At 48.3% G+C, this 72089-nt stretch overlaps 2 non-coding genes across 2 annotated transcripts; both read left to right on the top strand.

Annotated features, from left to right (window-relative positions):
- Positions 1-30352: 30352 nt before the first annotated feature.
- On the top strand, positions 30353-30424 carry TRNAE-CUC (transfer RNA glutamic acid (anticodon CUC)). Its single transcript has one exon. It is a non-coding gene; the product is annotated as a tRNA-Glu (tRNA).
- A 948-nt stretch (positions 30425-31372) lies between these two features.
- On the top strand, positions 31373-31445 carry TRNAK-UUU (transfer RNA lysine (anticodon UUU)). The gene has a single exon. It is a non-coding gene; the product is annotated as a tRNA-Lys (tRNA).
- Positions 31446-72089: the final 40644 nt, after the last annotated feature.

The raw sequence follows: 72089 nt of genomic DNA on the forward strand, positions 1-72089 counted from the left end.
AATGTATGTTGCGAGCCCAGAAAGATGGACTGGTGATGTTGGAATATGTGAAGACACGATAGAAAGTGTGAAGTCCATCCAAGCTGAGGCCACGGAGAAAGAGTTAAGCATGTGGAGAGAAAGTACAGGGAGAATGGATGCAAATGGTTGTTGGATTGAATCGACAGAGCAACAGAGATGGTTGTTACCCGATGCATATGTGCCTGCAGTGGTTACAATGGCTCATGGGATGGCCCATATCAGCGCGAAAGGGATTTGCGAGTTGTTGGCCCCAGTGTGGAAGAATTCAGGAATTCCCAAGTGTGCAGAGAATGTTGTCAAGAATTGCATGGTATGTCTGAAGCACAATCCTGGTAGGGGAACTCCAACTCCAGCTGGTCATTTTGCACCTCCTACGTATCCGTTCGAGGTTTTGCAGCTAGATTTCATACACATGGAGAGGTGCAACAACTTAAAATATGTGCTCGTGGTTGTTTGCGCCTTCTCAAGGTGGGTAGAAGCCTATCCCCTAAGGGACAATACTGCCTTGTCCACAGCGAAAGCCCTTGTGAAAGAGTTCTTCCCCAGGTTCGGAATGCCTAGAATGGTCTGGTCGGACAACGGAAGTGAATTTGTGGGTTGTGTGATGAAACGAGTGTGTGAAGGGCTAGGCATTAGGCAGAAGTTCCACGCTGCAAATCACCCCCAATCAGCTGGATTAGTGGAATGTTACAATGGCACGCTTAAACTTAAATTGGCCAAAATCCAAGCGAGCACGGGTCTTAAATGGCCCGACGCTCTACCCTTAGCACTCCTATCCACCAGAATGACTGTGCATTCGCGAATGAAACTCAGCCCCTATGAAATAGTCTTTGGTCGACCAGCCAACATATGGGGAGTGCCTAGGCCCACGAAGTTTAGCGAGCTGCAACACCCCATTTTGCTCGACTATCTGTATGAATTGACGGCTAAATTGCGTGTTTTATATCAACAGGTCCACAACACCTTGCCTCCGGTTTCCGAGACACCGGGTCACTCCATTGACCCCGGCTCCTGGGTATTGGTCAAGAATTTCCAGAGGACAAGAAACGACCAGCCCAGATGGACCGGACCTCACCTCGTCCTCCTGTCTACAAGGTCGACCGTTAAAGTGGAGGGGAAGGCCAATTGGGTCCACGGGATCCATTGTAAGAAGATACCCTTCCCTCTGCCACATGACCAATGGGTCCGAACAGGAGGCACTGACTCAAAGCGCACAACTGATGAACGCGTAAAAGAAGCTAAACGTGATTGTGAAAGTGGGAACATTTTTCAAGAAACTACGCCGCCATCAGAACAATTGAACTCTGTGGAACCTGAGCTACTATTTCCGGACCAGACAGTACCCGGGAAAAGACGCTACCATTTACGACCGAGAAAAACAGACTAAAGTAAAAGTGATTTATTTTATGATCCGAGAGAAAAACCTGTGGACTAATAAAAAAATAAGTTTTTTTCCAAAAATCCTACTTTTGAAAGTGCAGATTCTCCCATCTAGGTAACTTGCTTATTTTTGTTTTTCTTGAACCGCCATCCGGGTTCCGCTGCTAGGGTCGCGGTTGATTAAAGACTTTTGGGTGCAGCTGACAACAATAGGTTGCTGGTTCCAGTTGGTCGAAGGGAGTCACCCTAGACTGACGGAAGCATCCTTTAGCAGAAACAACCTACCGCCGCGGGCAGCACCTTAGAGAGGATGGAGTTTCCTGATGTGGAGAGAACTGCCAAACAAATGAACTTTAAGCAGAGACTTTTGCAAACAATGAGAAAGAATTTTTTTATAATAATGTGTATTTTTATGCTATTTAGCGTAATGGTCTTTTTGATAAGCTATGTTTTATTCTCTTTTCATGTGACATTCACGCCAACTACATCACCCATACCTCCCCCTACTGTTTCCTCTCATTCTTTCCACTCTTTGCCTGACCACGAATCAAGTAGGAGATTAGAGTTCATTAATAACTCCTTCGTTCAGCTATTACACCAACACCAACTTGTAATGAACACAACCAACTGTTGGGTGTGTGGTCTCATGCCCCACACCACGGATAGAGGTATCCCCTATTTGGTCCTGCCATTTAGTCGCAATGGGTCAGTATGGGCATATAGGACAATGTTCATATATGCACGAGAAATCCAACCCCTACGTTCTGTAAAAAACAACCTCAAGACTAGCGCCCTAGTCAAGGGTATAGTTGACATGATCAAGGTAGTAACTTCTTACGAAGATACCCCGGATGATGAGATACTTGCATATGTAGGTTGGAATGTGACCGGATATGGCACTACATTAAGTGAGAAACAGCAAGTCAAGAGATCGTCCCCTATCTGGATCGTACCCCATCAAGGTCACCTGTGTCTGCAAGGTATTGGTAGGAATCCCAGAGCTCAGCTAGGGAAGAGTGTCTGCACAGAAACGTACGTTTTTGGATCTCAGACTTCCCCTGCCTTTTTAGCCGCAAAGGGTACTTATTTCATCTGCCATGATAGAGCCTATACATGGTTGCCCCCTGACTTCTCGTGCTCATGTTTTGTTTCATTCCTGTTACCTCCCACCTACACAGCAGCGGCGGATTACCATCGGACAAGGATAGTTAGAGGTGTTTTGAGTAAAGAAGACACTGCGGGTCAAGAATTTGGTGACTTTGCAATGGGTGTTCTGCCATTCTGGGGAGCCATGGTTAACAGCAGAAACATAAGGCAATTGACAAGGGTAGTTGAATCCACCGTGATTTAAACTGCTGGTGCCCTTAGTAACCTGACTGCTGAGCTCCAGTCGGATCGACTGATGACCCTTCAGAACCGGGTCGCTTTGGATATAATACTTGCGGACCGGGGTGGAGTATGCAAATTGATCCAGTCCAGTTGTTGCATTTTTATTCCAGATAATGCTCCAACAGTGTACGGGGCCATCTCCAAACTACATAAGATTTCCGAATCTATTCATGTGGATAAAGGAGATTGGTCATTAACGGGATGGTTCTGGGGACTGATATCTGCCTGGGGATGGAAAATTCTGATGGTCATTGGGATGGTCTTAGCCATTCTTTTCCTGTTCTGTCTATGCATACAGTGTGCTCCTGCAATATGTGGCCTCTGTGTTACATCATGTGTAAGGAAGCCTGTGTCAAGACATGAGCTCAGCACTAGAATGATGTTGCAGCAACATCTCAATGACTTTAGGAATATAGATCTGGACTCAGATAAACATGAGGATAGATTAATTGCCTATGTAAGGGCAAAAGGAGGGGCTGTGGTTCTGAAAAATCTGGATTCATATAATAGTACCGGACTCGAGAATAAAAACTTCGTCGAAATAGGACGAATTTGGTGTCAAAAGACCGGGAATGACGAGTACATCAAGTACATGTATTTTCGGCATATTCGAGTGACGATTTCACCTCGAAATCGTCATTTACCTTCTAAACCCTTAGCTGCATGTTGCCCTCTACATAGGCCTTAATCCAGTCGAATTTGATTCCACAAGGACACATACTCCTTAATCGACTTCTTCCTGACCCCAGTACAAGTTAGAACCATTGCCCCAGGCCGAGCTCGTTAGGTCAGTTCCCTCCCAGTGGCCGAGCAAGATAGTATCTAGGCCCAACCGGCCATAAAGCCATTTCAGCACGCACACCTGCCATATCTCGCTCACATCTTTCTCCACTCCTTTTCCTCACTTATTTTATGGTGGGGAGGTGACCATTTTTATTAGGGGTCCAGCGATATCTGATGAAATGTTGGGCCTTGCCGGATGATTTGTTATGGGCAGCACGACGTGAAATATGTACATGTCATCATGACTCTGCTTTCTTTTGTAAAACAGTAACCATAAATGAAATACCACGCACCCAAGGAATGTTTTGCCAACGGGTGAATATTGTGTATAAGAAGAGAAGCCTAACTTTGTGAAAGTGTGCAGTCTCCTGAATATACTTGTATCGTACTTCTAGGACCCTGTCACCTTGGTTGCAGCCAATAAACGAATCTTTGACTTCACCTGGAAGACTCTGAAGTTTCTGTGGGTCTGACTCAGGAGAACCCGAGGTCTCTGGTGTGTTGATCCCCTGGCACCGCTGGGTTACCGGTTCTGTGCCGGTTCTTAAAAACCCAGTACCTCATTTATAAGCTGCAGGGGGCCACACCACTGACGCCAGCCCTCTCTATTAGCCGCAGGGGGGCCACACTACTGACTCCAGCCCACTCTGTTAGCTGCAGACGGGCCACACTACTGACTGCAGCCCTTTCTATTAGCCGCAGGTGGGCCACACTTCTCCCTCCAGCCCTCGCTACATAGCTGCCAAGTTTTCAGGTTGCTTATGTGTGACATTTTGTTTCTGCAAATTATCCCTTTCTATTCTATATCATTGGTCTGCTTTATAGCATTGAAACAGATTCCGTGAGCTACTTTTGATGTTCTGTTTCTTACTCAGAATATTAACGATGAAGTCTGTGGGCAAGCCCTCGAAATATAAATCGGAATTGCATACTGCACTAACACTAACATTCAATACCTCAAACGCCCATTAGCAAAAATTCACACTGGGTTGCCGAAGCGTCCTAGTTGAAAACCATGCGTTTAAAAGGGATATCAGAGTGATAAGTCCATGCAAATCTGACGTTTTAAGCCAACAGTGTGAAAATGCATTTTGGGACTTGCATGGTTGCTTTCCATTTGGGCAGCTGGCTAAAAAGAACTGCAACCCACGTATTCCATTCAATAGTAAATGTTTTCTAAATTCTCAATTTGAAGCAAGCTAAGATGCTTGGTGAGTCTGGGTTTAGTGGTTAGGTTGGGGGAAAGGGGCGAGAAGAAACAGGAGAATGTAACAGATGCCTAGGTTTCAATGGTCTAACATGCAATTTCCTAGTCTTCTACAGACACTGCATTGAGGCAAAGTAAGCACAAGCAGTACATGAATTAAAGGCAGCAGGAAATTACAATACAACCACCTAGAAAGCATCAGAAGGTAGTGATTGCTGCTACAACTTACCGACCCTGGACCGGATGCAATAGTGTCCTCCCACTGGACCTGCTGTATCTGTAGTCCCAACATGGACCAACATCACAGAGGCCACTCTACTTACTAGGACATTGTTTGCGCCAGAGAGACCCTAATACTGACCTCAATCATCTTTGCTTTTCCACCGTCTGGAGATTGCACTGCAGCCCATGTTCTTGTATCCTCCAGACCATGGGTGCTCACAAACAGTTTCCCGGGGGCCACACATTTGATTTGTGATTGTTTATTATTGACTGAGGACTGCGTTGATACCAGCAAGGTGGTGGTAGGGGTTTAGGAAGGGGTTTGTGGTCAGGTGGGTTTAAGGGAAGCTAGGTGTATACATATAGTGTCTTAATTGTACAATGTGAAACCAAAAACTTGGTATTCATCATTTAATTTCACTTTCCCTCCTGTTTCTTCACTAGCGCATAAGGACCTCGAATTACATGACTTCGGGATGTGTGCTGTAGAAAGCCTTCTCCAGTATTTGATTTAATAAACTATATGTTGTTCATGTATAATAGAAACCCCAGCTCTCAAAAGGTGCACATGACAACTGACTTGCCTCTTCGTACACTATTGGCAATGCTATCAGGGTGTAGTGAAGAATGAATGGTTCTTAATTCATGTTTGAAATGAAAAAACATACTTCTCAATGCCCTGATGATTGTAGTGTCACTCCAGTGTGACACAAATGGAGCGTCTGTGGTAAGTTAATGTACCCCAATGTCCACAGTGTTATTTTGATTGCCATGCGGGCTTAGCATCTGTTGGTTTGCCTGTGCCACGTGGGGATCAAACATTATGTGGAATAACCTACCGGATTATCTTAGACAGATCCCTGAAGAAGTGAGATTCAAAAAGGAGCTGAAAACATTTTTATTCAGAATCTAAGGGGGGGTATGTGCATTGACTCCAGGTCTACTCACTTTTGGCATACCTAAAAGCGCTGGTACACTCTCTCGAGTAGTGCGACACAAATGCTTCATTTATTCATTAAAGGCTGCCTAGGACGGGCGTGGCCTTCAGATGAGACTGTGTTCCTGTTTGGTAATGAAGACACCTGAACTGTCGCTGCGTCATTTTGTCAGCCCTGAAAGGCCCATCAGTCCCCATGCCCCATGTCACTCTAAATTAATTTCGGGCCCCGCACTGTCACTGCTGGCGGTGCCCGACCCAACAATGTTCTGATGTACTACGGTGAAACGGTTCTGCATGTTAATGAATTAGTAACAGACTTCAACATACTTTTAATGCAAGATGTTTTTATAAATTATGGTGTTCCTAAAGTTAAGTGGTTTAGGACACACTAGTTACTTCCTTTTTTAATCTTAATTAAAATCTAAATAAATGCTTGCTGGTTTATTTAACATATTTCTTATGTTATTGCTGAGTCAGGTAAACATTAGCCCAGTGCTGCTCTTGACCAGGGGGACGCATGTAAAAAAGCCCTGCCAAGTACCACGCATCAGGCGTTAGACTAATGCATTTTAATGTGGTGGTCTGCATTACTGCATTAAAATGCACTGTCACACATTTTTAGCTTCTGCTGTCCAGCTCTGTGCATGCTGCGAGCCCGGTGAACTATACGACTCAGTATATTACAATAATACAGAGTCGAATAGTTCAGTTAACATACAGCTGCTGCATCGTTTTCTATTTCTAGGATTGTTGCGTCAACGTGACATTCTCAATCAAATTAGGTTGCTGACTGCAGCTGCTCTAGCCGCGCACCCTGTGGCAGAACTGTTAATTGACATCACAAGAGGGGCCCAATCGCTATTACTGACACAGGCACTAGCGTGCGCACTTCTGTTAAGGTGACTGCTGGCGGCAATCATGGCAGCGCAGATCACGGTGCACATGGAGCCCAGCAGGGGAACACCAGCCTTTGGGATCGTCTGTTGACTCATTCCTGGACGTTCCGTTGCTGTGGGGTAAGGGCTGGTGCCATGCCTGCAGACTTACACGTGCCATGACTAGCTGCCAACTCTGTAGGTGGCACGGTTTGGCAGCACCCGTTGGGACTTCAAGGAGGGACACAAGGCATTGCCGGTATTAAGGTGATTTAATTATATGCATCTTAATTTGCAAAGCTGTTGTGTTATATCTTTTTTTATTTTTCTATAGCTGGTTGAACTAAAGTTTTAGAGTGCTACATGGTGTAGTGGCTAACTCCCTTCCCAAATTCGGCCCTCGGAGTGAACATTTTCTGTGTGGAAACACACATATCCTGTCTGTACTGGCTTCTTTCAGCTCCTGCCTCCGGTAAAGCTTAATATTTTCTAGTCTCTGTGAAGAGGGGTCGAAATAATGTTGAGAAGGCAGGCAGTAGTATATTTGATTGAGGATCTTTATTGTATCTTCATTACAAGAGACCTCATCCTTCAGTGAACAGGTTCAAACTGACATACAGTTCAAGAGAAAACATTCTACACTAACAACATTCTATTCAAGAACATACTACGGGTTCATGAGCCAGGGAACACAGAAAAACGAGTAAGTATTAATAAGAACACTACACTCTGCTTTTCCTCAGGTCACTGTTCCCCTTTTCCGGTCTGTTAGCCTTTGGAAGATTCCCGGTCACCTTCAACGCCATATCTAATTTATTCATGAGCTGTTTTTCTCCAATAGTTTAAGCGGCACGAGGTCTGGAAGGTAATGGTGGATGACAGCACTTTGTCAATGGAACTTGATTACAATGAATTAGGAGCCAATTAGTTATTAATGAGTATGACTGCAAGTAATAATCCGTGTTAGATATAATCAGGGCCCGCTCTAGGGCAGTGCGACCGGTGCCACTGCACCAGGTGGTGACTTTGGGTTGTATGGGCGACGTGTTTGCAAGTATATTTTAGTTTCACAAGCACCTGCTGCCGCCTTCTTTGCCTCCAGAAATTTTCATACAACAACAAAAATGTCAGGATAACTCTGTGATTCATGTTCTTCCTATTGAGACTGGAGTTTTGTCTAGTGGAAGGTTTGACTCATCATGAAGTAGCACAGGAAGTTAATATGCCTGCTGCAAAGTAGGTGTTGTATGCAGAACACGGAGTGCATATGATGTAAATAGGTCAGTGCTTTTGTTAGAGAGATCGTTTTCTACTTGCAGTGTATAAGTTAAAATCCCAATAAAGAACAGTCAACTAATAACTGTCATAAAAGAGCTGCATGCAAACTGCAAAGTATTGATTAGAGCTCTATGGATCTTTTCCACCAGCCTTCTATTTTTGGTGCATTGCAGATATGCTTTAAGATCTTCTTAAGAAGTTCTCGCTGCTCAAATGGGTGTAATTTCTGATAATTGTAAGTTTCCCTCATCTTCAGTGCTTGATTTTCCCCGTGAGAACGCGTCACTCATAGTCGTTTAAATGTCACTCATAATTACACTGTAATTATGAAAATGTCACACATAGCAATCTGAAACCTTGGCAGTTGTGTATAATGGTCAGGAGGATGCGCCCCCCGGGCCGTGCACTGCTCCGTCTCCATGTAGACACCTGCTGGTCTGGTGCCTCCTTCGTAAACACTCATCGAGTAGCTATTTGTTTTTCCACGACTTCCCCCAAATATATTTGTCTATGCAACCCCCAATCCCTCCTCCCCTAAAATACTTAAGAATGGGCGATGTAGTGTCCTAGCATGGACACGTTCTAGTGTTCAAGTGTCTGTATTACACTTTACACCCACCCACCACAGACGTCATGGTGTCACATGACGCTGGCAATAAAAGGGGCCGAGCGCACGTGCTTGAGGCCATTCCCACTACCCTCATCTGGTGTCTGTGTCAGGTCATTGCTGCGACTAACATGAGGGCCTAGGGCCCACCACCTCAACTCTACAATGGCGACGAGGCCGGTAGTGCAGCCCATGCGTGCCACTACCCACTGCTACTTCTTCAAGAAATAAGGGGAGAGAGCTGCCCGCCTAGAGGGCATCCCCTGCAGCTGGGCGCAGCGCGCCGAGAAGCCGGTGGGCACGTCGGCGCCCCACAGCAAGCCGACCGGAGCCCACCCGCGTCGACCGCCACCACCGAGTGCCACCAAGCAACAGCGGACCGCCCAGATCCAACCTGCGACGGCCGCGAGGCTGAGGACCCCCACCGGAGAGGTGCACAGGCCGGGCGGAGCCCACCCGCCGCGACCGCGACGGAGCATCTGGCCCGCCGGCCGAAGGTGAGCCCCACGGGCGAAGTGCCCGCCATGAACTGTGCCCAGCAATAAGCAGCGCCAGCGGAGCCTACCCGCGGCCTGCCCGAGTCGTCCCCCGCCCCCGCCGCTTGTGAGCTTGGAAGCGGCAGGGGCACAGAGACTGAAGACCGCGTGAAAACAAGTGCGGCCGGACCCGCAATCACCGAAGACTACGAGGGGGAGGGAGCGGAGTAGCTAACCGCCTCCCAACCCCCCTCGCAACGTCATCCGGGCCAGCGGAGCCCACCCGTGGCCCGCCGGTAGTGCCCACCCCGAAGGAAGACTCTGCGGCGCCGGCGGAGCCCACCCGCGGCACCCACAACAAAGGAGAGACTCTGCAGCGCCAGCGGAGCCCACCCGCGGCCTGCCGGTGGCACCCCCAGTGACGAAGCATACTGCAGAACCAGCGGAGCCCACCCGCGGCCTACAACAAGCATGGCAGGTCCCCGCCGCGCAGCATGAGCAAAGTGAAGCTGCTGCGGCGGGAGACCGAAGTGTGGAGCATCATCGGCATTTAAAACAGCAGGGCCGGCGGAGCCTACCCGCGGCCTGCTTCAAGCGCCCCCGCCCGAGGAGGAGTAACAGGAGCGACGCGCTCCCTCCCATCAGCATTACCCCCCCCCCGCCCGCGTAAGGACTGCGAGACGCCGCCGCGGGCAGGGAGGACAGAGGGAAAGGTGACTGCCGTTTTCTGTGCCCGGGGACTGGCGCCACGCATCCGCCGAAGAACGGCTGCAGCGGAGCCTACCCGCTCAGCACGCCACACCTCGCTGGTAAAACCCCCAGCAGTGCCTCCCTTGCTAGCACAAGCACTCAAATATGCCCCCACCTGCCAGGTAATGAAAACGTCTATAAGCGACCAGCACTGCTGAAAGAAGCCCTAACTGTGCCTAGGGACACTGGCTGCCACGCACAGACACTCCTATGTGCCACATCTCTAAAAAGTGAAAAGTGCTGGTGCAATCAACCAACTGTGAGGCGCCTGTGCCTTTCTGCCCCCAAAAGTGAAAAACACAAGAGACTCACCAGCTCCCAGCAGCAGCAGCCCCAGCCCCCTGTGCACTGTGACCATAGAGTGCACATCAGGGGAAGACACGACAGACTGCTAACAAATCCAGCAACACTGCCACCCAGTGGCCAAATGCAAAAGTGCACCTGCCTCCACAAAGACTAAAACAAGCATTGCACAACGCAAGAAAACTCAAGCAGCAAGTAAGTTCTCCACAGCGCAAGTGACAGCGAAAGCGTCTAAACTCCCGCAGCAAGAAAGCATCCAACCTCTCACTCAGCAAGTAACTGCGCAACAGCGCCAGCGACACCCACACACACCAGCAAGGAGCCGGCGACTGCCACTTCCAACGCGACGTGGGAAAAGGCACCATTGCCTCACAAAGCATCCAAGCACTGACGTCTGGAGGAAACGACTGCCAAGCACTAGAAGAACGTCCAGGGAAACGACGGCCGCGATCAAAGGACGGAGAGAGCAGCGACGCCTTGTGGCCACAGGCGCTCACCGCAGCATCAACTACTCCCGCCAACGGTCCAAAGCATCAAGTACCCGACGACAGCCAAAGCAGCAAGTACCCAACGTCACGCCACAGGCGTCCCAGAACCCTGAACAGTAAGTGCGCAAACAACGCGCCACGTGGCGACGCACAGCCACCGCAAGCAGAAAGAAGAATGCAGGCAGCGCCATCGCGCAGAACAATCTTCGCGAACGATCGCCCATCAAGTGCCGACCCGCGACAGATCCATGGCGCCTCCCAGGAGCCGATCCCCAGAATGATCGCCCATCAAGTGCTGACCCACAACGGGTCCCCCAGGAACTGTTGTAGCGCAAAGTCCGACAGGACGACCGAAAGCAACCTGCCAGGCATCGGCAGAAGTGGACCACCAACCGGTCCAGGACGTTCAACCATGAACAGGTCTCCAAACATGGACCCCCGAACGTCACCAACAACCATCAAGAAAAGAAAGCATCAAGAAAAGAAGGTTCGCGACACCAACTCTGGCTGCTGAGGAAGAAGGAGAAAGTGTCCCCGACGAGGACAAGACCAGGGGTACACATGCAGGGTGCGCGCACTGCATGGAGGACCCAGGTCAGAAGAGAATACACAAGTTTGGTCCAAGTGATGTCGCGATGCAGAAGGAAGTAAAGGTGAGATCTGAGTGGCACGTTTGCCACCGTGAAAAGGAAGGAAGAAAAGGAGAGATCTGAGTGGCACGTTTGCCACTGCGAAAAGGAAGGAAGAAAAGGAGAGATCTGAGTGGCACGTTTGCCACCGTGAAAAGGAAGGAAGAAAAGGAGAGATCTGAGTGGCACGTTTGCCACCGTGAAAAGGAAGGAAGAAAAGGAGAGATCTGAGTGGCACGTTTGCCACCGTGAAAAGGAAGGAAGAAAAGGAGAGATCTGAGTGGCACGTTTGCCACCGTGGAAAAGAAGGAAGCATATCCATATGGCCTGTTGCCACAGTTAAGAGTAGAAGGAGAAGTCAGTGCGAAGCAACGTCCTCACAGAGAAACAACTAAGGAAAGACAGAGAGGAGTGCAGGAAGACGAAGACCGCTCACTCCCGAAGAGAAGTAAGGTGACAAGTGCCAGGACAACGGTGAGAGGAACACGAGGCCGGAAGAACACCAGTGGCAAAGAAGACCAGCTGACAGACGATGTTTCCGCACACCCTGGGTCTGCGGAGAGGAGCAAGCGAGACCGTTAGTGACATCCACCTTTGGGGTCACACGGACACTGGACACATGCCAGCCGTGGTGACCCAGGGGCAGAGGCCTCCGGGACGCAGTCCCCGCGACGAGAGACGGTCCTCCGACGCCCATCCGTAAGGTCCGGGGAGGGCGAAGACGTCGCAAGCAAAGACAGAAACCAACAGCTACCTTGGGACGAGGCTGCGGAATCTGAGGTGAGACACATCGTCTCTTCCATACCCCCACTGACGGCGGCGCAGGAACAACTGATGTGGACACATCCAGCCCAGCGCGAATCCGAGAAGAGGACCTCAAGGATATCCCGTGGCAGGGGAACACCGACGAGAGGGGTCATCCTAGTGAGAGGGATGCCTTGCAATGGATCTGCCTTTTGCCAAGTAGGACATAGACTACAAATAAAGCCAAGGCCAAGGCCGGAAATCGTGCATCATTCCCCGGCGAACCACAAGAACTCTAACTGCACCCGTCGCCATGGAAGTGAGCAAAAGAAGGATTGAGAGGACAATTTGGTCGCAGAGTCATCAACAGGCTGTTTCCATCGAGCACCACAAACTGGTGCCACTGTGAACTGATGTTATCCGCAACAGGTTGACCACCATCTGTGATTCCAAGCAGAGGCGGATTGAAAGACACTGCGGAAGCTGAACGCTTTACTGCATCCTGATACATGTTATTTTCCCCACAGGTTGATTTCTGAATGTGGGTCTTCGCAATTAAAAAATGGGAGGGATGTAGTGTCCTAGCATGGACACGTTCTAGTGTTCAAGTGTCTGTATTACACTTTACACCCACCCACCACAGACGTCATGGTGTCACATGACGCTGGCAATAAAAGGGGCCGAGCGCACGTGCTTGAGGCCATTCCCACTACCCTCATCTGGTGTCTGTGTCAGGTCATTGCTGCGACTAACATGAGGGCCTAGGGCCCACCACCTCAACTCTACAGGCATGTATGTATTTCCAAAATCGCGAAAACTCAAAGAAATTAGGAATTTTGATGTGTTAATTTTCGGCAAATTATGCAATCGATCCACCCACCCACGTAAATTAAAACTGTGGTACCTCAGATATTTTCTCCTCAGCGCGGTGACGTTCCCCCTGGCGCCAGCACTACGCACCCACGCGTATACGCACGCACACGCGCCCTCCCTCACGTCACTCACGGCCGTTGGCTTCGTAACTGAAAAAGGTTCTTAGAGGGCGGTGCAGGCTGTAGTTTGTGACAAACATGGCAGTTTTGTTATTTAATCCTTTTTGCCAGTTTTCTGCTGTGTTCTGGCTCTGCTCACATTTAAGCACCTGTTGTTTTTTTTGTGACTGGGGTCGTTAAGCCCCCTTTACACTAGTTTACCTCAGCAGGAGTCAAAGGAGCCCTCAGTGTTCGTCCTCCTCATCCCTGAGTTACAGGAAGGAGGTGAAGAAAACGATGGAGCGCCGTTGATAGAAATGCGCAGGAAACAAGCGCTGCTTGAATCGTGCACTGCAACAGATGCCACGGATGAGATGCACTGTAATCCGTTTATGGAATTGGTGTGATTGATTCACAAACGGGGTAAACAATGTTTACAAGAAAAATTTAATCTAATAGATATTTGTTATGCTTCTTTATCTAAAGTTACTGTAAAAGGTTCGCCATGGCTTTAGCATGTCTTCTGGTTTTAGCTGTCATATTTTCTAATTTGAATTTGGAGTGAAAGTGGACGCATGGAGGGATCCCTGAGGGAGTTCCTCAAAATATTTCGGCGGCACCTTGGGCACAGCAGTCCCTGGTGGTCTAGTGGTTAGGATTCGGCGCTCTTACCGCCGCGGCCCGTGTTCGATTCGCGGTCAGGGAAAATGCATGTTTTTTTAGGGGTAGGTTTGTCACTGCTACAAGTTGCTTTTTAAAACTCATATTTATTGTATTAATTTTTTATTCCCTTAAACTGATGGCTCCATTATGTAGTTCTGAGGAATGTTAGAGGACTCGAGACATCAGTTCTGTAGAAAATAAGTACACTTTCCAACATTCTGCGTCGGAAATAGGTAAGGATTTTCAGCTTTCAAAGTACTAAGTAGCACAATCACGAAATCACTAGGATAACGTAACATGACCTTTCACCACTGATGAATCCGCAGTAACTGTGCCACCTCAGTTTATTTCTCCACCTTCAAATAGTGGGCTTGTAGATTATCCCTCTGGGTGTTTGTATTCGGGGGTGCTTTAAGCCAGATGTTTGTCCCTGGGACATTGTTCCCATTGTAAGAGGATTTTCTTCCTTCTCTCGTGCTTGGCATTGATTTTTCCGCTGTGCACTGTCACCACTGTGCACCAGTTCTTGTTTGTCCTTTTAGAGTTCTAATCTGTGAATGTACATTTTAGCACTGTATTTGCAGGGGTTAGCCAGAGAATTGCCCCAGTAGAGAGCTGTTGTGCAAATGTAGAAGAAGAACTCTTTTGTGTTATAACCATCACCAAACCAATATTTACGTCACTGTGCCCGAGATGGTCTACCACCATAAATGACCCAAGAGATATAATTGACTAATATTGAAGTTCAAAGATATAAAAGTCATTGGAAGGATAGGGGGTGGGAGTGCATAGTCGTCAAATAATAATTGGATTTCCCTTGAAAGGCATCATATGACTCCCGCCCATAATTTGAGCCAGTGGTTTCCGGGGCTCAGCACTGGCACTTAATTGTGAATACCGGCACTTAAACAGTCTGCCACATAGTGGCACTGTTTGTCTGATTTAGAGATGAGCATTACAATACATGTTTATTAATTCAATATACATTACAAATGTCTAATTCCTGCCGCCCAAGCCATCCTTATAGCTTTATAATAGTCTGAACAGTCACATTTGTAGTAGTGTGATAGTTAGTAGTTGTGGTGGTATTGTCATTGGCAGTGCTGGTAGAGGGAATGGGTGGTGTAAGGTGCAGTGGCCTCCTGACGACGGTCTTGCCATTAATTTCGTTACAAATGAAGCACGTCCGTAGCCTGCGGCGGTGTAAGCCAATGAGCATCGCCCCGACGACAGGGGTGCCACAGTGATAAGTAGCTGGAGCGTCGCTGCCGCTGGTCTTTGGAGATCGTGGGGGGCAGAGTTGAGGGGCTCTTAAGAGGTGGCCGACTGGGGCCCCTGGCCGCTGTTCGGAGGGGGACTTGGCATGGCCGCATGAATAGCATTCGTTGTGGGAGTCGCCACCTGGTTGCCCCCCAAACTCGGTGCAGCGGTTACTGGCGCTGCACCATTGGTGGCCTGTGCTGTGTTGGACCCTGACCCCGCCTCTGGTGTGGACCCAGATCCCACCGCCTTCATGGCTGCATCCAGTGGAGATTGAACTTTCATGCAGCTGGCATGGCCCCCCCCAAACCTGCGTTATTGATGGTGGCCCCACTACACCAGGCACTGGAGACGCCAGCTGAGGGGGTGTCTCGTGTTATCTAAACATGCCTGGAATTGTGCCATCAAACTCAACATGTTGTCCATCACCGTACCCATATTTTCAATCTTCTCCGCGCAGCTACGACTGCATTCAGTGCAGGTGCCGGTGCATCTGCGGGCTCTGGTACTTGCGGGTTGGTCACTACTCTGACCTTTCATGCCGGGGGGGTCAGAAGGAAATTCCTTATCGGTGGGCCTGCGCACCAGTTTGGATCTAGCAGATCCCCTGTGAGCTAGTCCTGTCTGTGGCATACCTGGAGGGTCCGCCACCACCCCGGAATCCTCCTGTCCTCAGTTGTTGTTGATTCCTTGGGCCCATTCTGGTCCTCTGGCCTCTGCCATGACCATAACGTTTTTCCAAACTGTCTACTGCGATGTGCTGGTCTAGGACTCATCTACACAGCTGATTTGCAAAAACAAGTGTGCGGGGGATCCCTGGCTGTTCATGTCTCCGGAAGTCGCGCCGACGGCCTTTAAACGTATCCTAATGGGATAGAAAAACGTAAATACGTTCCTTGGCAATTCCTGACGGTACCGCCACACAGAGTGCTGCAGGGGCCCCAAATCACTGTCCCCGGCGCGTGCTCCAGCCCACGTGTGCCCCGGTCCTCACTTCATTTCTTAATTCCTGAAAAAATAGCCTGCTGAGCAGTCCCTGCGTGTGGGCGAAGGGTGCACTTATAGAAGCGAGGAGTCCTCAACTGCGGTTCCACAGGCCTATTGTTTGCTGTAATTCAAAATTGCACATTAAGACACCTCGCAGTCACAGCATGCACATCACCAGGGACTCAAGTCGGCGCACCGACCTGCCTCCCTGCGCTTCTCCCCTTGCACCTGGCCCCCTTCCCTCACCTACTGCCTCATGTCCCCCTCGGCCCCTCACCGTAAGCTCCTAAGAGGTGCCAGGAGCACCAGCGTCTGATTACTGCTGCCTCACCAGTGACTATTTGTCCATGACAGTCCTAGATGATCTGCAGCGACCACGCCTACAGGGACTGATCCTAGGATGCCCCACTGCCTGGAAGATCTGTACCACCGCAGCAGTCACAATGCCCTGCCGACTTGCGCAGAAAAACCCTGGAATACACAAAGACCATCATACACATATACAAGTCACCAACTCACACACAAAGGTGGTTGGGCAACCTTTGTCTTAAAGTAAAACCGTTACGCTACCCTGAAAATCAAACAAATGCACACACCTCTTAAATAAATCAGGCACTAATGCGCAATTCAAGCACCCTCTCGTTTTCCACCCTCTTGGGAAACACGTGTCATGACCATTGTAACCCTGAGCAACCTTGTAGTCGTGCCCTCTATTGGCCTGTACACCCACGCAGGCAGTGGTGCCCATGAAAGACCAGGGATTGAACACCCAATCTTCAGCGAACGTTTCAAGGACCATAACCCTTTGGCCAAAGTTACTATTAGCACTTTGTAGGTCTCGCCTGAGTGTGCTGCGCACATGCACAGTCTCGCTACCGAGATTTTATGTTTTGGATGAGCTTTCAGTAACGGTATTCAAGCCCCGCTCCTCTTTCCCATTGGCCGGCATCACTGTTTATGCTAAATAGTGGCCAGCCATTGGGAAAGAGCATTCTGTGATGTAGACTTATCTCTTTTTCAGCCGGCCCACTTGGATGGACTCGCCTGATTTACTTCTGCTGTGAAAGGTTTCTTATGTTTATGGGGCCATGTGTTTCAACACATGGTCTCAAAAAGACAAGAAATCCTTTGCGACTTGAACGGAAAGCAGGCAAGCCCGTCCAAGTGGGCCATCTCAAAAAGAGAAAAGTACATGTAATCGTCGGTGCTGGTAAAGGTGTCCTCAGTCCCAGGAGTTGAAATCTCGAGGAGCAGAAATGTTGAACTGCATCACGTTTAGCGCGAGACAAATACCTAATAAGTACGTTTTCCCTGGTAATGTTTCTTGTTCTTCTTTATCTTTGGGACGCCGCTCTTGATCACGGCGCCCGCTTATTTTAATATTCATGGCACAATGGAAAACACATTTTTAAAACGTGCAATTTATGGCCACAGAAAATTAAAAATATAAGGGCGGTTCGGCAGTACATCCTAGTGAACGCAAAGCAATCGCAATTTAACATTTATGGGTTGCGCGGTGTGAAGTTAACGATTCCCGAGTTCAGTTCCAGCCCGCAGAGCTACTGAACGCGGCCTGTTCACAGTGTGTGCTGGGGGACCGTAGAGTCACAGAAGGTTGAATCATTCTTGTCTCTCCTGGGGCTGCGAGGAGACCTTTCTTAATTAACTGTCAGGAATGAAGGTGCATGCAGGGCATGTCCACAAGCTGTAAGTATGCCATTCTCGGGAGACGAGAGACACATGACCTTTGTAAAATCATCACAATTCTACAAATACAAAATATCTGAAGATGTGCTCTAAATGTTCCGTCATGTCCTACATTTAACTGATATAAACAGAAGTGTGGCAATTTATTTTCTACGAGATGAAAAGTAAAGGGGCATATTTGAACAACAGTTGATCGGATAGTGGGTGGATATAAACTGTTATAGTCATTGTATAGTGCAGTCTTCAAACTAAATTGGTTTGTGAAATGTGTTTTTCTTCTCTCATTTCGGCTACACTTGCAATACCATACATTTCAGTATGCCTGTGCCTCTTTCTCATAGTAGATTATTTTTTGCAACATTGGACGGGCACTCGAAGCATCATTTGCATGTGACATGCGCATCCGTCCCCAACTTTTTACAGTGTGTGCATTCTTGTCCTTTCTGTATCTATAGGTGCGCTCCCCCTCCCAAGTCTGCACATGGCAGAGGCCAGGATTCCTTGCAGGTGTAGACTCTGGCTGTCATTTCTGGTCGCTTCTTGTGACAAAGCTATTTAAAGATACCCCCATTTGATAGCCTCGTGTTCACCCATCACACTTTTTAGGTCAAGCCTGGTTGACTAAACAATATCCCCACGCCTGTTTCTTGGCTCCTATCCACTCGCAATAAGGTTTCCGTAAACAATACCCCCACACCTGTTTCGTGGCTCTTACCCGATCGCAATTAGGTTTCTGTTGGTGATTGGTGTCTCAGCTGCTACAATTGGTTTCGAGTGATTGCTGTGGGGTGTGTTTAGTGTCTGAATGGTGAAATGCTCTGATTATCATTCTGACACCCTACGTAGAAAACACATAAATTCACTCTAGCCTACATAACAAAGGGGCGTGTGTATAAAAAAATTGGGACTGAATAAAAGTACTGAAAGTGAAAAAGAAAACGGAAGCAAAGGCACGGTGCAGGAAAGAGAAACAAGCATTAAAAATGCAATAGGTGTTGCCTTTTATTAAGTTAAAGCCATTTGCTTTGCTATACTATACCATTAGCAAAGCAAATGGCTTTAACTTAACCAAAGGCGAGACCTGTTGCATTTTCTCTGCTTGTTAATTCAAGAACCACAACCATTGAAACATCAGAAATGCAAGCCCATCACTGAAGCGGTAATAGGAAAGAGAACGCTTACTCATCACCACCCTCCGCGTCTCGCAAAGTCCGAGGGGCCGTGACGACTACCATTGCCATGGCTGATGCTGCCATGGCTACTTCGGGATCGTGCTGTTGATCCCAAAACAGCAACAGGCCCCACGTGGGCCCCAGACGCACCCTAGCCACAGCGCTAAAGCCTTGATGGTCGGCTAGCTGGTAGGTCGGTATCCCCTTACGCACGCAACAACTGGCAGGGTGGGGGGAACACGCGAAATGTTGGATATTTATCCTTTATTTTTCCAGAACTCAAGCCGGGTGTCGTCACCATGATGTCTTCCCCTCCCCCTGCGCCCTCAGTGATCCCGCACCGCACTTCCGGTATCACTGCACTACACGTTGTAATTGGTAATGCCCCCCTTTTTCCCCCTTCCGATGAAGCCAAACTAGATACCACCCACAGAGCTTAGAAGGAGCTGAAACTGCTCCAGCCCCCCCCTCCCCACCTCCCCCCACTGGCACCGGGCCTGTGCACTGCCGGTAAAAGAAAACTGGCAAGCATTATTTTTATTTATTTATTTATTTTTATGTATTTATTGGCATTTCAAAAACATACAATCGAGTGACATAGAGCTGACATTACAAAGACATACAATCAAGTGACATAGGGCCGGCACGTATGGTACAATAGCATCACAAGTACTTTTCAGCATAGACATAACCATCAAAGAATGAGACTCAGTCCCCCACGCAGTCAACAGTGCTGACACTTGTCCAGTACTCCTCCCCACCGTAGACTTCCACCGTCCTCACAGCGCCCATCCAATACCCGGGATTAGAGACCACAGCTAGTGTCCCCTAATTAATGGCCTCCGCGTCAGTGTGATGTGTTGCGTCCTCCCTCGGTCCCTCCAACTCCAGGGTTAAGTGTGCCTCGATCAGGTCATGGTCCTCCTGTGTACTCCTCCTCTCCAAATACAGTGCCCAGTAGTTCTTGGGGCGATTGCGGGGTGGAAGTAGTTTGCTATATAGCTCCGTTTGCGTGCAACAGTCCAACATATCGCTAGACCAATTAGCTAGCGTCTGGGTCGGCCCGCGCATCCAAGTGAGCGCGACGCACCTTTTAGCAATCAGGAAGGCCATGTCAACAAGCCGTCGTCTGTCAGGCAATATATCTTTAGAATACCCCAGAAGGGCCAATAGAGGATTAGGGGTCAGCGTCAACCCAGTGACTCTGATCACTTCACCGTAGACCGCGCACCAAAAATCTGAAATTTTCAGGCAGAGCCAGGCGAGGTGCAGAAAATCAGCAGTCTGTTCCCTGCATCGTTCACAACTAGAACTATCCCTCAGCCCGTATCTAAACAGCCGCTTGGGGGTGTGGTAAACCCTATTCAGGAATTTAAAATGTGTCAAATGGTGGCGACCGTTTAGGGACACCCTCTTAACATTGGCGCAGCAATATCTCCATTTTTCCTCAGGGAGGTCGGCCGCCAGGTCAGCCTGCCATGCCAGGCGAGGCTTGATATAGTTTGCTGTCCGCTCCGTAAGTGTAATGCGGTACAAGTTTGTGGTCAATTTGGTCGGTGTTTTAGCGTTTACCACAAAATCATATGCCAAAACTACCTGAGGTTCAGCCATATCCTCACCCAGCGCCCCTTCAAAGCGTGCCAGTCTCTGTGGAACTGAAAATGAGGGAGAAGAAGAGTTCCTGGAGCGCCCTCAGGGTCTATTTCCTCCCAGGTGTTTGCCCTACTTTCCGCGAATAGGTCGCCTGCGCGAGCAACGTCCATTTCAGCCAGGGTAGACACCACTCCTCTATCTTTGCAGGCGTCGAGCCACGAACACCAGGCCAGTTGCGCCTCTGGAGCGTATAGCAGCGAGCAGGCCTGAGCATCTATCAGGTGGTGCCAGGCATGAGTCACGGCATTCAAAGAATCTAGAATGCCCGCCCGTCGGTCCCTAGGTCGGGACATCCGCGCCGGTAGAGGGGTCGGGTCAGCGACTATCGCTTCTATGCACAAATGCGGCGCATCAGCTCATACGCGTGCGCGCTTAGTGCGGCGCGGTAATATAGCTTCAAGTCCGAAGCGTTCAGGCCTCCCTCCGCAAAGGGACGTACGAGAATGTCCCATGCCACTCTAGGCTGTTTCCCAGCCCATGTCAGTCGAAAGAATGTCCCTGATAGGACCATGGGTATGTTGCTGAATAAGAATTAAGAAGCACAATCATTTTCAGCAAGGAAATGCGGCCCATCAATGACAAGGGGAGGTTTATCCATTCGTTCGCATTATCTTCCAACTTAGAAATTGCTACCCCATAGTTTTCCCTGAGGACCACCTCCGAGTCCGTATGTAGCCTAATTCCTAAGTAGCGAGCCGAATCTATGGTCCACTGGATTATGGTAGTCCGAGTCAACTCTCTTAGTGGCAGGCGTAAGCGGAAACATTAGCGTCTTGCTCCAGTTCACGTGTATTCCCGATAACGAACTAAACAGTACCACCTCACGCAGTACCGTTGAGAAGTTGTCCTCCGTGTGCCGCTCATACAGTAGAGGGTCGTCCGCGTACGTAGACACAATCAAGTTGTACGTGGGAAACCGTATACTGCGGTGGCTGTGGTAGTCGTGCAAGGCGCAAGCTAGGGGCTCCGCGACTATGGCGTACAGGATGGGGGAAAGGGGGCAACCCTGCCTAGTGCCATGGCCGATGTTTAAGGACTCAGTCGTAAGCGAGCCTATGCGGACCCGGGCCGAGGGGGAAACATAGAGCGCGTTCAGTAATTGTAGGAAAAGGTCGCCCACTCCCATGCGGTGTAGCACTAGACTGAGGAAAGGCCACTCGACAGAATCAAAGGCTTTTTCCATGTCCAGGAAAACCGCCACCGCGGGGACATCCTGGCGCGTATGTTGAAATGCCGCAAACACAGTCCTCAAGTTGTATGTAAGGTTGCGATTAGGGACAAAGCCTGCCTGTTCTGGAGCAACAAGCTTTGGGACTAGCGGACTTAGGTGGTTGGCAATAATTTTCGCAAAGATCTTCGCATCGATATTAAGCAACGATAGCGGCCGATACGAGGCGCAGTCCTCTGGGGGCTTTCCGGGCTTAAGAATAGCATCTATAATTGCTTCCCGCATCGTGGGGGGCATCTCGCTTGCCTCCATCTGCTCCACAAGCGTCAATATTCTAGGGATCTGCAAATCAGAGTAAGTTTTGTAAAACGATACCGTTAAGCCGTCACATCCCGGCGCACTCCCAGCCCTTATGGACGACAACGCCCAGACAACTTCCTCTCTCTGAAATGGCCGGGCAAGGAACTGGCGATGTGTGTCAGTCAGCCAAGGCAGCTGGATATGGGTCAAATAATCTAGTATACATTCCTCCGAGTCGGCCCCCTGGAGGCGTATAGTGAAGCGTAATAGTCCCGGAAACGGGCCGCCACCTGCTCGTCAGATAACTGTTCCCCAGTCTGAGGGGGTCTCAATTCAGGTGTCATCGCGCATTGTCTGTGTTGCTTCGCCATCCGCGCCAGTACTGCACCCGGGCGCTCACCTTCGCCATACGATCTCGCAATAGCATACTTCCCCAGATGTTTCACCTCTGAGTCCGCTTCCTCGTGGTATTCACGGATCGTTTGGGCCAAGTACCGTTGCATGAGTTGTGAAGTCGTCGCGCCTCGATGTCCCTAAGCTTGTTTTCAAGCAAGGACAAACTACCCCTAATGGATTTGAGAACAACCCGCGTGTTTGGATATGGTTACTCCTTGTATGTAGGCCTTGAAGGCCTGCCAGACCCTCAAAAAGGAGTCCTCAGAGTCGCCGTTCATGTCAAAGAATTCCTCCATTGCAGTAGCTAACTCTTCCCGGAAGACGTCGTCTATAAGCGAGTAAGGTGGAAGCCGCCAGGAAAAAGGAGGGGGTCGTCTTGCCGGAGTGCGAAGGGTAACCAGGACCGGCGAGTGGTCAGAATAGGTACGGGGCAGCGTCGTGCATGTCTGCACCATGGAAAGGAGGTGCGATATGGCCAACCAATAGTCTATGCGAGTATGGATATCATGCAGAGCCGAATAGTGCGTGTATGCCCCCTGAGACGGGTACCTAGCGCGCCACATGTCCTGCAGTCCCAGTCGTGTCATCTCAGCCTCTAGAACTCTGGCAGAGGCCGAAGGGCGTCGGTCAGGGCCATCAGACCTATCCAGCGCAGGCTGTCTAACCATGTTTAAATCGCCCCCACATAAGACATGTTCGCCACAGAGGTGGCGCACCCTTGAGGCCAATCTCAAATAGAAGTTAGGGCAGTCAAAGTTGGGGCCATAAGAATTGACTATGTGTAATGTCATTCCTTTTCCGGTGCATTTCGTGATTACGTAGCGCCCCTCCCCGTCAGTATCTATCGGGGTCAATGTCAATGAGGCCTTAGGGTTCACCCAGGTCAAGACGCCTCTAGCATGAGAGGTGAAACCAGCAGCATGTATGTTATTAGACAAACCCCTGTAATTTAGAGTCGGGCTGTCGGGCGCAGGTGGGTCTCCTGAAGCAGTGCTATATCTATCGCATGTCTAGAGAGGAACTGTAGCACACGCCTGACCTTTCTGTGGTCGTTCAGGCCTCGGACGTTCCAAGTCAGCAATGTAATAGTGTCAGTGTCGTGTTTCTGCTGTGTCATAACAGGGGATATGTGAAATGTAAATTACTAGATGTCGCCGTCCTTGCCCATGTCCAGTGTATCTGCCATTTCACGCATATGCTAGCAAGACTCCCTTCCGAACTATAAACTAACAAACAACCCCCCCGTCCCACATTCAGCTCTAGGGAAAAACACTGCAGATCTACCCCTCTCCCCTCCCACGCCTGTCCAGCCCCAACTTGGCCGCGACCCTCCTCCCCACCCGCCCTGAACCCCGCAGCAGCCCCCGTCATAGCTCCAGATCCCCCCAAACCCACACCCCCCCTAACCAACCTGGAAACAAGACATAAAGAAAGGGAAAAAGAGAGAGGATCCCCCAAATAGAGGAGCCTCACTGAGAAAGGTGTGCAACACGCTGGGGCAGAGGTAGGCCGCTAACAGCAAATCTGAAACACAGTCTCACTGATTAACTCGCCGCAGCGTCCCTCCCCCCCGCCTCTACAAAAAAAGGGTAACAGGCTATAGCAAGTGGTCGAATATGTCACAGCAATGCTCCTCAAACAATAGAGAACTTCAAAACACTGTATCCAACAATGCCGCCCTGCCACTTGATCAATTGACCAGCTCCTCAATCAGGCCCCATGCAACCATGCTCAAGTAGGGAACCTGTCGCTTTGTGTGGTGTCTGGAGCGGTCATGTCGGCGCAAGGCCGCTAGTCTCAGTTAAGCATTTTGTGTGTACAGTAACTCTGAGGCCGCAATGTCATATAAGGTAACTCTAGCAACTTATCTATCTGCAAACTACATTCCCCCCCACCCACCCCGTGCGGCTACAGTCCCTGAGCACCATAGCTGCATAGAGGGAGGATGGCCATCAGTACCAGCAGCAAAAACTATAAACATCAACATCAGGCACTATGGGCTGCTCTTCACTTTTACACAGCGTCCCAGGACGGATTAAAGACCCCTAGAGTCGCAGTCCAAAACCTAATTCTTGTTCGTCCAGGGAGCCTTCCACTAAGTCTTCAGGACGGCCGCTCTCCGGTGAATGTCGCGTTTCTCTGCACCAGTCTTTCAGGGCCTTCTGGAGTGCTCTCGGGTCTGTGAAGATCATGGACTTCCCCTGGCGATTGACTAGTAGCTTGGCTGGGTACAGCATAGCATAATCAGCGCCCAGTTCGCGGAGTTGACGCTTCATTAGCACAAACTGTCTCCTTGCCTCCTACACCCTCGCGGTGAAATCAGGAAAGAGGGAGAGCGTGGAGCCTTCATAGGTCAGTGGCTGATTTTCTCTGGCAAGCCTCCGCGTCGCGGTCTCTGTAGTTAAGGAGTTTGACTATAATGGGACGCGGGGGGGCCCCGGGTTTAGGTCTCGGGCCCAGGGTACGGTGTGCCCTCTTGATCACGAACATGTCCGAGAAGACAGTCTCCCCCATCAGTTTTTTCAGTAGGGCCTCAACAAACAGCTCCATGTTTCCTGTCTTCCTGTTTTCTCTCCGGATGTCCCGTAATGCGTATACTACATCGGCGAGACCGCGCCTCCAAATCTTCGGATTTATTTTGCAGGAGTTGGATCACTTTGCCGAGCTGCTTATGTTCTGAGTCAAGAGCGGTTTGCGCCTCTTCCACCTCCTATGCGGCGCTCAGACATGTCAAGGCGTTCAGCGTGTTTGTCCAACCGCTCCGCCATACGTGAGGGCGTCCATCTTTGTGCCCAAGGAGGAGATCCCGCCCTGCAGATTATTTTCCATGGCCAGTAATATACTGCGAATGTCCGGTTCCTACGGGTCGCTCTCCGCAGCCGACTCCGCTCCACCTTTCTCTGTCCCCGATGAGGGGTCACTAGATTTGGACCTTTTGTTGTCAAAGGTCAGTTTAGGCTGATTTCTATCCGGGCGCCCCATGGCGGCTCCCGTCCGCCACCAAGCAAGAGTCACAGAGAGCTCAGAGGCCACTCGTGGCCTGGGGCAATGCACTACGCTCGCCAGCCGGCGACACAGCTCAGGTAGCAAGGCGTGGCTGCGTAGTAGCCGGGGGCCGGGGCCAGGTTGTCAGGGCGGCTCCGCAGTTCTCTCATGCGGGGACGCAGAGGGGCCTCCTTCCTCACAGTCACCGCCCACGTCCCGACCGTAGCAAGGCAGCGGCACCAGGTGGCAATTCTCGCAGAGCCAAGGGGTCAATAGCCACGAAGAGTCCCAGTGGCTAGAGGTCAGGCCTCACCATATTACCAGGGAACAGAAGGCAGGCAACCAAGCCAGTCATAAATGTCTTCAATAGGAGCCCTCTCGCTCTCTGTGTGTGTTCAATGGGCCCCCCGGGGACTGGTCCCCCACCGTACCTGTATCGGCAGTGTCCACAGGTCTCCTCGCGCTCCTCAAGACTCACAGGTACGGTAATCCGGGTAGTCTAGGCTGCGCAGCAGCACCTGAGGGCAGGAAGGTCGCAGCCAGCCTCAGCGGACTGCGTCTCGCCGTGCAGCGCTCCAGCAGAAAGGGTCCGCCAGCCCCGGTCTCTCCTCTCTCTACCAGCGGGGGGAGACCTCCCCCGAGCCTCATGGTCTACCGGCCGATCCACTCGGTTGAGTCCTCGGAAGGCGGCCACCAGGCACACGGGCGCTCAGGAGATGTAATAGAGCCGCCAGGGGGCCCGCGCCATGCACCAAAGCCAGCAGTGCCGGGCTCCGATCTCGCGCAGCAGTCCCGCAGGCCCAAATGAAGCCGGGCGCTCGCATAGGGTAGTGCGGCCACGGTCAGAGGCACCAAGCGGCACACCACACTCTCCCCGCCTTACCGCCACTCTCAGCTCGGGGGCTGCCCGTCCAACACGGCAGTCGCAGATCACTCCAGATGATCAAGGCAGCGGCGCAGTTGTAGCACCACCCGGGGGGGCTCGTAGTTCATCCCGCAGCACACAACAGGCCGCGCCGCGCCGGCAATTCCAGCGCGTCCAGGCCCAACGGTCCGCCGCAGCACCTCCAGGCAAGGTAAGAGGCTGAAATTCGCCTGGCAGCAGCCCCAGGCACTCCAAGGCACGAATCCGGGCAAACGGATCACTGAGACCACTGCTATGGTAAGGATAATTAACAGGATAGTGGTAGAAGCGAGGGAGCTCTCGGCTCAAGCAGCCATCATGGTTGCGAGCTAGCTCCGCCCCCCAACTGTCAGGCATTATTAGCACCGCGAAAATTACACGGAGGCATTCATTTAAAACATGCAGTGTCGGTGGAGCGAACCGAACACTGCCTGGCAAACGCTGAAGCAAAGCGCCCAGCCCTCAAGGCTACACAGGAGTGAGCGTTAGGCTCCAATAAGAGGGGATTGAAGGACCAGGGGGAGGCAGCGCTACATGCGGCCTCCCCTGCCCTTGCTAGTTGCGGCGAAGGAGCCGGGACGCCCGCAGTTCCCCCTCCCTCTCCACGGTTTAGGAAACTCCTGGAACACCATAGTTCAGGCCCACACAGAGGCAACACCAGGCATAATGGTGGGGGGAGCCTACATGCAGGCCGCACCACCCGAGAAACTAAGGTCTGGCTCCAGGCACCATCGAAAGGGAACCCCCTGGCGGAGCATGGCGCACCTCTGTCCCAACCTCCCCCCGGCATTAGTCTTCCAAGAGTCCTGCCCAGCGGCTCCTATGGGTAGGCGCCCTGCACGCGGTCCTACGCAGGCAGGAGCAAATACAGACCCGCTAGCAGAAATAGGAGTCTGTACCGCGCGGGGCGAAGCCTCCGCAACTGGTCCTGCAGGAAACCATAAGTAGGGGGGGGGGGGGGCGCAATCTTTCTATCCCGGTAGCCTGCCGAGTTCCTCTCACCGAAACTCGCAAACCACAGGGCGGTGGGGCGCCCCAGAAGCATAGCCTTCTCTCCCTGCTTCCTGAGCGGGAGCAGTCTCCCACCACAGCTGGACACACCCAGGGCAACACACGGGGAACACACAATCAGCCCGCAGAACTCTTGGGCCCACGTCAGGCCGGCACGCCCGAGCGGAGCATTCTGCATACCTTCAACGCCATCTCCGCTTCCTGCTTCAACACCATCTGAATGCTCCGCAGGATCTTCAAATGGATCCCCTCTGACACTATAAGAACCGTCACCCAGGCTCTCGTCCCCAGCAGACTGGACTACGGGAACGCCCTCTATGCAGGAACAACAACCAAGCTCCTGAGACGGCTGCAACGCATCCAGAACACCTCGGCACGACTGATTCTCGACGTCCCCCGACGCAGCCACATCACACCCCACCTGAGAGGCCTGCACTGGCTCCCCGTCAACAAGAGAATCACCTTCAAACTCCTCTTTCACGCACACAAAGCCCTACACAATGCCGGACCAGCGTACCTCAACGACCGACTCCGCTTCCACACCCCCACCCGCAGCCTCTGCTCTGCCACCCTGGCCACAGTCCCACGCATCCGGAAAACCACCACCGGCGGCAGATCCTTCTCCTACCTCGCAGCCAAGACTTGGAACACTCTCCCTACCGGCCTACGACAGACCCAGGACCTGCTGGCCCTCCCGTGCCTTGAGACCCTCACGGGTATGTAGCGCGCTTTACAAATGTAATGATTGATTGATTGATTCACCTCTGTCCCCCTACCCGGTCAGCACATGCTTGCCTCGATCATGAAGGCTGGCACCACAGCCGAAGCCGGGTCGGGCAACCCAGCCTCGATGGAGGTGGGGGGGATTAACACTCACTGCGATATTAGGCAGCTCCTGGGGATACGTCCGAGATGGTGTGGCTGGTGCAACAGAGGAAGCCAGGAAGGCGGGGGATGGCATATATACTCTCCCCTCCACGTTGCTCTGAAAGAGATGCACCTGGTGCGCCATGAGGGAGGACCCCTTACCTGAGTCTGACAACTAGGAGGGTGGTGACTGTGCCCAAATGGCACTAAAGGGCCACCCTTTTAGGGTGTCCCTCTGCGGAAGCCCCGGACAGCCGCATTGCTTAGCTTAAAAAGCGCAGATTTGCATTTTTCATTCTGTCTCCCACTAAGCTAGCAGAGGTAAGTTCAACTTGTATGACCTTCTCATTCAGTTTCCCCATGTCGGCCCTGATGAGGTTGACATCAATCGCCACCGTATCTAGGGAGGCCTTGACGCTCGTGATGGCATCCATGACGTCTTTTAAAGAGATTTCTGGCTCTTCTTCACCCAGGCCCCCTGAGGCAGAATCCCTTGGCGTCCGGGATTGTTGCGTTTCTTTTGGGACTGTGTAACGGTCCAACTTGTTGGATTGCATGTCCTTCGGGCCCCGAGCCCCTGCGGTCTTAACACCCTCCATCATACTCCTCTCCTCGTTATACCAGCCTGCCTACCTGTGTCCTGGCAGAGCGGCCCTACTAACACCAAATACCTGAGCCAGGAATCAATGGGTGTGGAGGGAATCGAAGCACTCCCGTGTGTGGCCACTTAGTCCTCAATAGGGCCAAACTTGTAGCGGCAATCCACCTCCACCTCGGACGTAATGGCAGCATCCCAGCAGGGAATCTCTCAGGACAGACTAAGTTCACGTGCCCCCTCCGATGTTCCCACGAGGCCGCTGCCCTCACTGTCCCGGGTACCCCCACTCACTTGCCACCAGTACAAGCCTCAGCAGTCCTGTCTCCCCCTCTTCAAGGGTAACACAAACTCCATATGGGACGTGCATACACAGCTAGGGGTCTTTGGGATGTCCTGCGTCTGTCCTGAGGCCACTTTGCACCGGGGGAAGGAAAAACACTGGGTCATACAACGCCGTGACCCTCTCCTCATGCTGGGCCGGGCGGCAATCCAGCACACACAGCAAGGCCAGCCGCTCCCGCTTACCGGCTCATCACAGGTGCTCCAGTATCTGGAAGTAGGCGCGGTCCTCGCGCCATGGCAGCAGCACCCACCAAACGCGGTGCCACCGCAGGCAAGGCCAGACCTTCCGGAGCTCCCCACTCCGCAGCCAGATCCGGGGGGCCGCCGTGCATAAGCACCGGAATGCAGATCCTGTTGCAGCATCAGCGCCCTCCAGTCACGGCGCTCCCACCAGCACAAGCCACCCCCACTGAAGGTCCTTCCCGGCCCCCCGCGACACCGCGGGTCCCAGCGCGGGCCCCACCTCAATGGCGGCCTGAGCTTCTGTCTCCAATGCTGGAGACAAGTCGGACCCGGCCGGTTCGTGTCCGCGGCCAGATCCGGGGTGCCGCCGTGTAAAGTCACCAAATTGGCGCTGTCGATCAGAGCGGCAGCGCCCACCAGTCGCAGCCACTGGAGCTCCTTCTCGGCCCTCGCGACACCACAGACCCCGGCGCAGGCCTCTTCACTAGGCCCCACCTCAGCAGTGGCCGGATCTTCTGTCTCCGACGCCGGAGACAAGTCGGGGTTAGCAGGTTTGTGTCCACTATGGTTACGCAATACAGGGCTGCATTCAGGCCGGCAGGATTATGGTCCGGATAGATGCGGGGATGGGGCTGTTCCCAGAGCTGCGCTTTACACGGCCATCTGGCTACTGCATTTTTTATTCTGAATCACAGCTGCATGTTCCCAAAATATATAATGTATACGATTAATTATTTTGCTTAATTTATTTTATTTTATGGTATCCCGGTTAACACATTATCCACATTGTGAAAAATCTGACTTCACTCTTCCATTTTTCGGATCCTTCTCTTCCCTCCGTTCCTGGAAGGGATTAGTGTCAGAGGACGGGCAATGGTGATGGAAACCCACAGAGAACAAAACTGGTGGTGTTTGTTGGAATCTGGCACAAATGCATCATGTTTTAGTAGCCATGTTATGTTAATCATTTATAGAATCACTGTGACAAAAGTGACTTCATTTTATGAGCTTCTTATGGTCAGCCTGAACAATAATAGTGAGACAGTATGGGGCACTTTCTATATCAGAACTCCTGAAAGCAAGTGACATACACTCCCTGGTGGTCTAGTGGTTAGGATTCGGCGCTCTCACCGCCGCGGCCCGGGTTCGATTCCCGGTCAGGGAAGTTATCATTTTCTGAAATTCTAATTTATTGGAGCGGTGTTTTCCTAAATTACTTTATGACTTTGGTAATAATTCATTTTCTGAAATTATGGCGGCTTATTAAAGCAAACATGCAAAGGGGGAAGAATAGCGAAGAGTTAAGATACATTAATGACATAGAAAACAGACTAGAACGAGCACTGTTTCCTGTTTGTCACGGTTCTTTAACCAGTATTGTATGTCACTGTGCCAAGTGTCCAAGCACTAACTAATCGATTGCGACGAGAGCTCTACTGGTCTGTTTCGACACGAGTGGTAGAGGTCACAGCCTCAGACTTTACCACTGTATTTATTTTAATTAAAATGCCAGCAGAACCTGTCTTCTTTCTTTCTCCGGCACACCTCCTCTCCCCGGCCGGGCAGCAATCAGTGGACTCGGCAGGAGGTCAACGCATGGGTAATATGCCTTAACCATTCTATAAGTCTTGTTTGGTCCAGTGTGATGTGAGAATAAGTGCGCTGGGAGGGTGCAAGAATGCTTCCCAGCCCCAGACATGGTGACTGAAACGTGAAAAGTGAGTCGGAAGAAAATGTGCTTGAAAAAAGGGAAATAACCATAAGAGGGCACTGCGAGGGACATGCAGGTGCACGAGAGAGCCCTGACACGGTGGAAATAAATCCAGAGCAATGGAGGCGGGCGCGGTAACAGGGCAGGGAAGTGAAGGAGCGTACTTCTGTCACTGTAATTGTGTGCAGCGTGAACATGAACCAAAGCTCACTGCTGAACTGTGGCAGAGGCACCTGGAGGGAGCAGTGGAAACTGTGAGGAATCTGCGTGGGCATGGTCTGCAGCCTGTCAATCCAAAGGAAGAACACTATTGGGGAATGAAGGAATAATATAAGAGGGGAGGCGAAATCCTCTGATTCGACGTATCTTTATATAAAGTGCCCACACAGGTACTTTTCAGAAGCCCGGATAGCTCAGTCGGTAGAGCATCAGACTTTTAATCTGAGGGTCCAGGGTTCAAGTCCCTGTTCGGGCGGTACTTTTTAAAAACATTTTTTTTTTTACCTACTTCTATTTTCTTATAACCTTTTCAAAAACAGCAGGGAGTTTGTTTTTTATTTGATTGACTAGTCGCTTCCCTTTCCACGAATGATCGTGCGATTCTTCGTTCTGCCGCCCTCGCTGGTGTTTTGACTGTCACAGAAGGCTCAGCAGCGCCACCTATTGCCTAGTAGAGCGCACACCGGTTTCTTTCACGTGTCGCCATCTGAAATGCTACTGTGAATTGTAGTACTTAACATTTGAAAAAAAAGAAATCGCAAAGCACAGAAACAAAGTGCACCTGATGTACTTTATGCGGTAATGCAGCGGCGTCTCTGGGCGTGCACCGTAGGCGGTCTTGTCTCCCGTTGTACTCCTCTCAAAATTAAGGGGGGCTTCAAAGAAAACTACCAAAAACTGCCAAGTTTTCAGATTGCTTGTTTGACATTGCAATGGTTTCAGTGCGCTTATCAGTGACATACACAATTACAAAAGCTGACACTTGGAGTGACACTTTTTTGCAAGTAAAACCAAGCTTTGAAGTGCATAGAACAGTAAAAATATCAGAAATTGCACCATTTTGAGCAATGAGAACATCTAAAAATATATTGAAGTTGCTACAAAACCCCTGAAATGGAAAGTAATTTCCGACGCTCCACTCTGGACCCGTCACTGTGCACTTCAGACACAGACTCCCAGAATCCCCTGGGCCAATCCTGACGCTGCATGAAAGCAGCATCAGGATTGGCCTGAGCACTGATGATTTGCACTCCCAGGGAGACTGTGAGCCTGTGCCTGCTGGTCTCTCCAACGCTGCAAGGCTTTCAGTGCGCATGAGGGTTTGGCCGGCATGAGACGGCCAGCCAAACCCTAATGCGCACTGGCAACCATTGCACCTACTACTCCCCCTCTGCCTGTCACCTCCATGGCCCGACCCCTAGGCAACGCTACAGAGAAAAATAAAACGATAATAAACACAGGCTTATTATCGTTATATTTTTGATTTTTTTTTTGGGCTGCTGGCAGGAAGGGCGACGCTTCATCATAGCAGAGGAGCCGCCGCTGCTGTCCTATATTGTGTGTAATACAATGTTAAACAATGTGAGTATTCAGTGTTTTTAGTCACAGCTTCTGACCTTGTAGCACCATAATACAGTCGTCATTATTTCCCAGTGTGCCAAGCAGGACTCAGTTCTGTTTTTCGCAGGTTTCACCCAAAATCTGTGCAGAGATTGCATTAAACAAGTGAGATAATCTAGATTCTTGCCTTTGCGGTGAACAAGAGATGTGATCCTTGGCAGCCCTTTTGGATTGATGCGCTTCCAGTGATAGACCTTCTTTTTATGCCATATGTCCCACTGACCCATATTTATTCAGTAGGCGAGGCAGATGAAATCATTCTGATGTTTTGCCCATGTGTGATCCACCATTCTTTTTACAGACGCTACTTTTTGAAACTAATGAAACCGCTAGTGTCCCACTTTAATCCACAAAGACAAGTGCCCTGCTTGTATATACTTCGACACAGCACAGGCTATTTCAAACCCAGGTGTCCGCTTGTGTCTGGGGGACCACACCCAAGAAGGATATCTAAAAGAGAACAACACTAAATGTGTTCTTCAGCAGGGGAGAATGGATGCACTCTCCACAGTGTGTCTGCCCCATTGATGTACACAAAAAAGGCTTTTCAAAAAGCAGAGTTGCACATGCATAAGATCTGCACATGCTGTCTGAAATTCTGAAATACTCACACATTGTCTGAAATAAGACCTCTGGTACACTGGTTCACACTCTGTGAAAAATTAAATCATCAGTGTCCATCTATAATATTTGTGTCTAAAATGCAAACTCATGTCTGCACATACACACACCACTTCACATATGAATGTACAAAATTAAAGAACTACAATGTAGGGAAGTAGAGATAAAATACCAACATATTACAAAATAAATACATATTTAAAACACTTGCAATTCAGGACAGCAACAAACCTCAACTCTAGGCTCCTCCACACCTACACTAAAGCACCCTCTGGCAGCAGGACCTGCGACCTACTTAATAACTGTTCTTTCTTACTCCTTTAACAACACCTGTGTAGAAGACAAGAGGCTACCGTCGTGAAGCGTCAGGTACTGGTGAAGCTCTTAAGTTATCATTCTGAGTGTAGGTAGCTCACCTGTGTTTTCCTTTGCATTGCTACTTGTAGTCCCGCTTAGCTTTTACACCCTGAAAAAGAAAGCAGAAGTAATAAAAATCATACATGAGAAACGATTCCCTCTCTGTCCCCACTGTGCTGTTTTACCTTCTGCAGTCTGTCACTCACGTTTGCCCAGAGGCACCAGGCTCAAGAGGCTCTCGCCTCGGGCTGGCAAGTCGAGAGAGAGCAGGCTGGCAGTATACTGTCATAGCCAGCTGTTCCTGAGGTGCCAGTGCTAGCTGGCATGCGGCAGGTCGTAGCTCAACACCCTAATTTGAAGCCACACCCGTGCTGAAGATCCAGCAGCCACACAGGTGCCTCAGAGAGGCCGACGGGGCTGGCGGAGGAGCACAATCTATATTTTGACACAGGAAAGATTCAATGCACCCCCGTGTGCCATGCATCCATGACAAAGAGCCCTGTAGTCCTGGCGCTGCCAGGCTAAATTCCTCTGTGATGCCCGTGAAGTAATTATGGCTGGACTCAAGATCCTCAAAGCATGTCAGGGAGCTATATATGTGTGTGGCCAATGCATTTTAGTGCAGTGATGCGGACTCCAGCATTAAAATGCCTTAGCCCAATACCTGATCTGTGGTATTTGGCAGGGCTGACTACCTTAATATGTTAGTAAATTGGATTTAAAATTCCATTTAGTCATACCCATATTTGACCAAAATATAATTTACCTATAAGTTTAATAGCCATGCATACTAAGACGCGCATTCCCAGTTCATATCAAAGCACTCCGGGTCATACCCGACGGTATTTTACATAGCTGCTAAGTTTAAAATTGCTCATGTATGGAATTACCATGGTTTAAGTGAGCTTATGTGTGACACTATGAGTGACACGCAATTTGTAATAAACCAAGCAAAAAATCCCTGTAAATATAAAAATCAAAAGCTACACCACTTGGTGCCACAGCAAATGCTACAAGTGCCACTTACTTATTCTTCAAATGTACTTGTACTGTGGTAGTGCTACTACTATGTAGGAAAGTATGATCAGCTTTTATGGTTACCCACACTTTTTGCCTGGTGCTATGCTGTTTTCTGACTAGTCTGACTGGGATCCTGCTAATCAGGACCCCAGTCTCTCTGCTTTCTTCCCTAATTGGTTATTGTAATTACTTAGGTGCATCCGAGGTTGGATACTGGTGTACCCTTATAAGTCCCGGGTATATGGTACTGAGGTACACCGTGCATACGTACACCAAGGGTCCCCTATAGGCTGAAACATGTAATATGCCACCCATGGGAGACCATTCAAACTGTCACTACAGCACTGCCATTACAGCCTGTGTAAGCTGGTGCTAATACCACCTACGAAATATATAGGTTTCCTATATCTAGGGTCACTGCACTTAAAACCTATAAGTCACACCTATAGCAGGCCTTTTCAATCCTGAAGGCAGGGTGCTTGGTTTTAAGTGAAAGGGTGCCCCTGCAGGAACAGGACACCCCTACAGCCTTCAGAGTCCATTCTCCCGTGTTGTAAGTGAGACCGCTTTATAACATATAGAGGGGCACAGCATCATTATGCGATGACCATCTTGAAACTGGTTGTAACGAACCCTGTCATGTTTGGTATCAAACATGTTGAAATCATACCTCCGGATGATTCCAAGCACTGTGGAGGCCCTCCGTTAGGCCCTCAGTCTTCCAGACCCGGACAGCACAACGTGGCTGCTGCCGACTAGAGACACGATTCTGCCCTCCTGCTGCTGAGCCAAGCTCGAGAAGGGGGAAGCCAGAACAATAGGTAACCTGTCACAGGGAGGTGTGACCACCTCCCAGAGCAGGGTTTAGTGTATTGGGGCCGGGTGAGAGCACTTGCCAGCGCCACTCAGCCTGCTTAAAGAGCACATTTGGTGCACACCTTGCATAGTCCAGTTCAAACCAGTTCAGGGAACCTTTGGCTCCCGCTATGGCATGGACCTGGACAAAGGGCACAGGAGTATTCTCCTTACTGTCTAACCCCTCCCCAGGGAGAGAACCCCGAATTGTCCCAACACTTTCCTTGGGGTACTCAAAGGCTTACCTGAGGGCAGGTCCATAAAGTCATTGTGGGACATGATTCATTTCAGACACCACTTCAAATTCGACTGTTTTGGCACTCTGGACTTCGCTCTGGGCATTAAGGCTTCAACCAGGAAGACTCCTGCTGCACCTGATCCCTACGCCTTGCTTGTCTGCTGAAACATCTATGCCTGTACTCCATACTGGAAACCTTGCAAGGCTTGTGGGCATACAAGACACCTGAAGGAATCGCCCTCAAAGTGAAGGAGTCACTTCCCTGCATCTGCAGGCACCGCAGCTTAGCTGACCGGTCTGCTGATCCTGGGCTCCCGCGGATTCTGAAAGGCTTAGCAACACAGGTGGAGGTTCTTCACATCCCACAAGTGGCCTTCCCTGTCCTCTCACCAAGTATAAGTTCAGTATTCCTAGTTGGAGCCGCAGGAACCAAACACTTGCACACTGCATCGACTTGCCAGTGAAAAGGCTTGTTGGCTTCCTTCCATCAAGATCTTTGGGCTCCCAGTAGCCCCAACCTCAAGCATCTCCAGTGACCAGAATCGTTGACCACACCACATCGCTTGCACTGTGGCCTACACCTTTTGGTGAGCTGCTCAAAGACCTCTTGCAACACCAGTGCCTCCAGCCTGTGAGTCCCGTTGAAGGTCACCTTTAAATTATTTGGGCTCCCCTGATGGCTCAGGGCATGCCCTGACTACCCTGCTTGTTGTGAGTCCCCTGGACCTTGCTGGTCCCGACACTGCACCTTCTTTGCTTTCCCTGTTGTCTGCAGTTGCCAAGGCTTGTTGGTGCACACGACGGACAACGACCCCTCAACTCTCGACATCCGACATGGGACAGCTTGTGAACAGCTTCTGGTCTTCCACAGCAATGCCTGATTCTCACAGCTGCAGCTCCAAGGTCACGTCATCTTCCCTGCAACATCCGACATCGGTGGGCACTCGTCTTCCCTGCCCCCTGGTCACTCCTGAGTGGCATATACTCTCTCCTCTCTGCTTACAGGTACTCTTCACCTCAAATCCACCTTTGGGTTCCTCCGTACAGTTTCACCTTTACCAGCAGCGACATCTTCCTGAAGTCCTCTAATGGATTCGACAGCAGTTTCTGACACCACTTCACACCTATGCACCCAGCTTCCCGATTGTTGATAACATGGGTACAGAAGGTTGGAGTGCCCCACCCCACCCTTGGATACCAATCCAAGGGTGGGGTGGCTCTCCAACCTTCTGTCTTCCACGGGGTTTCTTCAGGGTCCACTGGGAAGGGTCCCCTTTCTTTAAAATTGCAACTGCGACTTACACTTGGATTTGTACGAAGAACACCGTTGTGTTCCCACACTGCACACGACCTCCGTGGGGCACCTAGATACTCACTTTGGGTGGTTCCTTCGGTCCCCAACACTTCTACGTTCTTGATTTGAGTCGTGGTTTTCATACCACTATTTTAGTCCATGGTTTGGTCTCCCCCTGGAGACCACTGTGTATTCTGTGCTACTTACGGGTTCTATTGCAAAGTATTGTGTACATTGTGTATATTTCCGGCTAGGAGATATCTGTATGTGTTAGTTAGTGTCTTGTAATAAATACATATTTTTACAAATAAACAGTGTAGTTTTTTAAATGTAATCTATACCTACAAGGTTGCATTCTGGTAAAACAAGCTGCTTTACTCTCCTTCGGGACTAAGCCTGAAGGGTGTGCTCCACAGCTACCACTTGGAGAGCTTTCTAAGGTTGACCACTAAAATCACCATAAGGGTTGTCTGGGTCAGTGCAAGGTGTCCACTTACATAAGTGTGCATTACATACTGAGCCAGCCTCTCACGGATGTACGACATTACAACGCATGCTTTTACCACGCATGCTTTTACATCGCGGTTTTTACAACGCATACCATTACAACGCATAGCGCTTTGGGGTGCTGGATAGTGAATAGTTTAATTTAATATTCCAACTCCAGTCCCCGTGGACACTAGGGAAGGTTATTGGATAGTAAATTAACCTATTCCCTATCCTAGAGCGCCCCCCAGCGCAATGCGTTGTAATGGTATGCGTTGCAAAAGCTGCGATGTAAAAGCATTGCGTGGTAAAAGTTGAGTTGTAAGTGATGTTTCCCGCCTCTCACATACTGGCATTGCATTTGAACTTACCCTGCAGAGAGCAGGGACCATCCCCCTTCAGAATGGTAAAACAGTACACACTGTCCTGAGGTTTAACCATGACAGCTGTTAATCTTTCCATGGCCCTTTGTCTATGCATGGCAACATTTTAGAGGAGGCAAGTGGGAGTTTTAAAAAAATAGTCAGGAGAATGTATTTTCCCCATTGACCTACAATGAAGCAGAGGCGATCTGTCTGAATCGGTCTATTGGCATGTATGGTGACAATAAGCATTTCATTTTTGGTGTTCTAAACTCAGTTTTTTATATGCGCTGTGAAAAGGCCCAAAATGCCCAAAATTCAATGTCCAGGCCTGTCACACACTCCTATCTCATCCTGCAAGAATTAAGGGCAAAGCGTTCTAGCTCAGGATATATATGAGGTAAAGCTGCCTTTTTCCAAGCAGATCATGATTCGGCAATCCCAATCAGGTTTCTCCATGCAGGAACCGGGAGATGGAAGGCCAGCCTTGAAATCGGTAGTCTCCCGTCTGAATCTGAAGGGCCAGAATGTATGCTTATCATGTGTCCTAGCTGCTGAGCCTAAATGCTAAGTTTCAGAGTGTTTCTCAGAGCACTGATAAATTGCTTTTCACGCTTGTGGCACGCAAAGAATGACTGCTGGTGAGCTCAGAGGAACTCTCTAAATTGTGTGACAAAATGTTCCAATATGGGAATTACTGACAATTTGCGTTAGTCTGACCCATGATGCATGGCACGTGGCTGGACTAATTTTCAGTAAATAATAATTTGCACACTAAGCAAGGGTTCCTTTTTGGCTGCTACCTGACCTTTACGGTATGTGGGTGTTGTCAGCAGTAGGGTGCGTGCCATATCGTAAAACAGGTGCTTCATGCTGGGGTAGAGGGAACAAGCATACTTCATTTCAACAGTCCTCCAAGGTCACCGCCTTGCTGCAGCAGCCTCCTAGTGGAGGCTGCTGTTGCAAGGTTGCGTCTTTGGAGGAGTGTTAACATGAAGTATGTTTGTCTCAGGTCATGGGCAACACCACAAGCCTTAGCCCGTAAGTGGGACTAGTGTGCAACCCGCCCCAGAGACCAAAACCTGCTAAGGCACAACTGAGGCCTCATACTCAACATACCTTCCAAAAATACCTAATAATAAAACAACAAGAAACACAACACCTTCCAAACGTCACAATGTCTGCCAAGGGTCCCAGTGCACATGACAGCTCTCCCCACCTTTATGTCACACAGTCTTGGTACTTCCTTGAGGCCTGCGAATGAACCTCCAGATGAAAGCTGGTTGGGGTCTCCCAACTAGGAGCCGGTAATTGTTTGAAAGTCTGTTGTGCAAAGACTCTGACCATGCTCCCGGCTGGCTTTGAACCATGGGACGACCATCTCAGAATTACCGGGTAACTCATTCCGGGTAACTCTGTTGTTGCTGTGACTAGCTGTTAACATGGTACAGTGTGCCGGGGCAAGTTTCCATGACTCAAGTTCGAACGCAAGCTGGAACTTGCTGCCTGGGTTACTTTCATGGACCATTACCAAACCTGCCAACTCACACAGTGCCACTGTCAGTCAGTCAGTCAAAATTCCTTTATTCGATAACTTAATATGAAAAAAGACATGGTACAATCAGAATAACAATTTAATACTCTATTAAAAACTTGATTATATATATATAAAAAATACATGTTTAAACATTTCATTTTATGCAATTTGACATAATTTTAACACATACATAAATATAAGTTTAAAATATTTAAAACAAACTACCATATGGATGTGCTTGACCCTAAAACCGATTTATCAAAGATTAAAATATTCTAATCAGAGACGCATAGGGTTGGTGCTGGAATATTGAACTTTTTCCTAATGCGAATAGCAGCAACCAGGAAGTTTGCGACATGGAACATTATTCGGGGTGAATTTAGTTGCTGTAGGTACACAAGTGCTGGCCTAACTTGTGTGAATCCAGCCTCCCTCAATATTGGGAATAAAAACTTCCTTCTACATTCCTGAAAGTAGTCGCAAAACATAAAAAAGTGCAATGTATCTTGGTTTGAGAAATTATCGCAATTACAGGGGTCTGCCTGTTCTGGGGAACACCAAGTTCGGAAGGAATAGTGTATCAGGTTGAACCGAAATCTGATCAGGAGATACCAATGGTATGGGATATTCACTGTAATCAGATAGGGTTCAGGGCCTGCACAGCTCACCAGGGCGTAGTTGGCTCTTACCATTGGTTTCGCCAGTTCAATCTCCTCTCGCTCAAGTGATAACGGGTCAGACATAGCATTTTTTGTCAGTGCGATATCCTTTTTGGTTATGGTTTCAGGTGAAGAAAAAAGGACCGCTCGCCCTATTTTTTTGAAAACCAGTTTTTATATATGCCAATCATGGGATTTTATTGGCTTTGTCCAGCGCCAAACAGTTTTTCAATATAGTATGGTTTAGTGAAATTTCCTCATTCAGCCAGATCTTTAACCAATATATCAAAGGTGCAATTTTGATATGGTCCATAACAAATCCAACTCCCAGTTCAGTATGAGTAGAGAAAGTAGGGGTAGACTGAGGAACAGAAAGAACCGCTCTCAGAAATGTATTCTCTATTAACTGGATTTTACTCTGGGCTGTATAACCCCAGATTTCACAACCATATGTTGCAACTGTCAAGCATTTGGCTTTATAAACCATTAAGATTGCTTCCACAGGTTTAGCCCCCAGCTTTTTAGTAAACCCTGTAAGTCCTGATATGGTCCTTGCAAACGCCACACTGCGCCTATTGTTTTGTGGGCGCCAAGTTCCCTTTTCATCAAATACAAGCCCTAAATAGGGGAAAGTAGGTACCCTACAGACCTCTTCCCCACTACAGAAGACGGTCTTTATTCTGTTATTCCGCTTTGCCCTCCCAACAATCAGAACCTGAGATTTTTTTGCATTTATTTTTAAATCCAGGCTCTGCATAAATCTTCCAAAAGCATCCAACAACTTCTGAAGACCCACTCCGGTACGAGCCAGGAGGACAGCGTCATCCGCGTATACGAGAACTGGTATAACCAGTTCCCCTATACGCGGAATGTCTGGGGAAACCTCAGCAAGTTCAGAGTCAAGGGCGTTTATATATAAGGTAAACAGCAGGGGAGCCAGAATACACCCCTGTCTGACCCCCCTATCTGACCTAAAGTGTCTTGTGCAACGCCCCTCGCTGTTGACCCGAATTTTTGCCGAGAGGTCGGAATGGAGGACTGCTAAAAAATGTACCAAGGGTGCGTCAATACCCATATCTAAAAGTATATTCCAGACCTTTGTCCTATTTACAAAATCAAACGCCGAGGAGAGGTTCATGAACCCCATGTATAGTGACCCCTCCTTAGCCACCGTATACTTACTAATTAAAAGGTGAAGATTTAAGCACTGGTCAATGGTACTCCGTTTAGATCTAAAACCATATTGGGCGTTAGACAGTACCTCTCTCTCTTCCAGCCACTCAGTCAGTCTATGCAGTACCACCCGGCCCAATATCTTTACCGAGGAATCGATTAAAGAAATCGGTCTATAGCAGGCAGGGTCCTGCCTGGCACCCTTTTTAAAGACTGGAATAATGACTGAAGTGGCCCACAAGGCTGGTAAACTGTCAGGGCCTATAGAATTAAAAACATGGGTTAAGATTTTTGACCAAAGAGTCGGAGCAACTCTAAACAAATCCGCAGGCACCCCATCTGGCCCGGGAGCCTTGTTTTTAGACATTTCTCCTATAGCCCTTTCAACTTCAGAGACCTCAAAAGTTAAAGGAGAGAGGGCACTTTCGGACAACTTATGTGGAGAACCTTGGCTATTTCCTGGGAGACTATAAATGTTTTCAAAATGGGCTATCCATGCCGCATCACGATGTTACAATCCAAGGGGGGATTATCATCATTTGTAAACAGTGGCTGATTTACTGTTTCCCAAAATTTCCCACTATCTTTCAGTACTTCTGTTGAGAGGAGTTTTGACCAGGCTTCCTCCCGCAGCTCCCGTTTTCTTTCTCTTAGTACTTGTTTATAGGCTGCTCTTCGGGAGGCTATAAGCCCCCTATCCCAAGGGGTAGCTTTTAAAGCATTCAGGAGGGCAGCGTGGGACTGAGAGCATATTTTATTAAACCATCTTCTACCAGTCTGCTGTTTCCGCTTTCCTTTAAATAATAAGCTTTCATTAACTTGTACACAAATTTTATTGAAAGCACTTATGATGTCAGAGTTCCCGGCATCGACATCTAAGCAAGTATTAATCTCTTGCTCTACTCTAGGAAAAAGCTCTGATAGAAAGGTCTCTGGGACCACTTTTGCCCATTTCAATTTTCTCCCCTGGTCTTTTAAAATGACCTCCCTCACCACCCTTAGAGATGTAGATCTAAAGGATAGGGGATCCCCTGGGATTAGTTCGATTATCACGGGATTGTGGTCACTAAAAACAGAAACCTCTGTCAGATATCTAAAAACTTGTGATAATATAAACGATGTTAAAAATACATAATCAATGATTGTACCTTTGTCTTTACCCTTGAATGTTGGGATCCTATTTTCAACCTCTACACAACCTGACTCGTATAGGTTCCAATTCGCCAGAAAGAGTTCCAGTTCCTCACCCTGTCTTGTGTGTTCAAAGTGAGATAGTGCAGAGAACGGGGGGCCCTCGTAATCCTTACTCCCACACAGATTTTCACACGGGTGGATATTTAGGTCTCCCATCAAAAAAAATTCAAAGGAATATGACTTTAAGCTATAGTTAAAAAGAAATTGCTCAAGTAGGTCTAAGTTATTATCTACTTCCATGGAGTTATAAAGGTTAATAAATAATACTTTTTTTGTGTCGGATACTGATAGTTCTACAACTAGACTATTAAACCCTCCTACTTCAAGCTGTGTAAGAGAACCCTTTATCTCTAGGGAGAATAAGCTGATCAAACCTCCCTTTGCTCTCCCAGCGACACTTTGTCTGGCTGGGATAGAAAAGTGACAATACCCCTCCAAGGAAAAACAGTTATGGAGGTCCCAGGTCTCTTGTAGGGATATTATATTGAATGTTTTTAGATAGGCCACCCATATGGCATCTCCCATTTTGCCCTAATGCCAGCTATGTTCCAGCTCATCACTCGATAGGGTGATGATGGTTTCCCATCAGCATGACCCTGTTCCTGGAGCGTATTTAGTCAGTCATTTTCATCCATTCCTGAGAGTGGAGAAAAACGGTTCGCCAGTGTACATCCCAGGACATTTAGGTTCTCATTAGTTATACCCACATCCCCTGGTATATTCCCTTTTTCTGACACAGACTGTAGCTCCCCATGCACAAGTGTTGGCAGTGCTGATGGTATACCCTGAGCTACCACATCTGGGGCTGATACAACAGATGGAGGCCGTACCTTATTCACATGCCCTCCATCTGTCACAGGTGGAGGCCGTACGTTATTCCCAACGCTTCCCTCTCTGACGGGTTGTAAGCCCCTGTGCCGAGACTTGTCACAAATTGTGAAATGCCATGTGCCCTCGTCACTGAGACTGGGGGAGCCCTACCCTGTTCAGGGGTGGTGGATAAAAATAGCCAAGGGGAAGCGGCCTAATGCCCGTGTATAACAAATTAGAGCCATCCCAAAACAAACGTTCCGCCATTTGATGGGCGTTAACATTTATCACCACACAGTCCCCTTTAAGTGTTTTTCTTTTGGGGCCAACCCATCTTACTCTTCTAGCCATGTTTATGCTGGTGGCTATGTTCATATCCCCACTACAATAATTTTTACACCACAGTTTCGTTCGCTCCATTAGGTCTGTCGTGCTTTCACACTCATTTTTTTTCAGTGGGGAAACCCCTGTCAACCACTAAGGGGGCGGCTTGGGGCAGTAAATCAATGTTAAACTTACACGGCTGGTCATCTGATTCTTTAATGGGATATCTTGTGCCTGCCAGTGTGGGGCTGCACTGGTTATCTCGTGTACTGCTTCTCACAGGTTGGTTTACAATAATTCCCTCAGAGAACAGCCCCGTTTTCCCCCTGTTAACTACGGGATTTTGAGCTGGTTCTTGTTGTTCCCTTGGGGTGACACTTAGCAAGGAGTTCCCTTTTCTACTTGAAAGTTCACAATATTCTTGAATGGCAGAGTCTAGAGCATTGCATTTCTTTAGGAGACTTGCTACACATGTATTTAAAACGTCAACAATATCCTTAGCTATTTTAGTCAGTACTGGTTCTAAGTGCAGATTGATAAGCCCTTCAATTTTGTTACTCAGTCTATTAACCAGTTCATCCTCCAAAGTCTCGGTAAAAATGTCAGTATGCTTAGTCTTTTATTACACTTCTTCGGTGGCTTATCCCCCTTACACGATTTGGAAGGTGCGGTCAAGGTATTATCCTGAGGTAACGAGGGAGCCAGTTCGCCTTTATTTTTATTTGAGTCCTCAGTGCCCAACAATACAGTACTTGGGCCCTGATCGGAATCTAGATGTATAAGGGGATGAGCAACTACAGACTCTTGCGGCGCCCCATCCTGGACACCATCCCCCTCTCCCGTTGGTAACGTAGTAAAGCCAAGTTCTTTTTCGGCATTCGCAATTTCCTTTGAAATCATTCCCACAGCTGAAGTTAGATAAGAAATTATAGTATCTGCTTTGCGTGGTATCTTAGCTTTGTTGCTTTCTTGGCCCCATTGCATAGATGTTTGCGCTTACCCATAATAGAGTCTTAGGGAATGGGCCCGTCCCGTCCCCGGACGGCCACAGACGGGCCGCCCTTTGCCCGGCGCGGCCCCGCGCGCGTCCCCTGACGCGGAGGGAGTTTCCTCGCTTTAAGCGCCTCCGGGCGCGCAGATTCCAGAAGTATGCCGCTCGGCCTTCTGGGAGCTGTAGTTCACCTCCCCGGCGGCCGTGCAGGTGGATGGCAACGGCGGCGGGAGGAACAAACAGCGTTTGGGCCCCAGCAGCGGCGTGTGGAAGGTGAGTCTGTCCTCCTCTCGCCAGCGCCCTGGTGTAAGCGCTATGGTGCCGCTGTGTATCAGATGATTTCGGCTCCCTTCACATGGTCATCCAATGAGGAACCAAAATCACACGGTTACAGGGAAGGCGAGCTGGAAACCACTGCAACAGTGGGTTTTCAGCTGGTCTTTGGTTGGGTGTAAGCAGCGGATGCCCGTCAAGAGGTGTGAATACACCCCAGGATATCAGCAACAGCCCCAGCAACTCTTTGTTGACTTGTTTTTTTGGGGAGGTGGTAGAGAATTGGTGGATGCAGAGTACCTTTTAGGTAACTCTCAGTGTGAGGTCCAACGCCCACAAAGGCTCCACCCCCCATCATCCCACTTTGAAATGTATTTGTCAATTGGCAGGCCTGCATTATGAATTCCCCACTTGCAGGCAGTCTGTCTTGGCATGCTTCTGACATCTTATTGGGTCATTCAGTTACTTTCGCACGGCAGTAACAGCAAATTCATCCATGGGTTCTGGAGATCCCGACAGGTGATGAGAAACCACATCCGGCACAGGTCGGAATTTGCACAGATGACTTGGAGTCTGCCCCGTGGTAGCATGCGGAGTGTGACGGTACTTCCTCATGTAAGAGCAAAAAGTCCATTCCAGGTGATAATGTTGAGCAAGAGCAATCTGAATTGCCTTGGTAACTGTCCTCATAAAAGTTTGACTTCCTCTTTGGCTTAGGGCCACTGGGGCATACTTTTAAGTTGTCTAATCCCTTACATACTGCTGGTAGTTTACTATCTCATGGCCCTGGATTGGCAAGCTGTAGGAGGATGGCTTAGTATATGGTGCACCCTTAATGGAGTGATGCAACTTGCACTAGTCCAGGCAACCCTCATGGTGATTTTAGTGGTCTTGACAACCTTAGGCTCTCAAAGTAGTAGCTCTGGAGAGCAGCCTTCCGGCCTATCTTGAAGTAGTGTAAAACAGCTTGTTTTACCAACTTTAATCATTAGTGTAGGCTAGATGAAAAGAACCACACAGTGTATATAACAAAATAAGTCTATTTATTACACAATACACTCAATACCATATTGGTATATCTCCTAGCTGGAGATATCAATGATACTCATAGGAATACTTCAAAGAAATCAGGTAAGTAGCACTTGGGTGATGTTCAGGGGGATACCAAACCATATGTTAAAGTATTGTGTTTTTATCTAGGAACCTAAATCGATATTTCTATTTTATGCCCTTGTCCGGTTATAATCAACTAGCAGCCCGTCCCGACCTTGTCCGGGGTTGAAAATGTATGTGTGTAATGTTTTTAATGTGAAAGTACAAATTATTGTAATATCTCACAGTATACAACAGTTTTTGTTTCATCTAAAAAATCCATGTCTCGATTGATACCAGAATAAATACAAACCATACCATAATAAATACAAACAATACCAACAATGAACTGAACTTAACTGAAATGAACTGATCACTAAAACTCTGCTTAGAAGGGGCAACAGGCAGACAGTGAGGGAGACGGACATGCAGCACTTGTATTTTGCAGGTACACGCGCACTAAGTTTTGCAAACTTTCACACTGATTCTCCGTCAGAGTGCACATTTGCACAGGGCGTGTGTCTGACCCCGGCCGAGCTGAGACCCATGTTGTAGGAGCCGGGCAGCGAGGCCATGCTGCAGACACTTTTATAGCCGGGCCCGGCGCCCCCACCGCTGTAGCTTCCTGTCATGGTGTTGTAGGCGCTGCTCACTATGCAGCCCAGGCCGTAGTCCGAGTCCTGCAGGCGGGAGCATGAGATCATGCAGCTGCCCTGGTCCGGGGAGTTCAGAATCTGGTCGATGCCGAAGCTAATGGGCTCGGGGTGTCACTGGTGCATGTGGTGGGCGCCCATGAGATCATACCTGTCCGCGCCCCACCCGCGAGCCCGAGCCTGCTCGTTGCCACAGGTACCAGCCTCAGCCTGCCCCCGATGCCCGCGGTGTGGAGGCAGAGACGGGATACGCACAGCACCGCCTCCACCTGCAGCCCCTTTCCCTGCGCTCGGGTACAGCCCGGCCGCCGAAGCCCTCGGTGCGCGGCTCCACCACAGGCCGGGCCAGGTCCCTCTGCGTTCGAATCCAGCCGGTTCTACCAACGGGAACATCAATCCTGGTGCCAGAGAGGCCCGGGAGAGATGTAGCCCCTGCCCCCGGGCCCTGCCTCTCTATTGGCTGGAGGAGGGAAGAGGCTCGCTGAATGAGCGTACTGAAGGGGCGGAGGAGGTAACGCGGCTGAGAGACGGGGGGAGCGAGCGGGGCCGAGGACACGCGCCAACAACTTTACTTACCAGCATCGCGCACCCCGGACACGGGCACTCCACGCCGCCCTGGCCGTTTGTTGGGCATGTCGGACTCCACAGGGTGTCGGTTCCGCGCTCCTGGCCGGCCAGACCACTTTACCGGCCTGTGATGTCAGCACGCCTACTGCATTGAACATCGTTAACACACACGCCCACCTCCGAGAAGGTGCTACTTCCGAGGGACTACTTTGGCAAAGAACGTACTTTGCCCTTCTAACGCATATTTTTTGCTGCTATATAGCCTATGTCCATCTGCTTACCCTGCCCTTTCCAACGCTGTATTGGGTGTTTTGATTGGTGCTGTGGTTCCTGAGTTTACCCGCCTCAAAGGTTCCCAGTTCTCTCTTTATTATAGTAGTATAGATAATATCCCTACAACGGCATAGTAATCATATCCATATTCAGTCGTAGCACATGCTGTCACATTAAGCAAGGCTACTTCCCCGGCCTCCTAGAAAGCACAACGAGTTCTCTAAACAAACCAAACCTCCAGCAACCTGGGAAATCCCCCTTGCTTTTGTTTTGACTTCGTCCTAGAACTCCTGTAAAGCACTGTAAGAACGGCCAGTTCTTAGTGACATCTTTATTGACGTCTTATGTCCAACCTTACGTCAAACCCGGCACCTTTCAGGTATAAATATACCAACGTTGCCTTAAGCAAACACACGGTGGTGGTTTTGGAGCAGAGCAGCTATCTACTTGCCCGAGAGCCCAGCTGATGCGAGAGCCCATGGACGCTGCCCCTCCTCTTTTGACACACTGAGAGAGACGCTGCCTTTTCTCCTGCCGAGAAATCCAGCTCCGGTGTTTCCAGATACCTTTGCGGGTTACGGGATATCGAGTCCTGAGAGAGAGATACAAGACCTCCTGCTTTCTATTACCCAGGTACGGAGCTGACTAAACCCTTAAAGAAAATTCTTGAGTCAGATTCCTGGCAAAACCCAACTTAACTTAAACTGCTACTTACTTACTCCTTCCCACGTATTAGGCTTGGGTCAGGTACACAGGGGTAGGCGTATTTAGAAGCACCAGTTGAGTACGTTAGTCAATGTATATATGTATATATATTTTATCTATTTTAAAGTATCATATGGCTAAGAAACCATATCAATGCTTTTACAGTATTATTTTATAATCCTCCTTTTACTGTACGCACTTTACTTTACTATGAGTATTGCAATTGTGGCAATTCATTTCTCTTGCATGAGAAAGGAGACTGCTCAATAAATAACACCTTTTATTGAAAACGCCCGTCTCTCTTTTCTCTGCACTCTAGTGAAACTATGTACGCACATTTGACTGAGTGAAATAGCTGTCTATTGTTTTCACACGACTCTAGAGATACACTCTTATTCTGAGGGAGCAAAGTTCTCATGTTATATGGTTGTCGGAAGCTAATCCCTTCTTGTCTATCCAGGGAGGTTAAACTCCTCCTCTTTTATTCGAGAACGTTTCTAGTGACTTCTGAGCTAGCTGGCAAACCTTAAGTCTAATATAGTCATTAGAGACCTAGTTAACCTCAGTCCTACGTCTACACTACTGAATATATTATTCCAATGCGCAGAGCCTATTGGGAATATAGGAACTACACTACATGGCGCCCAACGTTTCGTAAGGCGATAAATCTAACGCAAGATGTTAGAGTAACTCAGTCGTGCTTTTTCACACAGACCCTTTTTCCCGTAAATACTCCAAAAGACGTCTGGAGTGGGTAAAAGGTTAAAATCCGCCGGAAATTAGTAGGAAGAGATTCCTATGTATAGTTTTTGGTTTAGTCAACGTTGAAGGATACAGTGTTCCAAAAATATTGTGCACCTAATCTTTGTTTCCTTGAAACTTGATCTGCAAACAAAAACCTTTCTGCCAGTAAAATGGGGGAAAGTGAAGAAGAAAGGGAGGCAGCTAGAATAGCAGCTCAACTCCTAGAGGATGACACGAGTCTCCTACAGAATGACCCGAATGCTATAATCATTCCGGTCAACATAAGAAAAACTATAACTTTTAAACTTATAGAAAATGGACTAACACCGAGAGGTGGAATAGTCGTATTCGTAATTGAGGCCCATGAATTTCGAAAGACAGAGGTATTCTACTCATGGATAAACTTTCCAGCAGCAAACGCTGTCACACATGACTTCCACTATTACAAAATAGTGGAAACTCCGGATGAATACACTCCTTTCGAGGAGGTTAAAATCCCATTAAAATACCAAGAGCACCTGCTCTGGTTTAAAGGCGCCCTAAAACCTAATAATCACATCACCAGGCTCGGTCCACTAGGTAGACCAGCAGCAACGTGGCCGGTTCTAGCCAGCTACACACCACATCCGGACATCGAAAAAATGTCGGTACCAGAACTTTTAGTCCAGCTAAAAGTACTAATTAAAATACATAGATAATTAGTCCAATATGTAATGCGGACTTCAAAAGTCCAACCAGCTATTAACATTCCACAGCTGACCCCTCATCAGGGGAACACAAACAAAATTACACCACAGAACATAGTCATGTCTGGGTAAAGTACCCGCAAAACGGGAACAAATTCCATTCTGGTTAGCACAAAAAATCACTCAAATAGAGGCAGTATTTCCGGATACTACCCCTACTGAGAAACACAGAATTTTGACTATCTGCCTTCCAATGGGGATCGCACCACATGTGGAGGACTGTGACACTTGGGGCACAGTCTTTGCTTCCATTTACACAAAAACACATGGTGTTCCGTCCATGGCAATAATACCAGATGTACTAAGACAGATTCAAAATGAATACGGTGCAGAACCTGCTTTAACTCTGGGTATAAAATTACTGAAAGACTTCAGGCAGGTCTCGGCTATATTATTAGCCAACATAAAAGGAGAAGCAGCATCTGTGGCGATCTACCAGAAATTGAAAGAAACAGATATAGCAGACCAACCAATTGAACTTGCCAGAATCATAGAAAAATCCTATGAAGAACTAGGAAGAGATAGTTTGGGTAGGAAACCAGTAAAACCCCAACTAACTGAAAATCCTAAAAAGATATTTATTAAAAATAATCTAAACACTCCAAAAAAGAGCTGGGATGGAAATAAACAATCCACTCCCAGTCCAGAGTTAGGTCTCCTCGGCGGAGAGAAAGATCTCCGGACCAAGGACACAAGTCTCCCCAGAGGGAGCCCTTTGAGAAAAGATACAACCTTAGAAATAGGAATAATCTGAAGAAACCTGATAGATATCAAGACATTGATACACGTCCCTCTCGATCTTTTCAGACTTCCTCGCTGAAATCGGAAAGAAGAGGACGGTCAGAACACAGGGAAGAGCACGTCCAGTCCAAAGACAAGGAACCTGCTCATCAAAGTAAAAAATTACAATTTCCAAGAAAGAAGGTAGCCAGCATTAAAATAGATAAACATGCCGAGGATACTGAGGACACAACTGAAAAACGGAGAGTGGGCCCAGACAATGCTAGACAGCGCAGCAGAAGTGACCATAGCTCGCAAGATCCTGATGAATCTTCTGGAGACAGTGGACACGAATGAATACATTCAGGTGGAAACTGCAGATACCAGAGTTAGCGAACCTCATAAAATATACGAGATAACATTACGTATAGAGGGAGATAAGACTAGGAAAGTAAGGGGTCTATTTTGGGATAACCTTTCCAAAGGCTATGACATCCTTTTAGCTGAGAAAGACTGGCCACCAGAGTTTGTCAGGGAGTGCCCTCATGGCGAAGAAATGATTATGCCTGCCTTCTCAAATCATATTCCAATTCATAAAAAATATACATATGCAAGAAAATGGGCAATAGCCCAAGCTCCTGCATTATATAAAAATCATGTAGGATGGGATGAGGACTCTCCTCCTCACAAAATCCAGTTAAAATGTCAACCAACTGCACAGAGGCAGTACCCAATTAAGCAAGAAGCTAAAAAACAAGTCAGGGAGATCTTAGAATAACTTGAATACCAGGGGGTGATTGAAACATGCTCCTCACAAATGAACAATCCTTTGTTTCCTGTCTCCAAGCCAGACGATTCATATCGTCTAGTTTTGGACTACAGACACCTTAACTCATGTTGCAAGACATTTGCAGTACAAAACTCACACAGTGCAGCACTAATGAATAACATTGTGCGCAAAAAATACAAAACAACATTAGACATCTCTAATGGATTCCTTTGTCAAAACATAGCACCTGAAAGCAGGTATTTGACTGCTTTCTCAATAATGGGGTCGCAGAAATTTGTCGACTCCCACAGGGATTCAAGAATAGCCCAGGATTATTCTCAGCAAGGGTAACAGAGTTACTACAAATGTATGATGATGAGGCATTATCTTATGTCGATGACATCTATCCAAAAGATGATGACTTGGATACGCACTTGAAAAGAGTGAACACCATAATACTTGGGTTCGCAGCAGAGGGTTACAAATTCAACTTTAAAAAGTCACGAATTGCCCATCTAACTGTCCTGTTTTTAGGATATGAATTATCAAGTGAAGGCAAAAGCCTAGCAGACAATTTCTTAGAGAAATGCGCTGTACTCCAAGCACCTAAAACGCTGAAGAACTTACAATCAATACTAGGTTTCCTGAATTTCAGAAGAACTTACATTCTAAATTATGCGGAGAGGGTTAAACCTCTCTATGAATTAATAAAACCTGATTTTAAACCAATCAATTGGACTCAAAAACACACAGGAATTTTGAGATCATTGCAAACAGATATGTTAACTAAAACAAAATTGCAAACTTGCGATAACACACGCAACCTTGTAATCCGAGTCATCCCAGGAAGATGCGGATTCACGTACCTGACCTCTAATGAGGGAGAAAAGGTACCAATAGCATACAAATCACACTTGTACACACAAGCTGAAAAAACATTTAGTCTTGCAGAAAATGTTGTAAATGTGGTTCAAACAGCTGTAGCAAGCGAAAGAGACCAAGCCCAAGGCAAAAGGATAACTGTTTTAACAGCAGAATTAGCCTTCGAGGCATTAACAAGCCCACGTAATTTAACTACCGTGGCATTAGATCCAAAATGGATACAATGGGAAAATTCTCTTGCTACAGAAAAAGTGAAATACTATTTTGACCCGGAAATGAAAAAATTAAAATATCTAACATATGAAAAAGAATATCCTCTGCCAATCGAAATTCTGCCCATACAACTTTACGCCTGTGTAATATATACAGACGGATCTGCTCAACCCTCAGTTTGGGGAAAGCAAGCTTACAATGCTACGTGCTCGGTTGTTAAAAACCGGTGGCACGGAGGTAAATTGAGACCACTTGTAACTATGTCTCAATCCGTAAAAGACAATTCAGGTCAACGAACTTATTTATTAGCTTTAAAAATGGCGCTCGATCTTGCCGATCGCGAACTCCCCACACTAATAGTGTGCAATTCGCATTACTGCGTCAAATCCTACAATAATGACTTGCAAAACTGGGTTCAAAACGGTTACAAAGATGACACAGGTGCCACAATAAAGCATACAAAGCTTTGGGAACAGGTAGTTCTTTTGCAGAAAGAACTACAAAAGACTCACGTGATACATACACTGAGTCATCAGCGTGATGGCGTTCACATTGCAGGGAATTCATTGGCTAACACAGCCAAATCGGAAGCAACCCAACCGGCTTCCGTAGCCACGAAAAAGCGTTCAGAAAAATACATAGATGGGGAAACTATGCTGGCGGTAAAAACGTCTTCAAGAGGCGACCGTGCAGCATTATCCGTGAACTATCCACTCAATTATACATACAAAATCGATGCAAACTCCGTTCCTTTTGCTCGAATCCCTGGAGTGGGGGATAGAGTAATTCCAAACACGAACAGGAGAATCTTCTTGATACAAGAAGCACACATGGGTGAGGGTCTAAGACACCAGACGATCAAGGAATCTTTGAAAGAATTAAATCAGAATACTGGTGGCCGGGAATGAGCCTGCAACAACACAAATTTGCAATGAGCTGTCCAAACTGCAACAGAGATCGCAGTGGCGAACCGGCCGGAGTATTGCCATGGCTCTTCGTTTAGATAGCATAAGGCTATCTATACGCGAAAAAATGCGTCCCATTAATATTTAAGACTAGATTCACTTAAAAATATGGCCCCAGCGCTCGGCTGACGCCAGAACTGTTATAAAAGATTTGCGAGTCTATATCGGCACATACGCAATTGGCATGCTACATTCTGACCAGGGTCCTGCTTTTAGCACTCAAGCTTATAAGGAGGTCATGACCAGCATGGGTATTGCATTGCGGTACTCTTGTCACTTCCATCCTGAGGGAAATGGGATTGTGGAAAGAAAAAACCGAGACATAAAGCAATCTATATCGGCGAGGGTTTTAGGTTCGGGTGATGGGTGGGTCCAACATTTAACAAGTGTCCAACGTAGTCTTAACAATCTGCCAAGAAATTCTCTAAAAGGTTTCAGCCCGTACGAACTATTGTTCGGTACTAGAATGCATATTCAGGACTTAGATAGTCAGACTTCAGTGGTAGAAGAAAAATGCTTTGATATCAAAGATCGTTTGGCTATTTTACAGGACTTAAATGAAACAAGAAAATACCTGAGCAACATAAAGCTAAAACAGCAGCCAACAACCACTGAAGATAAACCACCTGTCCCAGCAAGGCCTGTCTGGATTCCAAAGATTGGGGATCTAGTCAGAGAGAAGATTGCGGTGAAGAAAGAATTTGGGCCTTCTTACAGAAAAGCAGTACCTGTCTTAGCTGTCAGCGGAACAAGATCAGTTGTACTACCGCCCCTTGCTGGTAAAAAGGAGAACCGAGTTGTATCAATCGACCTGGTAAAACCACAATCATGTGGCCAATAATAAGTAGTAGGCCCAGTGGACTCCCAAGAAGTAGCAGAACACCAAAACTTGGTACAATACAAGATGTTCAAACTGAGAGACTAATCACATTTGATAAACCTACCGTGAATAAAAAAGGACTATGCAACAATGCCATGGAACTTGTGCCTCTTGAAACCCAAATTGCAACAGTTCGTCAAACACCTGTCTACAACGATGTAGCCTCAGCCTATGCTAATGAAACAAAGAAAATTCCAAAAGCAAAAGAAAATCCGGAAGCGATTCCAACAATTGACAGAACTGCATCTGGCTACTTCATCAATTTCGATGACTTTTCTGAGGATCCAAGCGAGCCTGAAGAACAGCCAACAACGAAAACTTTTGAAAGACAAAGCAACAGAACTCTTTCATCAACTCAAAGAAACCTATCTGATTTCTCCATGGATTGAATTTTGGATTGTGTTAGGTGTACTTTTTCTCCTGCTTTGGCTCATCATGGTTCTTTGTTTGGGAAAATTAATTGAGGGAAAATACAGTACAATGGACACAGCAAGTCAGAACATCAACTTGGTCCTAAAGCCACACAAGTCATCTCACATCGAGAAAAGAGAACTGTCATCCGTGAATGTCACAGCCAATCCAATACCCGGTGGGGTAGCTTGGGACAAAACTGATTACGAAATCTATGGCCCGGTCGAGCTCTTGAAATATCCACACCAGTTTAAGGTTTCATTAAGTGACTTTGTAAAACCGAGTACATTCTCTGATGATTGGGACTTTGAAAGTATTAATGATATGATGTCAGATTTAGTAATGTCAGCAAAATTTACAGAACATGATTATTTACAGGGTTCATCTAATTATGAAGAAATGTACTGCTACAACCACTTTGCACATCACTATTTGCATAAATCTGCTCAACCTAGAAATGTTTTTAATTATAATCAATGGGAACATTGTGCAACTCCCCCAAAAGGCAGTTCAAAAACATTTTATGAGAAATTCCCATACCTCTCAGGGTTTAACATTAGTAATGCAGAAACGTTTTATTTCAAACTGTTAAATAAGACAGGGATAAAAACAATGCTGACAAACACTAAATTAATCTATTCAGAAACATTTTTATGAAAAAATGAATACATTTGGTTTTGATTTTTGGAAAAACAACATTGAAATAAAAACCATCTGGGGTACCAAAGATTGGTAGGTCCAAGGTATAGAATCATTATTTAGAGACTGCATGATCCCAGAACAAATTATATTCTTGAATGACACCATTCAACAGACAACCTGTCTTGGCCTAGCCAAGATAAAAGATTTAAACAAACCGTCTATTCCAAAGCCAACACCTGACAGTAATAGCACTACAGATGTTGAGATAGACGTATCCCATATTTTTAACCAAAACAGAACACATCCTGATTGGAAACAATGGTTGATCTGGCCTACAGACACAAATAACTGTCAAGATAGATTCCTGAACAAAATACAGGGGTTCAAATTGACCAGGCCAGACCCTAGAAACTCCCAGAGACAACATCCAGGGATAGTTACAACATACAGTGTAGGAAAACTGCCTCGAATTGCTACAGACATCCACACTGGCAGAAATTAAGCAACACTTGACTTTACTTAAAGACGGTGCTGACTTGCGTGATTTCATAATGGGACCACGCAAACCGCGTCAAAAACGTTTCATAGCGGCCGGAGTATACGCTGCATACAACGAAGCTTGGAAAGTAATGCAAATTGAAACAGCAGAAAAAATACGAGAAATTGATCGTATTAATTTGGAAAAATCACTTTCTGTTGTGGACAATGGGTTAATGACTCTGTCCTCCAGAATATATTCACTGGACAGTATTGTATCATCTGCTATTGATATAATAGAGCAGGACTTACTAATGTTACAACACGGTCAGTCCCAATTGCGTTCTATTGTACAGCTTGGCTGGACGTTGCAAAATCTACGTTCAGGCTACGTGCCCTGGCGTTTAATCAACACAACGTCATTATTCTCTATCTTTAACCTTACTGATACACAAATCAGTTTGGCACAAAAAGGAGCAGACTATACGATTCTGAGCATTGAAAAACTTGAGAGATTACCATTGACAATGTCAGAAAGACCTGTCATTGAATGGATAATACACGGAGTAATAACAATTCCGATAACAACTTTCCAATTTAAATACTGTCAAGAGTATATACCAGCAGGCCAGTATGAAAGGTTGGGTAAAGGGTACATTAAGTCATCATGGAAATTACCTTACACACACACATGTTATAGTGAAAAGGAACAGAATGTATTTCTTAGTGGTAACAATTGTAAAAGATCACTGAGCGGTATACCTCTGTGTCAAGGTATTAATTTGCATGGGGCCTGTGAGGGGACTTTAAATAACCTTTCATGTCACCAACATGGCACACTTGCAACTCGAATAGAGCCATTCTTTAGACGGCTTTCTAACGGGAGCTATATTCTAATAGTTGACCACAGATGTTGTGGCATGGTGCTAGGAAAAGCTTATCTCGTGAGCGTTAGTTCTATGGTCACTTGCTGTATGCAAGTATTGTATCCAAACAGCACTCCAGACACGGTGGCGAAAATTTTGCCTTTTTTGAATATCTCTTCTATTCGAATTGATACTTTAAGCAGAATGAAGTCTCTTCTTTTACAGACAACTGTGCCCTTGACGACATCAAAAGAAACGTATGATCTGCAAGTTGCAAGGACAACGGCAGAGATACATACCGTTTTATCAACAAATTGCCCCGTGCATTTCGCAGAAATGCTAAGCCAAATCCTAAATATGTCTGATACCATCAGTATCCCACATATATTTAAGACAATTTTTTTCGGGACTGTTAATACCCTTCCAAACAGTTCTGGGCATTTTTCCTAATTTTGTCCATTCTGTCTTTGGCGGCCTACCACTTCTATTGGGACTCGTAGCAGGCATTTTATTTTTGATACTTCTGCTTCGATATGGCAAGCCAAATCGCAGACAAGACTCCAGCCACGATGGAAGAAACGATCCTAGCTATACGCTATCGGGACCGCATAACTAAAGTCCTTGGATTAGCCCGGCTAACAGATCTGAATATGACCTGGTTTCTTTCATTTAGACCCATCTGGCAGAATTGCATTTTACCTGTGCTTCGATGTATGCTATGCGGAGAAGAATGCGTGTTGGACGTCTGTCTTACACTACCATCAGCAGTACCATTGGATACAGATACTTTGCTAAGTCCTGTAACGGCTCATGCATCGTATTGTCCCCAGCGGTTACCCATCCTGATGACGGCATTGGTTGAGACTTCACCAGTGCGATTAGAGGGTAGTGAAGTACGAGATGAGAGCAACATCACCCAGGTACGACCTTCTGTGAGCATTGCTGATCCAGACATCGATGATAGCAATCATTCTCACGACTGCACAGTTGCGGCATTTTCCAACTTGGTCGAACTTTCACCTGAAGCGGTAAACCACTTTTTTGAAAGTCTGTCTGAAATGATGTTCTCCCCTGAACAAAAAGAATAACTTTTAAGCAAACTAGTACACAGCGTTCCCTGAACTCTGAATTCGGCCTTCGGCTTTGATAAATAAAAGCTACTGAACATATTTGGAACTATATTTTTTTCTCTCCCCCCTGAAAGCAAATTTTTTTTTTCCCCGATTCCAAAATATTTACCTTTTTCTGGCACATGTACTCTGCTTGAAGTAGAACTATTCTTAGAGAACATAGCTTCTATTTTTAGGAACTCTAGAGACAATATATTACCTCAGCCTCTAGCACATTTACAGCAACTGTATTTATATGTGATGGAATGGTCTCGACCTTCTTTTCTGTATTAAGAGCCATTTCATGTGTAAATTTCGCAAATCATTCATGCTGATATATATATGCATCTTTTTTACTGAATGATTACACTGCTTGAATAGCGTACAGTACCTATATTCATTTTTCGTGTATATCTACTCACCATTTCAAATGCTAAAAATGTATTTTGGGGTGGGTTGAAATACACATGCACTTTTATATGTTTACTATTGCTTAGTTTTTAGTAATGATGGACATTAGATCGTGGAGTGGGTATTGTGTTTTTATCTAGGAACCTGTGACGGGGCGGGTCGCCTCCCTGCCGGCCCCCGGGAGGAGCACGATAGCAGTGACTGGTGGTCGGCTGTCCCATTGACCCCCCTTTCTATTTCTGCTCAACAGCCGAACTCACCCGGCCAGGAGGAGTGGTCCCGTGCAGACTCCATGGAATGGTGGAGGGCCGGAGAGGAGAAAGCACACGGCCCCTTTAACATCCCCGTCGTGGAAGACGAGACTCCGCCCCCCTGGGACATCAGAGGGCCAAAAGGAGGAGGACCCCGGAAGACGACGGACGGCGTTTCCCGAGGTGGAGAAGGCGTGAGGAGCGAGAACGCGAGAGCAGAATCGGAGTGCGGCGAGGAGGAGTCGTGGAAGAGCCCAGCAGAGGACGACAAGCCAGGAGGCCACCGGTTGGGTGCTTCACCCCGCCACGCTCCCGCGGGAGGAGCGTGGCTTACAAAGGTACGGGGCAAGGTGGCGGGCTGGGTAGCTCGTAGTCCACAACCTACCGAATAGTGTAAAAAGTGTACAGTCTCTTGCTCCCTTTCCCTCACGAGCACTTCAGGCACTGGCTCGACGAGTAGAGCGCACTTGAATCACTTGGTGTCCCTCACTTAACCGGTCCCTAACAAAGTCCTGAGAGGAACGTCAGAGTGACTCCCTGCTTTCTTTCTTTTCTTTTGGGTTTGCACGCACGACCTGAGTTGAGGACCTCGGCCCCGACGACCACCTCTGAACACCCGGTCTGGAGGGCTCTCGTCCACAGCGTGGTAGAAGCACCCTGGAACTCCCCATCTTCCCCAAGGGCGTCAGGACGGAGCCCGACGAGTTTGCCCGGATAAGACTGTCCAGTAGACGGAGAAAAGCTTACCTGAAAATAAAACCCTCATTGAAATCACTTCTCTCAGTGTCAGAGTCGCTCCCTCCCCCCCTCCTGTGACCGATCCCGTACAGAACCTAAATCGATATTTCTATTTTACGCCCTTGTCCGGTTATAATCAATAATATCCCTACAACGGCATAGTAATCATATCCATATTCAGTCGTAGCACATGCTGTCACATTAAGCAAGGCTACTTTCCCGGCCTCCTAGAAAGCACAACGAGTTCTCTAAACAAACCAAACTTCCAGCAACATGGGAAATCCCCCTTGCTTTTGTTTTGATTTCGTCCTAGAACTCCTGTAAAGCACTGTAAGAACGGCCAGTTCTTAGTGACATCTTTATTGACGTCTTATGTCCAACCTTACGTCAAACCCGGCACCTTTCAGGTATAAATATACCAACGTTGCCTTAAGCAAACACATGGTGGTGGTTTTGGAGCAGAGCAGCTATCTACTTGCCCGAGAGCCCAGCTGATGCGAGAGCCCACGGACGCTGCCCCTCCTCTTTGGACGCACTGAGAGAGACACTGTCTTTTCTCCTGCCGAGAAATCCAGCTCCGGTGTTTCCAGATACCTTCGCGGGTTACTGGGATATCGAGTCCTGAGAGAGAGATACAAGACCTCCTGCTTTCTGTTACCCAGGTACGGAGCTGACTAAACCCTTAAAGAGAATTCTTGAGTCAGATTCCTGGCAAAACCCAACTTAACTTAAACTGCTACTTACTTACTCCTTCCCACGTATTAGGCTTAGGTCAGGTACACAGGGGTAGGCGTATTTAGAAGCACCAGTTGAGTACGTTAGTCAATGTATATATGTATATATATTTTATCTATTTTAAAGTATCATATGGCTAAGAAACCATATCAATGCTTTTACAGTATTATTTTATAATCCTCCTTTTACTGTACGCACTTTACTTTACTATGAGTATTGCAATTGTGGCAATTCATTTCTCTTGCATGAGAAAGAAGACTGCTCAATAAATAACACCTTTTATTGAAAACGCCCGTCTCTCTTTTCTCTGCACTCTGGTGAAACTAAGTACGCACATTTGACTGAGTGAAATAGCTGTCTATTGTTTTCACACGACTCTAGAGATACACTCTTATTCTGAGGGAGCAAAGTTGTCATGTTATATGGTTGTCGGAAGCTAATCCCTTCTTGTCTATCCAGGGAGGTTAAACTCCTCCTCGTTTATTCGAGAAAGTTTCTAGTGACCTCTGAGCTAGCTGGCAAACCTTAAGTCTAATATAGTCAGTAGAGACCTAGTTAACCTCAATCCTACATCTACACTACTGAATATATTATTCCAATGCGCAGAGCCTATTGGGAATATAGGAACTACACTACAAAAGAAGTGGAATGCCAACTGCAAGGAAGAATGGGACTTAGACCAAATAATTCAGAGAAACTGGGAAAACCAGGAACCACCCATGGTTAGTACCCAGGAACCCCACGGAGGCTGTGTACAGAGTGCAAACACAGCTGTGTACCCAATGGAAGTCAATGTAGAAGTCACACTTGCAGTTTCGAAGAAAAAGGACCCATCCCAGAGGACCATGAAGAAACCCTTTGGAGGGTCGGAGAGCCACCACACCCGTGGAAGCCCCAGGAACCAGGTGCATAGGGGTAAAGTGACTTTGGAATCCCCAGCAGACAGCAATGGAAGACTTGGGAAGAAAAGCCTCTCGACAAGTCTGTGAAGAAGTCCAGTGGAACCCAAGGATGGATTCTCAAACAGGTGAACCTGCAAGCAGAGGGGACAGAGTCTATGCCACTCTGAGGTGACCAGGAAGCACGGAGGCACAAAGCCCACCCTTGTCGGGATGTTCAAGAGTGTTGACACCCTTGTTGCTGCAGCTGTGGGGACCAGGTGACCCTGTGGAAGACCAGGAGCCAGGCACAAGCTGTCCCGTATCGGATGTCAGTTTCTAGGTGGTCGGTATCCTGCAGGAGCACCAACAAGCCTTGGTAGCCACAACTGGCGTGGAAGATGACAAGATTTAATAGTTGGGACCAGCAAGGTCTATGGGATTCAACAAGTGAAGAAGGGTCAGAGTAGGCCCCCAGAAGCAGGGAGCCCATCAAAGCAGGAGAAGATCCTCAATAGGACCCCCAGGCTGATGGCACAGAAGTTGCAAGAGGGTCTCAGGCAGCTCACCAAAGATGGAGGAGGTCCACGATGCAAGGAATGCAGGGAGGATGCTGATCTGCAAGGGATGAGGTGCTGGAGGCAGGAGCTTCTCGTAGCCCGAAGATCTCTGGAGTGCAGAACCAACAAGCCTTGGCACTGGCAAGTCGATGCGGTCATAGGGGTTTGGTCCCAGCAGCTCCGACGAGGGATCCTGTCCTCCAATTTGCAGGGAAGACTGATCAGGCCGCTCAAGCGACACAGAACCACCACCTGTTTTCTGAGCCTCAGGAAGTCCATGGGTTAGGCAGGAGCCGCAGACTGGTCAGCTTTGTTGCGATTGCCTGAAGATGCAGGGTAGTGACTCCTCCACTCCAAGAGAATTTTTTTAAATGTCTTGATGCCCACTGGTCTTCCAGAGAAACTGAGAGAAGCTCCGACACAGATGAGGCAGAAGACTTGCAGAACAGTGAGATTAGGAGCAGCATGAGTCTTCCTTGATGCAGTCTTAGTTCCAGGTGAAGTCCAACAAATTCCAAGTGTCCAGACAGTCGAAGAGTGTCATGGTTTCAGAGGTGAGTCTTGTCCATTGACCAATCTGAGGACACCCATGGGGAAGCCTGTAATTACTCAAGGAAAGGGTTGGAATGACTTGGGGATCCCTCCCGGATGAGGGACTGCAGAGGGGAGGATACTACCCTGTCCTTTGTCCAGTTTTTCACCAGAGCGGGAACCAAGGCCACCTAATCTGGCACAAACTGGTGCATGCAAGGAGGGCACCAAATATGCCCTTCAACACAGTCTGGTGGCACTGGAAAGCGCCCCAACACCAGCCCAATAAACTAATTCCTGTCTGGAAGGCGGTGACAGCTCCCTGTGACAGGAAAAATATTGTTCTACCTTCCCCTGCTCAAGCTCAGCTCAGCAGCAGGAGGGCAGAACAGTGTCTGTGGTCGTCAGCAGCACTAGCCTGCTGGCAAACCCTGAAAGGGTGTAACCGGGAGTACAGGGGGATCCTCTAAGGCCACCCAGTAGGTTGAGTCATACCTCCAACACCAGAATTGGTATCGGGGTATGACACCAGACATGACCAGGTTTGGTGCAACCATTCTATAGTCTTAAAATAGCTGACTGCACATACAGAGCCTAGACAACCGACTCCAGGATTTGCACTTGCGCACACTCCACTGGCTCCCCGTCGAGGCGAGAATCACCTTTAAGATGCTCACCCACGCACACAAGGCCCTCCACGGCACCGGACCAGCATACCTGAACAGCCGACTCAAATTCCACGCACCCCAAAGGACCCTACGATCAGCCCAGCTTTCCTACGCTGTGGTCCCCCGCACCAGAAAGACAAGATCGGGACGCCGCTCCTTCTCCTTCCTCGCGGCCAAAGCATGGAACGCCCTTCCGCTCCACCTCAGACAGACAACATCGCTCCCCATCTTCGCAAGAAACCTCAAAACCTGGCTCTTCGACAGACCCCCTCCTTGATCGAATGGAACCTGCACCCCCCCCAACCCCCCCCCACCCCTAGCGTCTTGAGACCCTTACGGGTGAGTAGTCGCGCTTTAACAAACTCCTGATTGATTGGAGGGGTGTCCTGCTCATACAGGGGCACCCTCCCACTTATTACCAAGCACTCTGCCCTCTGGACTGAAGGGCCTAATCAAGGGGTAACTTATAGGTTTTAAATATAGGTACATTCACCCCTCACACAGGCTGCAATGCCAAGCATGTAGTCTGAGTTGAAGTGAACTCCCATGTGTGGCACAATACATGATGCAGCCCCTGTGAGATCACTCGTTTACCTATGCCTGGTGTTCCTTATTAACATATACTAGCATCTTATAACGGTACACAATTAGCCAATTTTGGAAGTACAGAAGTACTTACCAAAGCCATTTTGGGAGACCGAGCACAGATGCTAGGGTCCTGGGTAGCATAATCCCAGCAAACTACAATCAAAACATACTGACACCAGGCAAAAAGTGGTGGGTGACCATGAAAGCAGATCCTACTTTCCTACACAAACCCTTGTCACTGCATAACTCTTTCACTAATCCATGCGTGGATAGAAATGTTTCAAACTTGTTATCATCTTCTCAGAAGCAGTGCTAGCCACCACTTCAACTTTGGAATACTTTTAGAAATCATCAGTGACTTCAAGCATGTGCCTTCCTTCCAAGAGGGTCTTGAAGTCTGCACTGGCTCTCACCGATTGTTATTGGGAAATGTCTAAAGTATGGGTACTCACAAACTTTCTCTCTGGGCCAATGTTACAGTGTGGTTTGTGGCCGAGGGCTACACCGGTGAGTGCGGGGTCAGTGGGGGGGGGGGGGGGGGGGGGGGGGGGGAAGGGTGGGGTCAGTGGGGGTGAGGCTAGAGAAAAAAATCACTACAGTTTTAAAACATTATTAGGTAATGCTGTATTTCTAAAGCAGATGTAACTACAAGCAGCAAATTTTTATAATACATTTATATTCTCAGACAATAGCAATCTTAAGAGGGATTGCATGGCAATTTGCAATAACCGGATATTCAGCTCATGCCCATTGCAGCACAGGCTTCAGAGTCCAAAAAATAGATACGTTAAAGACAGAAACACTATGAACTTATTTCACATTTCATGTCACCAGTTATTTTTCTGTAATCTGGTACCAAGTATGAAACGTAAAGCCTCAAGAGATGATCCAGATGCAAGTCTGTAAGCTTATTTCTGACTTTGCTCTTCAACAGTCCCATTGTGGAAAACGTACTTTCACAAACATATGTTGACCCAAACACACAAATTGCCTTCTGGGCCACTGTAAAAAGAGGAGGAAACTTGTCAGAAGGCACAATTTTCCAGAATTCTTCTGGTGCTTGCCCCCAAAAAGATGCTTCGAGGGCTGAATTGTGCTGCATGTCAATCAGTTATATTTCTGCTTGAGCACTTTCCATGCCAATGAGGGCGACAATGTCAAGATTTTGTGCACTCACCATATAGGGGTTTTCAACCAGCCTGAACAGAGGGGTGAGGCCTCTGAATTGAGAAAATCGGTGTTTGATCTCCCCAGAAATTTCTTCAAAACATGCACCAAGGTCTTGCTTTGATAGAATTTCTTGTACATTTGGAAACCTCTGCATCACAGCCAACAGTTTTGGGAAGTGGATGAAGTCACTAACATCTAGTTGTTCTTTGAATAGTACAAGCTTTCTTTCAAAAGCGTAAATACCATTCGTCATGGAGCACACAAACTGTTGTTTACCTTGCAAGTGTCAAATTGAGAGCTGTTCGATTTGGGGATCTCTAGTTGGTAGAGGTCGGTACCTTTGACCAAATAGGGACCCTTGTGTCTAATTAGGGTAAGGGGGTACACTCTTAAAATAATCCCTGCTCACCCCCTTGGTAGCTTGGCACCAGCTGGCAGGCTTATCTCGGAGGCAGTGTGTAAAGCATTTGTGAACACATACAGTAACCCAGTGACAAAACTACAGATGGACACCACACAAGTTGTAGTATAAAAATAAGTATTTTTATATAGACTTAACACAAGACCACAAACGACAAAAATCCACAATACTGTACTTTAAAAATGGTAGAAATGGCTTAGTTCTCTTTAGATGTAAAATGCGACACTTTGGATGTGTAACCCTATACAACGAAAGTGTTGCAGGGAAGGTAATGCGTCGATTCCTTACACGCAAGAACGGTGATGCGTCGGGTCCCTACTGCTGCGTAGGGGATGCGTCGGTTCTTTTCTGTGTGGTGAGGTGATGCGTTGGTTTCTTACTGCGCTTCTGTGGCGATGCGATGAAGATCCGGTGCAATGAAACAAAATGGCGTCTTCTTCTTGATGCGACATGATGCGTGCACGCACGACGGCCGTGGAGCGACTCACCGATTCTTCTGAGCTGTGACAGGCCTTGCGACATGCTTCTCTAGCGATGCGATGGCGACACTCTTCTCCGGTGATGTGAGGTGCTTCGGGGGATGTGATGGCGTCAGCGGTAGCGGGGGCACGCCTCTCCGGTGATGCGATGGAGTCTGCTGCGACGGCGACACTCTTCTCCGGTAATGCGATGACCATCGCTGTGGCAGCGACACGCTTCTTCGTCTTGAGTCGTGCTTCCAGCTCCCAGCGACACGCAGTCGCTCAGAAGGGCCAGCTCAACAGCAGGCACTTCAATTCCCAGCAAGGGAAGGCAGGGGAGCTGGTTGGTGAAGGTTGTTGTCCATGAGACTTCAGCAGGAGGCAAGCTCTATCTCAAGCCCTTGGAGATCCTTTACAAGTTGATTTGAAAGTAGCACAATGTCCTTTCTCCTTTCTTTGGCAGTCAGGCAGCCACTGCAGGCCAATACCCCAAACAGCCCTCAGCTTAGGGATAGTCTCCTTAGTTTCTCTGGTTCCTCTCCTCAGCAAAGGGTTATCTTGTTTCCCAAAAGTGATCTAATTCTCTGGGGTCTGGGTTCCCATATTTATACTTGCAATTCCTTGGTCCTCTGAAGGTAGAGGGTCCTGTACCCAGTCTGAATCAGATCTGTGCAGTCCTGGAGCACTTTGTTGACAAGATATCTTCTTTCCTTTGACAGTGTGGGCCAGGGACATCAGACGCACCACAAGAGGTGGAGCCAGCATTGTGAAATGCAGGCACAGCCCTATTCAGGTCCCAGGTGCAACTCCTCCCACCCATCTACATGTAGATAGCTCTATTCAGCCCTGTGCTGACTCACCCTGTCTCCTGGAATCCCCCAGCCCCTGTCACTCAAACTCCAGACAAGGAATACACAACCTAGCAGAGGCAGGCTTGGACAGTTAGGCAAGAAAATACCTTTCTAAAAGTGGTATTTTCAAACACGGAATGTTAAAACCACCTTCACTAAAATATATATTTTATCATTCTGAGTTCAGGCATACTAAACTCAAATTTCTACCTCGTTCCCGGAGTCAGTTAGGATTATAAAATGTTGAAATCAAACTGCCTATTCTGGCCTATGGTGAACAGGTAGCCTTGCAAAAGTGAAAAACGAAAATGGCTGTAATCCACTATCAGAACATGCCACCCACATCTACCTCTTACCTACAATGTACTCTGCCCTTGGGCCTCCCATAGGGGTGACTGCTATGCAGAAAAGGGAAGGTTTAGCGACTGGCAAGTGGGTGCACTTGCCCAGTCAACATGGCAGTACCATGCTGCACACAGGCTCTGCAATGGCAGACCTGAGACACACTTTACAGGCTGCTTCTGTGGGTGGCACAACCAGTATTGCAAGTCCACCTGCAGCATTTGATTTACAAGCACTGGGCACACGCAGTGCACTGTACTAGGGTCTGACAAGTAAACCAAACCAGTCAATCATGGAGTCCCTATTCCATGCATCAATTTAGAATAGGGAGAGCATATGCAATATGGCACTGATCAGAAGTGGTAAAGTGCCCTGAGTCATAAAACAGCCAACAACAGGTCAGGAAAAAATACAGGAGGAAGACAAAACGTTCAGTGATGACCCTGCAAAAAGGGACAAGTACAATACAACCCCCTTCCAGCCAAAATGCAGGGTAGACTAATCACTACCCTGATGGGCTTTTCTACTTTGGGCGATGGAATATGGACCATGGCCCGCAACAGCAGGGGCATATTCCAGTTCTACGCCAATCTGAACCCAGTTGGATCTCTCTGTCCATACTCTCAGGGCCCAGCAATCTAACCCATGGGGGACCCTTCTACTCACCTGTGGACACCATCCGTGTAGCACCTAACCTTAGTCTGCTCACAGGTGTGTCCCAACAGATAGCCAGCAATCCACAGTGGCCACTGACAGTAGTCAGTGATGAGACCCAGTCCTTATGCCTCTCAGGGCTCTCAAACCTCTGTGGCATTAGAGAGCGGGGGGCAGTAGCCCCTGGTTCTCTTCCAGGGGATCCTCATCAATAGTCATAAGCATTAGAATATTCCCGCCCATGTGCGGGACCCCGGAAACACTATATTATATGTGCCCCACATATAGATATACTCATATATATATAAATACATATATATATAAAATGCAATAGCAGCCAATAGAAACATAGCTGAAATATGCTGTGTAGAATTTCCACCATACATGTAATAATAATAAGCATTAGAAACATGAGAAACAACAAAAAAGTTTGTTTAGAAACTGTTTTAATGCTCAGAAAGCAGTAGAAATTCTTATAACTCACTGGAAGCATAGAAAGCTCCCAGGCTGCATTGCAAACACACAGTCTAAAAAGACTGAAAAGCTAACCTGTAGCTGCATAGCAATAAACTGACACCGTGCCTTTAAGGCACTCATGACCCCCAGTATCCCATCATGCCTCAGGGGTGACAGTTAGGTCAGTTGTTCTTTCCGGCTCCTTCAGAGAAGGACCCTGGTTACACAGCTCCACTCATTTTCCTGTTTTTGACAGAAAAACTCTTCACTTTTGACAACTTTTGGTTCTTACTCGACATTTAACATCTTGTCAAGTAAGATACTGTCTTTTTCAGTCATTTTGGTGAGCGTTTTCCCCTGAAAATGCCTTCACTCTTTGACAAATGCCCTTCTTGTGGCAACAAGAAGGCCAAATCAGACAACCACGACGTCTGTATCCTGTGTCTGCCTGAGGAACATGATCCAGGCACCTGTCCTCATTGCGAACACCTGTCAGGAAGAACTTTGAAAGACAGGGAGAGGATTCGCATTTATGGCCTAGCTCATAGGTCATCAAGAGGAAGATCTCCGGTGAGGAAGGGCTCCAAGAAGACTCACTCATCTTCCAGAAAGAAGTCTTCACACCCCTCTCCCTCAGCGTCGGGCTCGGCGCTGAGAAAAGAACCACCGGTGGATCATTCATCGTCTAAACTACCGTCGACGGCGGGCTCGCCGTCGAAAAGAAGACCAGGTACGTCGACGACGTCGAAGGATCCAGTTCCGTCATCGAAATCCCCTCCGTCGGCGTCAACCAGGCGACGTCCGACGTCGAGGAAGGGAACTCCACCGCCGTCAACCGGGCGACGGTCGGCGTCGAGGTCCAAGACCCCTCCGCCGTCATCAACCAGGCGACGACCGGCGTCGAGGGAGGTCACCCCTCCGCCGTCGTCATCCAGACGTCGACCGGCGTCGAGAAGTGTGACTCCTCCGCCGTCGTCGAAGAAGCGACGTTCGGCGTCGAGGACCAAGACCCCTCCGCCGTCGACAGGGAAGAGTCGATCGGCGTCGAGGATGCAGTCTCCGTCGGTGTCTCGTCAGCTCTCGACGTCGAGGGTGTCCAATACCCCTCCACCGTCGTCGCACAGACATTCGACGTCGAGGCAGAAATCTCCGTCGACGGCTGATCATCCCCGTTCGACGTCGAGAGAAGGACCTCTGTCGACGACTGGGCATCGTCACTCGACGTCGAGGCAGGGTACTTCGTCGACGACAGGACATCGTCGTTCGACGTCGAGACTTCCGTCGATGACTGGGCATCGTCGGTCGACGTCGAGAGAGAGGACTCCGTCGACGGCCGGTACTCGCCGTTCGACGTCGAGACGTGGAACTCCGTCGGCGGCTGCTCATCGCCGCTCGACGTCGAGAGACCATACATCCTCGCATAGACATTCTAAAACAAGATTGTTTGATCCGCCGACTCCCCGAAAGCACTCGACCACGAGGGAAGATCGCTCGGCGTCGAGAGGTTCAGATGTGGTGATGGTAACGGAATCAGCTTCCCGTCATTCCACCTCAAGGTCCTCTGGTTCCTCAACTACATCTTCAAAGTCCAGGAGTCCGGTACGCAAATCACCTGTGCGTCGGACGGACCTTTGGGCGGATAAAGTCAGACTGTCACCCAGGTGGTACAGGTCTTTGGACTATTGGAGAGATTCTGGGGCTGCAAAGCGTATGCAAGACTATGCCAGCTCGCACCACAGGTCTCCTCTTCAGAATCTGGTGGAGGAGATGGACAAGCATAGCCCTCCCAGGCGCAAATCTCCTGTAAGAACACCACCCAGATCTCCCAGAAGGACCCGATCTCCCAGAAAAGACCCAGAGGTGCGGGTCAGGTCTCGCTCTCCTAGACGAGAAGAGCCTTCGAAACGATCAAAAGAGAGGAGGCACAGTGTCCACCATAGACGTCGACGTACTCCGTCTACTTCCTTTACCGCTTCTTCCAGGTCTTCCAAGAGGGACTACTCCCCTACTTTGACGGACAGTCCTACGTCCCGATCTTCCCCAGTGGATGACATTGGCACGTATCTGGACGTCTTACAGAGAGGAGCTCAGAAGCTGAACATTGAGATGTCTGTCCCTCAGGTTACAACGACAGTCATTTTTGAGACTTTACACAAAAAGGCGATCACCCGTCCTCTACTGCCATTAGTTCCGGGGATTATAGATCCTGTCAAGGAAGTATTTCTAACTCCGGCGGCTATCAGGGCGGTGCCAGCCCGCATCCAAAAGAAATACAAACCGGCCTCTTCTGACCCGGTTTTTGTAAGATCGGACCCGCCTGCGGACTCTGTTATTGTGGCGGCGGCGAGGAAGACACACGCAGTGGCAGGTTCCTCTTCCGTCCCCCCAGACAAGGACAGCAAGACGCAAGACTCCTGGGGTCGCAAAGTCTGCAACTCAGCTGCGTCGACTCTTAAAGTTTCTAGTGCGGCTGCACTTCTGGGTCGGTACGACAGAGCCTTATGGGACTCCATGGAAAGGTTCAAAGCCAAGCTGCCAAAAGAAGACCAGCAGGACTTTGAGGAGACCGTCACTGAAGGATGTCTGGTGGCGAATCAGATGATCAGCACGGCTGCGGATGGCGCTGTCCTGTCGGCGCATTCCTATTCTCATGGGGTTTGTGCCAGGAGATCGGCATGGTTGCGCTTGACAGGCCTGAAGCCGGATGCTCAACATCGCATCCTTAATCTCCCCTTTTCGGGTTCCGCTCTTTTCGGTGAGCATGCTGACGAAGAAATGACCCGAATGAAGACGGAACTGGACACAGTGAAAGCGGTGGGCTTGGAAAAGAAGAAAGAGTTCAAGCGTCGTTTCGAGCCCAACAGGGGGAGAGGGGCTCAACAGAGGGTTGAAACCCCTCAATGGTCCCAAAGTAAAGCCCAAGGAAAACCCCAGTTTCGGGGTAAACCTGGCAGAGGTAGAGGAGGTCATCAACAATCCTCTACCACTACAAGAGGAGGAAAAGCCTGATCAGTGGCTTCCTCTGGCGCCGTTGCCCACTCCAGTGGGAGGAAGTGCTTCACAACACCTGGCAGAGTGGGTCAGCATCACCAAGGATCAGTGGGTGCTGAATATACTGCGCAATGGATACAAGCTACGTTTCCTTGCTCCTCCAAAGAACATACCTCCAAAGAGCGCTTCCCCTCACCAACTAAGCTTGCTCTGAAGAGAGGTAACAGTCCTACTGCAAAAGCGAGCGATAGAGGAGGTTCCTCTCGCTCAAAGAGGAAAGGGAGTCTACTCCAGGTACTTTCTTGTCCCCAAAAAAGATCAGGAGGACAAGTTCAGACCAATACTCGATCTACGACTTCTAAACAAGATCATCATCAGAGAAAAGTTCCGCATGCTGGCTCTTCACCAAATATGCCCACATCTTCAAGTCGGAGATTGGATGTGTTCGGTGGACCTGCAAGATGCGTACTTTCACATCCCAATTGCTCAACAACATCGCAAGTACTTGAGGTTTGTCGTAGGGAACAAGCACTATCAGTACACAGTGCTACCCTTCGGTCTCAAGTCCGCACCACGAGTCTTCACCAAATGCATGGCAGTGGTGGCGGCTTTTTTTGCACAAGAAAGGACTCTTCGTATACCCATACTTGGACGACTGGCTCCTAAAAGGTCCGTCTCCAGTGCGGGTAAAACACGATCTACATCTGTGTCTTCTCCAATTGCACAGGCTCGGTCTCCATGTGAATCTGGAGAAGTCAGTCCAGCCGCCTACACAGTCAATTCACTATCTAGACTCCGTTCTGGACACAAAAGTGGGAAAAGCGTTTCCTTCGGAGGAGAGACTTTTTTCCCTGAACCAGAAATGTGGAATTCTGCTAGAATCTCGGCTTCCAACAGCCCGACAAGTAGCATCCCTGCTGGGTTCCATGGCATCCTGCATCTTTCTCATCCCCAACGCCAGGCTGAGAATGCGGCCTCTACAGCAGGCCCTGGAAGATCAATGGGACCAGGCGACAGGACTTTGGGAGGATCGCATCAAGCTCTCCCAAGTGACGAAAGACGCCATTAAATGGTGGACACGGAGAAAGAATCTGCTGGTGGGGGTTCGGTTTCACCAGCCTCTTCCAATCCAGTCGATAGTGACGGATGCCTCTCTGCAAGGTTGGGGAGCACAAATGGGTCCTCTTCAGATTCAAGGCCTGTGGTCTGCGCAGGAGCAGACATACCACATCAATATGCTGGAACTCAGAGCGGTATTCCTGGCTCTCAAAGCTTTTTTACCAGCGATAGAGTCCAACTCAGTCCTAGTTCAGACGGACAACACGACCACCATGTTCTATCTGAACAAACAAGGAGGCACAAGATCTCGCCCTCTGTCTCGAGAGGCTCATGCAATCTGGCATTGGCTCCTCTCTCGAGACCTCACGATAGTGGCGGTGCACCTTCCAGGCGAGTTGAACGTAAAAGCAGACGCACTCAGCAGGCACTTCGAAGATCAGCCAGACTGGGTGCTAAACGACAAAGTGGTGGAAGAGCTTTTTCGTTGCTGGGGTCGTCCAACCATAGATTTGTTTGCAGACGACGAAAACTCCAAATGCCACGCCTTCGCGTCCAGGTTCCACCGGCCAGGGACTCAGGGGAATGCTCTACTGATGGATTGGTCAGGGACATTCGCTTACGCGTTTCCTCCCCTGGCTCTCATTCCGAGAGTAGTTTCCAAGCTCTGCAGATCGGACATGGACATGATCCTGATAGCTCCGGATTGGCCACGACAGTGGTGGTACCCGGACCTTCTACATCTGTCTGTGTGTCCACACAGACGACTTCCTTGCAGGCCGGACCTGTTGAGCAAGATGAACGGGAGGATAATGCATCCCAATCTCCC

The sequence above is a fragment of the Lissotriton helveticus genome, chromosome 1_2, assembly GCF_964261635.1.
Source record: "Lissotriton helveticus chromosome 1_2, aLisHel1.1, whole genome shotgun sequence".
Lineage (NCBI taxonomy): Eukaryota > Metazoa > Chordata > Amphibia > Caudata > Salamandridae > Lissotriton > Lissotriton helveticus.